We start from the raw sequence: 69,629 nt of genomic DNA on the forward strand, positions 1-69,629 counted from the left end.
GGCAGACCTTTAACCGACTAAGCCACTCAGGCGCCCCAAGCTCTTTTAAAGGCCAGAAAGCCAAGGCATGTCTCCCCACCTCAGCTCAGCCTTCTCCCCCTAACACAGGAACACACACATGCACACACTCACACACCAGGCCCTGGTTAAGCCTCCTGTGAGTCATAGGGTGACTCACAGGCACACACACACACACACACACACACACACACACACACACTCACACACACACCTCCGTGCCCTTCAAGGGGGAGACTGGGAAAGTGGGAGGGGAAAAGAGGTGTCTCGGAGCCAAACCTGAGAAAAGCGACTTTGGACCCAGCTGGACCGAGGAACTCCCAGGACCGGGGTTGGGGGTCTGGGCACCCTGCCTGTGCTAGCCTGGGAAACAAGGCAAGTCACCGAGTCAGCAAGTCCTTCCTGCTTCATGAGCCCCACAGGACAGTGTTGGGGAAGTCACTACAGTGCAAGGCGCGGCGGGGGGTGTTGGGTGGAGGGGGGATGACATCGGGACAGGCACCACCCCCAGCTTCGCGGGGAGTTTTTGGGGTGGGAGCCATTCTGACTGGCAACCAACCACCTCCCAGAAACCCATGGACACCCCCACCCAGCCCTGACCTCAGAGACAGCATTCTCACAGAAGGGCCTATATCCACCCAGGGGGCTGTTTGTAGACAGGGCCGGGAGTCACTGGATCTTCTAAGATGAGCAGATGCAGCCTAGGCCTGGCAGGGGCCAGACCACACTGCTTTGGGGGTCCTGTTATCGGCTGCTCCTCCCATCCCCAGGCCTCCCGGGACATGGGCTTCCTATGGGACAAGAACGGAGGAGGGGTGGGCTGGGGGAATGTGCGGCCTGGGGGTGGGACGGCCACACCATCCACCCCCTTGAGACCTGGGGCCCACCTCAGTTTTCCTATTTGGGTAATTTCCTGCCATCACGGACTCTTCTAGTGGCTCAGGAAAGAAAAAGGGGGCTGCCCTGGGATTGGCCTTGGCAGGGCTGGCGGGAAACAGCGATCAGGAGGAGGGACCTTGGAAAAATGGACGCTTCTTCTTCCTGACCCCAGCTGCGGGGACAGAGGCCGAAGTCCCACTCACCCCACTCAAAACCCCCTCCACACCCAGGGTCATGCTCTGGGCTGAACCCTGGACCCCATTCTCCCACCCAGCCGGGCATATTTGGGGAGCAGGTGAGCCGTGCCTGACCGGAGACTGCCGGGGAGGCAGAGGTGGGCAGTGGGGTCGCCTGGGTCTGGGAGCTTCTCCCTAGCATTGCCCAACGGCTTCCCAGGCCCCCGACAGGTGGCCGCGGAGCAGGGCTGGGGGAGGCCTCAGACGGCCCCCACGCCCCTGCTTTCCGCTTTGATTAGCAGAAACATTCCTGCATCTGTCTCGGGAAGACAGCCTGCTCCCATCGTCAATCACCCAGGAAACGCAAACACATTCCGGCTGTGCCCTGACCTTCTTCCCACAAAGTCATGGGCACCCTCAGGGCTCTCCACCCCCACCCCAGAGCCAAGGGGACAGGTGTGAGGGAGAAGCCCCCCCCAACTCCCGCCCCACCAGACCTCAGCTTCTGCCACAGCAGAGGAAGGTCTGAATCACAGCCCTCACTACCTAGCCTCCCTCCTTACACACCACACACACACACACACGCGCGCGCGCGCGCGCTCAGGAAAACACAGAGCTGCCAGCAAAACACGGATCCACTCAGCCACGCCCACAGACAGCTGTGCACACACAGACCACTGAGCATGAACCACAGAGAAGGGGGCAAATGCGCACACAGCTTTGACCCACCCTGGGCTGAGCAGCCAGAGGGCAGAGATCCCAGCTCTCCTGTATCTGGCACATAGTAAGTCTGCAGTGACTGGCACATGGTACTGGTCACCTTTGGACCCTCCCTAGGTCATACCTATTTTTTTCCATTGTCCTCTCTGCCTCCTATGATATGAGCTCTGCATGGACAGATCTTTCTCCCGTTCACAGATGCACCCCAGTACCCAGCACGGGGCTTGGCACTTAGTAGGTACTCGGTGAACATTTGTGAATGACCAGGCAGCCCCACCGGGACACAGCACCGCCCACTGACCTGCAGTCACCACCCTCATCCCCAGAGCCAGGCTCCCCAATAGCTGCCTGCTTCCCAAGAGAACAGCTGTGACCTCACCACCTTCCTGGGGCCCAGGGCACCCCAGGCCCTACTTCCTCCCCTGGCTCAGACCCTATGACACTCTAGGCTCATCTCCGCTGCCAGCTCCTGACCCCTGTCCTAGGACATGGTCCTGCCCACCCCACCTCTGGCCCCTGGCCAATACCACTACTTCTCCTCCAGCCATGCAGAACTCCTGTTCCCCGAGCTCCTGAGCACGCCCTCCTCCAGTCCACGCGCAGACCCACAAGGGAGAAATACGCGCTCCTTGGTCTGTGCGCTGAGTTTGGAGTTGGCACCATAGGGTTAGGGTGGCCATCGCGGACTGAACAGCCCTCCCGTTTGCTAAGCTTGTATGTGTGCTTGTTTATTTGATACCCTATTATCATTACCTCCCTTTTCCAAAAGAGGAAACTGAGGCATAGAGAGGCTACCACATGCCTGAGGGAGGGGCAGAGGCAGCTGGATTCCAGAGCTTGAGCACTTGACCAACCTGTCAACCTGTGATGCTGCTCCTCAGTAATCATACCTCCTTCCCCAGAATCAGGGGCTGGGGCTGGGGCTCTGCTCCCAGGTATGTCTTCTTGCTTTCTTCTCTCTGGCCAAAGTTAACTCGTTCCTCACCCGGGGAACCCTGGTCTCCAGGAGAGAGGCCCACAACAACCTTCCTTCCCAGCCGAAGCCCTCATGGTCCACGGAGCAATTTCCCAGGCCGCGTCTCATTTAATCCTCCCAAGAGCCTGGGGGGACAGCTGTGTCTCCCTCCATCTTATATATGATGGCACATTCAGAGAGTCGCACGTCTTGCCCGGGGGTGGAAAGGAATATGAGGTCAGATAAAAGTGACTATTTATTGGGCTATGAGACAGTGTATTCTATAGGAATGCATTCAGTTGCAAGTACAAGAAACAAAAATCCAACTGATAATTGGTTGAGGGAAGAAAGATAGGGGTTTTGTTTTCTTCCATCCCAAGAAATTAGGGTGGTAACGCTGGCATTGTCAGGTGGCTTGACAATGTCAGTGCTGGGGTTTCTTTAGCATCCTTACCACCTCATTACTGCAAAATGGCAGCTGATCCTCCAAGCATTGTGTCTGCATTCAAAGCAGGAAGAAGGGAGAATAGGGAAGGGCTGTGTCCCTGTAAGTATCTGTCTTTTCACTGAGGAGGGGCCTCACTGTCACCCTCCTTCCATACCCGACAGATCTCCTTTTGCACCCCATTAGTCAGAGTTAGGGTCACATGGCTGCACTTAGACCAACCTCGGGTCCAAGGACTCCGATATTCATGAATGGGTTAGGCCACCCACAGTCCATCCTCTGATGCTGAGATCACAGCATTTCTGCTGGCCCCATGAGCAGATCAGGGTTCTGTTTATCAGGAAAAGGGTGGATGGGCACCAGTCAGGTGAGGCAATAGGCAAGGTGTGCTCCCCCAGATACCATGCTAAGCTACTTATATACATCATCTCACTTGGGCCTCATGCAACCTTATAAAGCTAGGACTGCTTTATGCCAATTTTGCAAATGAAGAGAAAAAGCTAGGGAGTGCAGAGCTGGTCTGTGTTCTTAACCATTCTACCAGACTGCCAGGTCATGAAGGACTCAGACCCCCGAAAGCAGGAAGTTGTCCAAAGGGACCCTGTCAGGCCCCGCTCACCACCCACCTCACCACGCACCTGCCGTCCCCTGGCTATGAGTGTGCAGGGTCGGGGTGCCTGAGTGGGCACGTCCAGACAGCCAACTGCACCACTGTCTGGGAGGGCGGGCATGTGCTCCCATGGTGCTCACTGCGGCCGCTGTGCTCATGGGGGCTCTGGCCAGAGGTGAGGGCTGCGCCCCTACTTCTTTTTCCTTCATCCATCCAATGTCTGCCAGTGCCAGGCACCCAGTCAGGCCTCAGTGGGAGGGATGTGGGGTACAGATTGGCGGCTCAGGCACAGATCCTGCCCTCAAAGACAGATCTGGCCACCCGGGGTCTCTTAATTCAGGGAAATCTGGGGTGGAATGTTTGAAGGGTTTCAGTGGAGAGAAAGCTCATTTCTGGCCAGGGGAGCTCCAAGGGCAGATGGAAATCTTGCAAAACTGAAACTCTGTGCCCATTAAACACAAACTCCCCATTTTTCCCTCCCCCCCGCCTCCCGAGGACCCCCATTCTGCTCTCTGTCTCTACGAATGTGACTGTTCCAGGGACCCCAGGTAAATGGCATCAGACAGTATGTGTCGTTTTGTGTCTGGCTTATTTCACTGAGCATAGTGTTCCCAAGGTTCAGTCATGTTGGAGCCGGTGTCAGAGTTGCCTTCCTTTGTAAGGCTGAATAATAGTGCCTTGTAAGAATATACTACATTTCGCTTATTCATTCATCTATCAGTGGGCCCTTGGATTGCTTCAACATTTCGGCTACTGTGAATAATACTGCCTGCGAACATGGGTGTACCAATAAATCTCGGAGACGATGATTTCAGTTATTTTGTGTATATGCCCAGAAGTGGAAGGGCTGGGTCATATGGTAACACTGCTTAATTTTTTGAGGAGCTGCTGACTTTGAAGAGGGGCAGAGACTTGGGCAGGTGGACACACCCCGTGCTAGCCTAGAAGAGATGAAAGAAGCGTGCTACAGAACGAGACAGGCACTTGGCTTTTGTTTTGATTCATCGTTTTGCCCGCCCACTCTCTGAACCCCAGTCTTGGACCCATGGATCACCCTCCTGTCTAGAAATGAGAAGTATCAGCCACCCGTGTTCTCCGACTCCCTTGCAGATAGGGCCTTCAGAGCTCACCAACCCAAGAACTGAAAACAAAACTCATGCTGGGAGAAAGCAGAGCACCTCCCTGCAGAGCCCCTAGGACAGCGGTGCCCAGTGCTGGGCGTTGGGTGTGAGCTGTGCTGCTCACAAGGGGGCTGTTCAGAGGGCTGACCTCACGGGCTGAGAGGATTGGTCAGTCCTGTTTGCAGACCACAGGCCCAGGTCTTCAGCTCACTTATGATTTATGAGTCACCCAACATCCTTTGAATATCTTTTTGAATATCTGTTCTTTGAGCATCCTTTTCGCTTAAGTTAACCAGAGTTGTTTTCTGTTGCCCACAACGAAGAACGGCGCCTTATACAGAAATTGGTGCCCAGAGCGGTTGCAGGCGATGGATGTTGAAGGAAATTCAGAGAAGCTGGGATTTGGGTATCTGGACTGCTTGGGACTGAAGACACTAAAAATTCAGCACAGAAGAAGGGATCAACTCTAGAATCCTCCAGCATGCAGAGGGAAAACAGGAATTCAGAGTCACCAGCAAGAATCACCTGGAATAAAGAGCCTACCGAAAGCAAGACTCAGACTGAGGCCCCATCGCCTTGGAAGAGGTGAGGATGAGACTGTGGGTAGAGGCTGCTGGTTCTCACGGGGCTGGACCGTTGAAGAAACAGATGACAAGCTCCCAAATCCTAGACCCTTGGCTCAAGACCCGATCATAAACTGAGGACTTCTGTGCTAAGAGTACCGCTGAATTCTTGCAGCCACCAGGCTGAGATAGCAAAAAATGAAACCTAACGTTTGAGCCTGCAGAATGGTGAGCTACCTCAGTGGCTACGGCCACAGCCTCACCAGTTCTGCTCCGTGGAAGTCAGACCCTTGACTGGGAAAGAGTGAACTTGGTGTCTGCATGGAGCCGTGTGGGAGGGTTTGGAGTGATGCTGAACCCCTGGAACCCCTGATTCCCGCCGAGCCCCCTTGCAGGCTGAAGCAGCCTGTCCTCACTGTCTGATAATGCTGATCCTGCCTTAATGGGGCCCCGTTAATGACCCTCGTCCAAGACCCCCATTCTCCCCCATGTTTTCAAACCACAGTCGGGTCCCCAGACTGGGCAGAACTGAATATCAACTCCAAACCAAAATCTGGGCAAAACTTTGCTGTTTCATACGATCAAAAATCTGGAGACGGTGTGTGAATGGATCCATTGAGCTGAATTTATACCCACCGGCCATTCTGGATTCAGGGTGTGGGTCTCAGCTGGGGGTGGCCCTAATTCTTTCCAGCGCCGGTTTGGGGGTTGGCAGGTATATGCTGCTGAAGCCTGACTCAGCGGCAGCCCGTGCTCGCTGAGATGGAGGGGGGAAAAAAAGCCCAGGTATAAGGGAGAGACAGAGCTGTGAATTAACCATGGGTGACCCACGGCACCTAACCACAGCCCCTTCACCAGGACGGCACCAACCGCCTTGTGGAGGCAGCCCAACAGCTTTTAGAAGGCCTCAGTGTCCCGACTCCTGATTTCTAGGGTGGAAACCAAGACCCTGGGAGGTACAGGCTCTGTGGCAGCAATGAATGCCAGGGGCGGGGTGGGCACATCACTCTAATAGTAGCAGGACCAAGCAGCCACCCCGATGGTCTGACCAGCGGGGACTCAGGGGGCTAACGGATCACAAGTTCCCCAGGGCAAGAATGGATCAGCAGCCTCCAAGGACATGTGGCTTTTATAACCAGACAGACCTGGATCTGGTCAACAGAAGCCTGACTTGAGCCCTTTCCCCCAACACCCCTCCCACCGTGGCTGGTCAGAGACAAGTCCTCCTCCACCCCCAGACTGAGTCTGTCCACTAATCTCCCTCACACTTCGCCACGGGGACTACAGCCATTTATAGGAGAATCCGGCTCTGGGGAGCAGGGGGAGGGGGTTTGAGCCTCTCGGAGTCCTGTTTCCTCATCTGTAACACGAGGACAATAACATCTGCCTGAAAGGATGGTCGGGTTAATTGAGTGAAATAACGGGACAGTGGCTGAAACACAAACTTGCATTGCCTGCAGCTGAATTTTAATCCCTCTGTGATTTTGTGTTCATTCTTTCATTTGTTCCCATCTTCACTCCACTGCACTATCATCGGCCCTGTGCTGGGCACTGAGAGCTCAAAACTAACAACCCCTACCAGTGACTGAGGGTAAAGTACGTGCCTGGAGCAGGGCTCAGCCTCCATGTCTCTAACCTAGGCAACAGCTCTGCAAGGTCACATGGCAGGAGGTAGCAATGCTGGGATGGGGACCTAGTTGAGTTCTAGTGTTGTGTTTTCTCCACTGTGGCACCAAGCTCCTCAGAAGTTAATAAAATGAGGCGGCAAATACAGAGCTTGGGACATGGTGAAAGTGATAGAGAAAGAAGGAGGGGCATGGCTCAAAGAATGGAGGATGGATGGACAGATGGACAGATGGATGAATGGATGGATGGACAGGTGGGTGAGTGGCGGATGGGTAGATGGATGAATCGATGGATGGGTGAATGGACAGATGTATGGATGGGTGAGTGAGTGGATGGGTGGGGAATACATGGATGGTGGGTAGGTAGATGAATGGATGGGTGGGTGAGTGGATGGACGGACGGATGGATGGATGGATAGAGAAATATAGACACAGAGAGAGATAATGACTAGATAGACTTAAAAGATGGATTTGACATGACCTCTAACCCTGGAGGATCTTCCAATCAAGGAAGATGCAGTGCTAAGCACGGACCTAGCTGGGAAATTGAAATATCTGCAGTTAGTAACACTGTCAGAGTCTGCCATTTTCCAGCCACAAACATGGTGTGTGAAGATCAGCCAGGCAAGCTATGACTTGGGGCAGACACACTTGATCGCCCGAATAACAGACCTTTTTGTTCATTTGTTCAACAGGAGTTCTAGCACCTAGTACCAGGCAGTATCCTAGGCTCCGGGCATAGAGTAGTGCACAAAATACGTCCGTGTGGAGAGTCCAGTATGTGATGCGGGAGGGTGCAAACAAGGATGATATATGTGTAGAATGAGCCAGATGAGAGTGAGCACCATGAAGACAAACAAAGCAGGGCAAGAAAGGAGGGCCCTGGAGGCCCAAAGGAAGGGAGCGAGGCCCAGATCTGGAAGGAGCAGCAACTTTCCCAGGATCACAGTAACTGGCGCGGCTGGATCAGACTAGAACCCAGGCGATGCACAGGTGTTGGGGTTCTGGAGTTCCTGATCGGATGCTACAGGATGGTGGAAACACACCAGATACGGTGTCAGCAGAGTAGGGTGCTGCTGGGATCCAGGCAGCCAGGAGCTGCGTGATCTCAATCCCCTAAACCCCTTTGCTATCACGTTACTGTTCATTTTGCCCTCCACTCCTTAAAACAACCCTGTATTTTCACAGATATTTTACTTTATACACTGTCAATGTTCACTCTTTTGTTTTCTGGAGGCAGTAGATGCTAAGCCTCTAAAGAAGGCCCCGGTTCTGCTCTAGCTGAGGGAGGAGAGCTGCTGGCTGGGACACAGAAGGCTCCTCAGGAGGAAGGAGATCTGAGCAGGCCTCAAATAGAGAAGCATTCATAATGTGATGCCAAATGCCCAGACCAGCCTGGTGGCCATCTCTTTCCTAGAAAGAAGGGGGCTATTTATCAGGATTAGGGTCAATTTCAAAGGGCAGAAAACCCAAGTTAGGAGTAGCTCAAACAGAAAGAAATTTCTTCCTTTCTTATGTAAAAAAACCTGGGGGCGCCTGGCTGGCTCAGTTGGTAGAGCATGGGACTCTTGACTTCAAGGTCATGAGTTCAAGGCCCACATTGGGCACAGAGCTAACATGGGGAAAAAAAAAATAAAATAAAAACTCGTAAGCTAGGTAGTCAGGTGGCAGGGACCCAGCCCCTTCTGTCTGGCTCCACCAATCTCAGTATTCGGCTTTAACCTCATGGCTCAATATGGCTGCTTGAGCACCAGACATCATGTCTGTATCACAGCAACAGGACAGAGGAAGGGATAAAGAAGGGAATGTCTTCTTCCCAGCAGTGGGGTTTCTAGAAGAATGCCATTTTAGGTTAGCAGTTCTAAGACCCAGAAAGGGCCCACCAGGTCCCTGGAAAGCCCACAGGCTTGGCACTACTGCTGCCTGAGATGGCATCTGGGGAGGGGAGAGATGCAGGCAGCTCTGCCTATCTCCCCCAGGAAGTTCCTGCAGCCATCCACGGAACAGCATAGAGGCGGCTGGCCGCTTCCAAGATGCCACATGCACTGGGCCCTCTATTGGCCCCCTAACTTCCACCTCCTACTGGAGTTGTCCCCCATCCTCTCAGCCAGAGTTTTCTCTGGTGCCCTGGGAACCCAGAACACTGGGTGGGAAAGAGAGGGTCCTACAGAGTTGGGCAGGCAGTCTAAGTTTCCAGCTAAAGCCCTCTGCCCCGTGCCTCCCACCACCACAGATGGACTCCAATTCCTCAAGTGTAGGACTTGGAGTCCCAGAAGAATTTAAACCAGATTGCTATAAAAGCCCTTGCTAGAGACTGACACAAGGTAGGGGCTCAAGAAGGTGAGTGAATGAGTGAATGAATGAATGAATGAATGAGTCAATAAATTACCAATCACTCAATCATGGTGTTAGTCAGTCTTAGCTCAGCCAAGTTGTCACCCAGCTTCCACTTACATACTTCCAGTGATGGAGAGATCACTACTTCTAGGGGCAAAATGGTTTTAGTTTTAGACGGTCCTTATGATGAGTCAGATTCCCCACCTCCTAGGTTTCCCCATCAGCCCCAGTCTGCCTACAGGTGGGACCCAAAACACATTTAGAATCTTTTTTATGTGATGGGACCCAAGCCTCTGCAGGCAAGGGAAAGCACAGAATCCCACAGCTGGACCTTAGAGGCCACAAGTCTCTTGGTCATCTTCTTGTGTTTCAGAGGAAGCCCTGACCAGAGAGGGGCTAGGACTCACCCAAGGCCACACAGCTGGGGAAGGGCTGAGCCAAGATCAGACCCCCAGATCCACCTTTCAGCTGTGTTCCTTCTAAATTCCACAGCCCCTCCAGCCTTCCCCACATGGGGTACCCCTCCCCACGGCCAGCCCCACCCTATGATGCCGAGGATCTGGTGCCCTTATGGAGATCCTCATGCTGGAGAAAACCATCTCTTGTCACTGCCAGTGACAGGCACAGGGCTGAGACCTGTGGTCAGGGGGTCAGGAGCTGCTGCCAGACCAAGACCTGTAGGACAGGCTGTATGGCTCTTACCCACCCCCCAGGCAGGGGCCTCCCTCAGAACAGCAGGCCCACGTGTGTACACTCCCACGTGTGAGCGTGTGCACGAGTGTGTGCTTGCACTTTCCAGAGCCAGAGGAACACGTAACAAGCTGTCAGTAAATCCTGCCAATTCGAGAAGGGTAATTGTCACGCACGATGCCAACAGACAGAACTCCAGTGGATTCACTTGTTTTGTTTTGTGGTTATTTTTTTTTTTTACAACTTTAAATACGGAATATAAATAAATTTACATTTAAAAAATAAAAGGAAAGCCCCCAAAAATATAATCACCAACTTTACAAACTGAAGGAAGCAGATTTTGGAGGGGGAGGGGGGACGGGAGGAAAGTGCAGTCGAAGGTGGGGAGGGAGGTGGGAGCTCAGACCCCACCGCAGGGAGCCCTGGGCATATTTTCCCTTTTCTCCCCCACTCCCAGCCCATGAGCTGGTTTCCTAGGAGGAGCCACCAGAAGTGGAACTCAAAAGAATCTAATACGGGGGGAGTGTGCAGGGGGCGAGCAAGGACTGCCCCCTCCCTTTGGAGACTTTCTCTTGGGTTTTTCACACCCGCCTGGAAAGGGGAACTGCTTGAGCTGAGGACTCAGGAAAACGGAGGCCAGATGGACAACAGTGTTGCCTCCCCACCCAACACGGGCTCGCTCCTGTCCAAGCACTCTAAGCCATTGGCCAGGTCGGGACACAGCCAGTCCACGTGGAGCCTTCGTGTCAGTTAGGAAAAGGATCCCTTTCTCCAGACATTTTTATCTCCATCTGCCAGAAAACTGTCCTAATAAATATACAAATTGGCCACGTTCTACGGTGTGAACAATGATCCCTGCAGGAAGTGCCCTTGTGCAGTGCACACCCTGCACAAACCTACTTGGCAGTCTTGGCTGGGCTGGGACATGATGGGCAGGCCCCCTGCTGCCCTGACCCCTGGTCTTCAGCCTAACGGAGCAGAAGCATGGGGTCCAAGAGTCCCTTGGTGGAGCAGACTGAGGGCCAGGACAAGAGGAAGATACAGGGTGGAGGTAGAGAGATAAAACACAGGAAGTGAAGGTGGGGGGAGTGGAAGGAGGCAGTGAATGCCCAGGTCACCAGCCACGTCGACTCCAGAGCAAACTTCATCTCTAACCCATCTGAGGGGGCACTTGGCTGCCTGGTGCTTGGGCCACGCCCACCCAGAGGAGTCCATACCGTCAGAGATCTCGTATGCATAAAACAAAAGGAAGCCGCTGTAAGCAGAGGTGACCGGGGAGAAGTGACCGGGCCTGGGTGCCGTGGGAGGGCTTTTCTCGAGTCTGTGCTTCCCTGCGTGGTCTCAGCCACAGGAGTACGAGGTACCCTGGCCTGCCTGGGGGGGTTCCCTTCAGAGCTGGCCAGGGGTCCTGGAACCAGGCAGGCCACCCAGGCCTAGAGGCCTCAGAGCCTTGTGCAGGGCTTTGGGCCAGTCCACAGCGCTCAGGTGTGACCCTGGCCGGGAGCCGGGGAACAGCAGGCCCACCGGTCTCTCTTGCGCTTCTATCCCAGACTCTCGGGGTCGGCGGAGGAAGACAGCAATGGAGTTCAGGTCCTCCGTTTCCTTCTCGAGCTTCCGGGCAAGGTGCTGGAGGCCAATGAGGGGACCCGCTGGTGGGTGGACGGACGCGCGGAAGGGGTAAGCACCATTGGCCGTCCGAATCAGGCATCGAGACAGACGGACGAGGGGAACAATATTATCACTCCAAGGACCCCATGGGGGCGATACAGCAAATACCATATTAAATAACCCTGTGGGCCAAGCAGAGGGACAGGGGGGCGTCAAAGACGGCCTAGGGGCTCCATCCCACGCTCACACGCCTCCCTTGCCGGGGATGGGAAGCTGATTTCCAGCATCGCTCAGGGCTGGGGCAGTTGAGGGTTAGACTTCCCACCTCCTAGGGCATGCTGGGACACAGCTGGGCTGGGGTCCCCAAAGCCCCCTCACCCACCTACCCTATGGGAAAATTCAGTTGAAACCAGGTGGAGGGGATCCAGGCTGAGAGCCGGGATTTTGTTTGGGGAAATACCTCTCCTCAGCCCCTTCCACAGCCCAAGCCGCAGGCCAGAGAGAAGAAAGACCAGGGGTCTGGGCCTCAGGCTCCCCACCAGGCCTCACCTGCCCACACTCTCCTGCAGATGCCCCTAGGCTCCGAGGGTCTCCTTCAGTGCCTTCTTGTCATGCGTGTGCTTGAACTTCCGGTGCTTCCCCTTGGGGGGCCGGCGGACTCGCACTGTCCGAATGGTCACCCGAGTTTGGGGTGTCCTGGCTGCTTGAGAAAAAGAAAGGTCTTGTCAGCAGGTGGACAGCCACTGGAGAGGGTCTATCGCTCTCAACCAACACCTGCCGCAGACCTCTCCAGATCTTCTGGGCTGAAAGAAGGGGTAGGAGTCTGAGGCCAGCCCTCCTTGGGTTCAAATCCCAACTCCACTGCTTACCAATTATTGAACTACTCCATGCCTCAGTTTGCCCACCTGTGATATGGGGGTAATAAGACCGCCCCCTCACAGGACTGGTAAAACGAATAAATGGCAGTTTATTGGCAAACACAGAGGGGAGTAGTAGATTAGCTATGGCTTCAAGTTCTTTGTCCTCACCCCACTGACCCTCCTAATTTCCATGCCCCTTGAGCCTGGCGTGGACTTAGACCTGTTAACCAGTCGAAGGAGGCAGAGTGGTGCTGTGCCAGTTCCAGGCAAAACCCTTAAGAAGGCCTGGCAGCTCCCAGAGCGCCTGGGTGGCTCAGCCGGTTGAGGCTCAGATTTCAGCTCAGGTCATGATCTTGGGGTCCCGGGATCAAGCCCCGTGTCAGGCTCTGTGCTCAGCGGGGAGTCTGCTGGAGATTCTCTCTCCCTCTCCCTCTGCCCCTCCCCCCTGCTGACATGCTTCCTCTCTCTCTCTCTAAAGTAAATAAATATTTAAAAAAAAAGAAGAAGAAAGCTTGGCAGCTCCCCCCATTTTGCCTTGGGGAGCCCTGTGCTACTGCCTAAGAAGTCTGGCTACTCTCCCGGGGAAGGCACCTGGGGAGCAGACGCCCTTGGAGTACAGCAAGAGGGACATGGGCCCAGCTGCCCCACGCAGCCTCCAGACAACACATTACAACCAACGGAGACGTAAGCAGAATCACCAAGCAGAGCCCAGTCAACCCAGCAATTGCGGAGAGATGATAAAATGGTTATTGTCTTAAGCCACGAAGATCAGACTAAGAAGTGATCGGCAAACGGGAGCTGCTCTTACTCACTTTTTTCTTATTCCCTCGCTTGACCACCTGTTGAGGTTTCCTCCCACCAGCCTCTCAAGCCCCTTCCAGTTCTGGGATGCGGGAGCCACTAGGCATCGGGCCAGAACCACACACTCCCACTGTGGAGCTGGGCCTCCCCATCCCTGTGCCTGTCAACACCCGGCCCTCGCCACTCCAAGAAGCGGCTCAGTGGGGCAGGCCAGAGCTCGGGCTGTGGGCCAGACCACCCGGGTTCGAATCTGGGCTTTCCCAGGTATTAGTGGCGTACGTTGGGGCAAGTCACATAAACTCTCTGCGCCTCAATTTCTGTATCTTTAAAAGTGAGCTGGCAGCAGCCCTGGCCCTCGGGTTAGGTGATAATACATGGACATAGCCAGAAACCCTTGGCTAGCACTTCCTGTGCACCTGGCAATGTTCTAAGCTCATTTCTCCTCACAGCAGGTAGAAGCGTCTACATTTAACAGATAGGAAAACCAAGGCAGAGACACTGGGATTTGGACCTAGGAGTCGGCCTCTGGAGTCCACACTTTTCAACCACTGGCCTGTAAATCACAGTACTTGTGAGCCTCGGGCAAGGTTAGCACTGATGTCTCTTTCTCCGGAGCCCCCAGGTCAACACCCTGGCAGTGGAAGCTTCCTCTGCCAAGCTCAAGGCCCATCTCTTCCTGGGAGCCTTCCCCGGCACCCCCAGCTCACTGGGGCCAATGCCGACTTCCCACCTCACAGACATAAGCTCCCATGAGGCAGTTAGCCCATCTCTGCCATCGGGCAGTGTAAGGATGTGGGTGGGTCTCAGATTCCCCTTGGGGGAGGACACCTAGAAGGGCCACTTGAAGGGCCCAGAGTTTGGGCTCCAGAGATGGGGTCATCAGAAGGATCCTGGGCTGGGCAAAGCTCGAGCAGGCTCCAGGTCGTCATGCAGCTCATGAGTGACAGAGCCGAGTCTCGAGCCCAGGAAGCCTGACACCGGTATCACACGGTGTCACAGCACCAAGCCTTCGCCAGGCCGGGGCCAAACTGCTAAAACTGACATGGCAAGACTTTCTGTAATCTACATATTAATCAGTTGAACATGCCTTCCAAGATCCGGCTTGGAAAATCAGAGGAAGCACAGGCACACGAAAGAACCCCGTCCTAAACATAAAGGAGAATATGATTTTTCCTGACTAGAAACCATTCTATGTTAATTCTTATTATTATCCCACATGATTCGATATCCCATGTTGTTCCGTGTTAACTGTATTAATAATTTACAACAGGTCAGTTTGAAGCTGTCAAGTCATCAACCTTTCCAGGGCATCCGTGCCTCAGCTCGGCTCTCGGAACAGGGCAAAGAGGCTATGAGGCCTGCCTTTGCGAGGCTTCTAAGATGTTCCGTCCTCTACCAATAGAAAGTTACTGAGAATCAATACGTGATTTTTTTTATGCTCATCTAAACATATTAACTTAATAAATCTTGATCTTCGGGGTGCCTGGCTGGCTCAGTTGGTAGAACATGAGACTCTTGATCCAGAGTAGTGAGTTCAAACCCCATGTTGGGTGTAGAGATTACTTAAAAATAAAATCTTAAAATGATAATAATAAAAATTATAATTATATAGAGAGGCCATATCATATATACATACACATATATATGGCTGTGCCCCAGCAGCCCCATCAAGAACACTGAACTGACTTATAAGGTCATCTCTCTGGACCGTTCTAGCTCTAACAATGTTAAATTCTTTAAAAAAAAAAAAAAAAGAAAGAAATGACAAGGCAGGTAAGAGCCAGCGACTGCTGTCACGATGAGAGAGGGGCCAAGAACAGAACTTCGGGATACCTAGACTCCAGCTGTACCCCTGCCTGGGACTGGCTGTGTGACCTTGAGCAAGACCCCAGCCTCTCTGAGCCTCAGGCACCTCCTCTGTAAAATGTGGACCAGGCAATTGGATCAGATCATTTTTTGGGTCCCTTTCAACTCAAAGTATGCCCCTGAACTTGTGAATTCATGAACTCTAAAGAGCGGAACAGAGGTCCAGTTCCAATTATCCATCTGATGCTTGAACTGTCACATCACCGCTGCATGGTTGCCCAGTCTCTACCTACACATCTTCAATGACAGGAAACTCACTACCACACAAAGCATACAATTCCATCTTGGCCTGCGGACTGATTGACAGCTTTTGGTATATGGAGTTAAAATCTCTCTCCAGCAGCTTTTCTCCACTGGTCCTAATCCCCCCTGAAGGCCACAGGGAATAAGTTTGATTTCTCATCTCATATCTGAAGACGATGTCCATGAAGTCTTCTCTTGTCCCACTATTTCATGTACTCATTCAACAAAGGAGGGGGCTATGGTAGCAAGACAGGGATGGGAGCTGCTCTGGACAAGGTCGTCAGGGCAGGCCTCTAGGAGAAGGTGACTTCTGAGTTGAGACCCAAATGAAGACAAGTAGGCTTGTGAAGAGTTGAGAGAAGTGAATTTCAGATGGAAAGTGGCACGTGCAAAGGCCCTGTGGCAGAAAGGTACCTGGCCACTCAAGGCGGTCAGGCTGGTTGGGGCAGCATAAGTGAGGAGGAATGGTGGGCAGCAAGGCTGGAAGGCCAGTCAGGGGCTAACATCCTCATGTAAAGCCTCGCAGACAGGGGAGAAATCTGGATTGTTCTCAGGTGAGATGGTAACCTTCAGATGAATTTTAACCAGGGGCGTGCCTGATCCAGTTTCTGCCCCCCGCCCCCCGGCCAGTGACAGGTGCCCTAAGAGAAGGGAGCTGCCCAGCTGAGCAATTCAGGGGTAGACCCTGGACCAGCGGTTACCTCGCTGCTCTTGGCTACTCCCTGGGCTTCGGGTCACGGGTCGAGTAGCCACCACTGTCTCACACTTGCACGCCAGGTGGTCCTCCAGGGTCACTGTGGCCTTCTTAAAGGTTGGCTTCTTCCGTACAATCTCGATTTTTCTCACCTGGAGGACAGAACCATCCAAATGCCTCCGTAAGACCACACAGGCAGGGGCTGAGGGAGCCCGCCTGCCTGCTCTTCAACCCCCCCCCCCCGGCCCCGTGTCCCCGGCAGGGATCTTTCCTCGAAAGCCAGGGGTAGAGAGGCACTGGCCCAAACAATAGCAGGACCTTGCCCTCTGCCCTTCTCGTAGCTTTTCCATCAAAACAAGCCCTCCCGACCTGGCCTCCAGCTTGGCCCCAGCCCCCTTGGAGCTCCCAGAAAGGGAGAAAGGCATTTCCGGGTTGAGTGCAGGGCCTGTGGTGTCCTCATTCCCGGAGCGCCAGCCAAGGTCAGGGACTGTGGCAGAGGCGGGAGATGGTTGTCTGGAAGGAAGTGGGGGGAGGCTTTATCCAGGAGGGAGGCGGGAAGGGGGAGGTCAGCTGTCAGGTGTCCATCCATAGAGCTGGAAGCACTGGGGACAAGAGATACCATGACAGTGGGTGGTGTGGTAGAGAGTGACACTTGCGATCTCGGGCACGGGGCCCAGGCCTGGGATGGATGGTGGGCACGGGGAAAGGCCACAGCTGACCTCGGAGGGGAGTGTGGCAAAGCAGGTGGACCATTTGGCAAGAGCGGGGCTCACCAGCCGGTGCTGAGCCCGAGGTGTGCCCCCTGCCCAGCAGCTCCGCCCCGCCAGAGTTGATGTGTAGGCGAGGCCGACCCAAGGGGCACCAAAACCTTTCCACGTGAATCAGAAGACAGCTGAGGCTTCTCTGGCCCTGCCCTGCCCAGCGTGAGACCCGGAGCTCCCCAGAGCAGCCTCTATTCTAGAATTTGCCTTGAGTCAGACTGCATACCCGACCTCTCCTGAAAGGAGGCAGGATTCAGCATTCTGACCCTTTGCTAGGGGCTGCCCCAGCATTTGCTGTATCTGTTGCCTGGAGGGACTCTGTATCCTCTTTGTTAAAGACACAACAAGGAACCTGAACAGGTTTGGAGGAAAACTGAGCAGCCCAGAACATTCTGAGTGTCCAATAAATGCTTGTAGACAGGCCTCTTCAAGGGACATTTAGGGATTTGATCCCTGTAAAAGAGGAGGCAGCACCCTTCCCTTAACGTCCCACACCCAGCCCTGCCTGGGGGTCTGCCTTTGGCTTTTGGGTACAGCGACCTCGGTGGCCTTGAGGACTCACAGGTGGCCTCAGCGCACCTGCACAGAGAGCCCTAACTGGACAGAGCCCAGGAGCTTCTCCATCCCTACGCAAGCCGGCCGTGTGAGTCTATCCCCCCCCCCACCTTGGCCAGCGCCCTGGCCCTCAGCCCTCCTCCCCCCCTCGCCCCCAGCCGGCCGGGCGGGGCGGCGGCGCGCCTGCGCACCTGGACGGGCCGCAGCTGCACCCGGGTGGGGCGGCACTGCACGTTGCGGTTGTTACAGCAGCCGGAGCAGCGCTGCACCTCCACGCACGGCGGCCACACCAGGAAGTTGGCGTTGGTGTGATCGATGAGGCGCCGCGAGATCTCGAACACCTCAGTGCGCGTCTTGCACTCGGCGATCATGGCCGGCTCGGCGACCGTCGGCGAACCTGAAGGGAGAGAGGGGAGAGCGCCGTCAGGAGGGTGGGCCTGCCCAGGGCGCCCCCCTCCCCGCAGCGGCCCAGCCCAGCGGGACGGCTCTGACCCTGCTCTCCCTCCCAGACTGCCCCGGCTGAGTCCCACTTGCTTCCACCCCGGGCGGCCTTGTGCGCCTCCTGGCTGTTAGCTGTGGGACTTGGACAGGTTGCTGCTGTGCCCGCAGCCTCAGTTTCCCCATGAGATCTACACCCACAAACCGCTGTAAGGATCAAGTGAGATCACGGAGAGTGCTGGCCTGTCAGATGTCAGTTTCCTCCCACCGGGCCTCAAGTTCGTTCCGTGATTTCACACATTTCTGGGCTCGCCTGACCCCTGGCTCCTACTCGCTTATTTATTTTGTAACCACTCTTTTATGTTGCCCTTGTACACTGTAATCTATTCTCACACCCTTGCTTCTTTCAAAGCCGGCTTCCTCAACTACGACAGGGGCTAACAGCGCCTGTACACTGCACTTGCCCATCTGAGTCATGCGAGCAGCCCACAGCAAGCCTTCGGTCCATGCTGGGGCTCTGCGGTTGTTCCCACAGAGAGACACAGAGGCTCGACTAGCTGCCCAAGTTCACTGAGGAGTGGAACTCAGGCCACCAACCCCTATCTGAAGGGCCCCCTGGCCACTATCTACAGTGTTTTGGGGACTACAGGTGGGCAGAGATGAGGAGGGGTTTAGAGCAGGCACTGGCCTCCCCTGGGAAGGCTTCCATGGGACCTAGGCAGGTGCCAAGCTTTGCCTGCTGTCCCAGCCGCAGCCCTAAGCCACAGAAGAGACACACAGCCCACCAGGACGGCACTGGGTTCAAGTGAGAAGAGCTGCTGGGACCCCAGCCCTATCCCTTCCTAGCTGTGTGACTTTTGGCCACGGCTTTACCCTCTCTGGGCCTCAGTTTCCAACTGTACAAAATGGGGTCAGTAATATCTATCTCTAGGGTTGGAGTATGAACAAATGAGTTTAAAAGCACTATATTTAGGAAACTATGTATTGGGGGATGGGGCGTGATGACTCAACTCCTCAATATAGTATATTGAAGGACAGTTTTACTTTCTTATAGTCCAACTCAGTCCTCAGTGTAGGACGAATGGGGTGGCCCAGAGCCGTGGGCTGGCTGCACGCTCCAGTTCTCCTTATCTGGCTCCCACCACGGAGGGGTCACCATTCTCGTCTGCAGCCTCACCTAGGCTCCTTCTCCCTCGGGGTAAGCTCTCCAGCTCGCCTCCAGAATGGGATCGGGTCAAATTCAGGTCCAACTCGGCCCCGTCTTCATCTGCAAGAGAAGGTACAGTCAGATGCACTCTCATTGCCCCTAGCTGGTCCGACCGTGGGGTGGGGGCGCCAATGGGGGATCTGGGGCAGGCAGGAAGGTGGCCTCTCACCCCTCACTGGCACCCCACTCTAAAGAACAGACTCCCTTTCCAGGTCCCTGTAAACCTGAGGGTCCTCGCTCTGACAAGGAGCACTCCAGGCAACCCCAGGGTGGTCATGGGGCTCAGGAGGTGGTGGGGACCGGACAGCATCCCTGGGTGGGGGGGCCTTTCAGCCCCACTCTGGGCTCTTCAGCCACATTTTTGGACAGAACCCATGTCAAAGGAGTTAAAAATAACCCTTCCCTTTTGCTACTGTAAGTGAACCCTCGTCAGCCTCCAGGGCAGGGCAAGGACCCAGAGCTCAGAAGGCCAGTTTCCAGTGCCCCTCCACCCAGTGTTCCCATAGGAAGCGCTGAGTGGAGAAATTCCCAGAATCCCCGGGGGGACCAGCATGCCCTGGACACAGCCCCTCTGGAGCCCCGGACAATGGCCCAGCTGAGCTGGAGACAGAGAGGAGGGATAGGAGTGGGGGTGGGGGCTGAAGGCAGAGAGGGGTGGGGAGCCAGCCTGCTGGGCTGCGGTGGCCGGTACCCTGAGCCCTTAAGGCCTGGGTCTTGCTCCAGCTCCTAGTATCTCACTGTGTTTGCCTCTCCCCTCTAACCTTTGACCTGCTGTCTGCCCTAAACTGTCCATTTCTCCCTCAGGGCATAAACTACAGCTCCTTTCTCCAGCCGGGGAGGAGATCCTTGGTGATACCATCCTTGGTGCTCCTTGGAGCTATCCCTCTCTCTAGAGGCAGCTGACAGCACTGTGGGAGGTGAGGGCCAGACAGGAGGACTTTGAGCTTGACACTGAATCCTGGGCAGACCCTTCCAGCTCTCTGATGGCTGAAGAGTGAGCAAATAGACCGTGGGGTGTTGGGGACAAGCTCCCGCCCCCTCCCACGGGGCCCCCTTGCTGCTCTTGCTGTCTCCCCTTCCCACTGGCCCTGCCAACGACAAAGCTCCTGCTCTTCTGGGTGGGTTCCCCGGGGGGGTCCTGTTTGGAGGAGCCGGTCCTACAACGGCTGTGTTTCCATCCAGCCTACTGCTCCCACGTCAGTGTGTCTGTCTGTCCCTCTTGCTCCCTTCCTTTCTCCCTGCCATCTCTGGAATGTCCCTGGTGGAGAGGAGATGGGGGAAAAGATGTGCTTTGTGGAAAGGTTAAGTTGATTAGGAAAAAATAGCCACATGGTTGCCTCGAAACAGGCCCGCTATTGAAAACCTCTGTCTCCAATCCCGACCCCCGGCCGGGGTGTGTAGGGGCTGTCCGAGGGTGGGGGCCAAGGGCCTTGGAAAGAAACTGCAGAAAGGCTAAATTTGGAAGTTGCCCCATTGTGTTGGCCAGGGCTGGCCAGTCGGGCATGGGGTGGGGGGTGTGGGAGACGTCGGGCGGGGGGCCTAGTGAACAATAGGTGGGCCCAGCTGGGGCCCCCTCCCGCCTGCCTCGCCAGCCCCCGGCACAGGCGGGTTTGAAAGGGCCCGGGAATGCTTTTGAGAGGGAGCCAGGGGCCCAACGGGGAGAGGAAACAAAGACAGGAAATGCTGTCCCCCGTAGATAGGAGTCTGGGCAAGGATTACAAAGTGACAAAGAGACAAAACCCTAGAGGGAAGGGGAGCTGGGGGTGCAGGGGGGGTGCTGACCAGGGCTCCAGGGAACAGGCCAGAGGTTAGAATAGAATGGAATTTGCTCTGAAGACAGCGTTTATAAATACATTCCCGACCCAGCCCGGCAGCCCTGCCACGTGTGTGCCACCAAGCACGTGCCCATTTGCTGAGTGCACTCTCGGGCTAGGGCAGGGCTGCCCGCTGGTCTGGGCCAGGTGTCCCCGGGAGACCTTACAGACTGGGCCCTCAGCCAGAGAGGCAGGGAGATGGCTCCTTCGGCACCACCCTACCTGGTTGGGTCCACACCTGGATACACATTCGGCATATGCCCTGGGCACCTTCTTTCTCCCTGCACCCCTCCTGCCGGCACCCCACCCCGTGCACCAAGCCAGAGCCACAGGTGGGTGCTTCTGCCACACCCCACGTCCCAGGTACCAACCCATCCACCTACTCAGCCCTGCCCGGGGACAGGTGTGGCCGAGCCCTCCTAGGACTGCCACAGGCCTCTAGTTCTCTGGAAGTCAAGGAAGGGAGGCTGCCCCTTGCCCTGCCCCTCCTGGCCCCTGAGGACTCAGTGGAGGCCCAGAGCCCTGAATGAGGGTTCAATTTACCTACGGAGGCTCCGTGCAGCAGGCGCTGGAGGTCATCAAAGGAGCGGATCGAGTGGTCACTCAGCATCTCGTAGAGCTCCTCGGGAATGGGGTCCCCCTGCCAGGCAGACACCGTGGGGTCAAGTGAGCTGGAGTCGAGGGCTTTCTAGCCATGGCCCTCTTCCCTGCCACACACACGCACCGTCCTGTGGAAAAGCCCCACAGGGCCTCTCGGCCATGGGCAAATGGACAGCCAGGCCGGCGGGGGCACGGTTCCAGGCCTGGCAACCAGAAGCACAAAGTTCTGGGGGCCAGAACCTGCTGAAGCCTCTAAGACCCAGATCAGATGCCCATCCCCAACCCCTAAAAGGGAGCCCCAGCTTGCTCTGAGTTAGATCCGATGGTGTACATCTGTCTCCCACATCGCATCACAGGTTACTGGAGACTCCAACCGTCTTTCTGCTTTTCCTCCCCACCTGACCGCCAATGACAGCCAGCATTTGTCACAGGAGATCTAATTGTCCCCATTTTACAGATGAGAAAACAGAATCTTCCAGCCAATTATCAGTAGAACCTGCATTCAAAGCCAAGGCTTTCTGATGGCAGAGCCTGTCCCCCCAGCCTCCTGGGTACATGAGCTGGTTCCTAAATGCTTGCGGAGCTGGACAGGCTCCAGGGGCCCCAGGTACTAACAGATCTATTTAGTCTCTTGCTCAAAAGAGGAGAGAAGGGAATCCTCAGATACAGACACGAAACCTGAAAGCTTACCCATGCCCCATGCCCAACCAAACCCTATTTTTAGAGCCCCTCTGGCCTGTTACCAAAAACACTTGAAACTTAATAAGTGCTTTAACAGGCCCCACTCCGAGCCGGGCTTCCTCCAGGGAAACCACAGGCCTCACAATGACATGACAGCAGCCTGATAGGAAGGTCACAGCCACATCCCTCGTGGTCCAGGGAAACCTGAGGGGCTGATGCCAGAGGTCTTGAGGAGGAGGCCCCAATCTGGACACCCAATGCCTCGGGGCAAAGGAAATGTGGGAGACCCTGCTTCATTTCCGAACTCACAGCCGTACAAACACACACACGAGCACACACAGATGCAGGATGGCACGGTCCTGTGGAAGGAGCCCTGGCAGGGGCGCCGGCAGACCTGACTTACTTAAACAACTCTGTGCCTCAGTTTCTCTGGATGAGGAAGCAGGAGCTCCTGCTCTAGGCAGTTCATGGAACACTCCAAGGACCTTTTTTTTTTAAAGATTTTATTTATTTGACAGAGAGAGACACAGCAAGAGAGGGAACACAAGCAGGGGGAGTGGGAGAGGGAGAAGCAGGCTCTCTGCTGAGCAGGGAGCCCGATGCGGTGCTACATCCCAGGACCCTGGGATCATGACCTGAGCCGAAGGCAGATGCTTAAGGACTGAGCCACCCAGGCACCCCTCCAAGGACCTGAGTTCTGATTGGCTCTGCACAGGCTGAGTCCCCGCCTGACAGGGGTAGGAGGTCCTCTGCCCCGTGGCCGGCCCCAGGGGGCTCTCCCCAAAGCACTGTTAGGAGCTTGGGGATGGATCAGTTTCTGGCTCCCCCAAAGCTCCGTTTCCTCAACGGTTATCATGGCATCTGGGAACACCTCCTCCAGGGGTTCTACCCCACCCATCCAGCCCTGGCCACCCAGGTCGACCTTGGAGTGAGGGTAGAGTGTGGGTTACGTTCGCTTTTAAAACGAATTCCTTGGAACCCCCGAGCTCAGTTTTTTCATTTGAACTCAGAGCTTATAATCCTGCCTGGTGTCTAGGGTTGCCGGGAGGTTCAAGACAGGGAGGCTTGGGGCCCGAGCAGTAAGCTTGGCTGGCAGCTGGGGTCTTTCCTTCAGGGTCCATGGCTACGAAGCGTGAGATGGGGGAGGGGCATCAGTTCAGCTGCCCCTCGCTTTCCTCCCAGACTTCTGCCACGCTCCGCCTCCTCCTACTCCAAGACAGAGACCATGCCTTTGGTGTCTCCAAATGGGGACACAGGGCACTACCCACAGACTGGAAGGCAGGCGGCTGGTCCCCAGTGAAGACCAAGGCAGGCTACTTGAGGGTTTTGCCAAGCCCAGAACTGGTAGTCCAGGGAGCGAAATTTTACCCTTGTTCTGCTACTAACCACCCCATGACCTGGGGCGGGTCACTGCCCCTCTCTGGTCCTGGCCCCCATCTGTGAATCAGGGGGTCGAAGACATTTGATTCCATCCTAATTCTGACTGTGCTGGTAGAGGTAACAGAGGAAAGCCGAGGGTGAGGTGTCCAGCCAGGGCTTCCAGGCTGTCTGTGCAGTAATGATTCAATTAACCCCCCAGGAGAGGGCCCCAAGGCCCAGGACCAAATGGCATACAGCACTCATGCCAAGACCTCCTTGCCCATTGGAGAGCTGGCTGCAGTTGCCAGGCGGGGCAGAGTAGGCAGACCCCAAACAGGACTAGCAGGTGCCCCAGACCCAGCCTGCGATGCAAGAGACAATGTTTTATGGAAACGGACCCAGACCCTCCCAGGCTGAGTAGTGAAGAGCCCACGACAGATGGGGGAGGTGGGAGAAGTACACAGTAGGTGCTCAAGAAGTACTCATAAAATGCATAAAGGACTCTCCCCTTCTCCCTGGGGTTCTCTCCTGTGTGATCCTCCTACCTCCTCCACCAGGAGGACCCCCTGGGTTAATACCCCCTTCCACCCTCTAAGCAAACTGCCTCCTAAAAAGTCCACTTCACTCTAAGCAGAGAGGCCATTCCTGCACATGTTTCTAGTAACTTGGCCACTGGATGCCCAGAACTCACTAAGAGCTGCCTGGATTTGATAATAACACCACAGCTAACTTTTATTAAGTGCTGACTATAAGCTAGGTACTGAGCTAAATGCTGTACCAATCCTAAGTAGCTGGCTCTATATTTTTATCCCCATCTTCCAGATGAGGAAGCTAAAGGCTTAGAGAAATAAGTAAAGGGCTACAGGTCTACACCACAAGAGCAGAGCCACGTCCCTCCCTCTTCCAGCCCACCACGGAGCTTTCTGGCACCAGGTGTCCCAGAGCAGGGGCTAGAGGGTCCTCAGGGGACACTGGCCATGGCTGAGGCGGTCACAACTAGAGCAGTGCTCCAGGCATCTAGTAGGTGGTGGCCAGTGATCCTGCTAAACATCCCACTATGCATGGGGCAGCCTTCCACAATAAAGAATTATCTGGCCCAAGATGTCAATAGGGCAGAGGTCAAGAAACTCGAGTACACAGAAAAGCAGGGGCTTCAGCTGCCAAGGAAACCTGGCCTCTTGGATGAAGCCTTTGAACAACCTTAGCTTCTTTATCTTTCAAATGGGGCGAAGAACACCTGACTGGTGTTATTGGGAGGCATAACTGCACCTAGCAGAGTGGCCGCAAATAACAGATACTTAATGAGCTGTCAGTGGCCCATTCAGTCTTTCAGGTGGCTCCTTCAAGGGCAGCAGTGAGCAGCACACACGCCCAGGGCCAGCCAGGCAGGGCATTTTTGAGGAAGACAATTGGTGGGTGGAGAGCTGCCTGCCCCGGGAGAGCGTGTGGCTTTGCGTTATCGGGGGGCGGCGTGGGCTGGCAGGTCCCTTCCGGGGCTGGGGGCGGGTGAGGGATGGGGAAATTCAGCCTGTGGTCGGCTCCAGGATGCAGCGCCCTGGGGGAGACTCGCAGGGGCACCTGGCTGGGGGTCAGAGGCTCCTCTTGGCGTGGGAGGGTGAGCAGCCTGGAGCCCGGGTTTCCTGGGCACAGGTTCTTGAACCCTCCTTAGGTGGGCAGGGACAAGAGGCATGGCATCCAGATGAAGCTGCCCCAGATCTCAGGCCCGGGGTTCCTGACAGGGCGAGGGCGCGGTGAGAAGACAGCTGGGGCACAGCCAGCCGTGGGAGCCAAGGCAAACAGTCTCCTCCCCTCCCTCCCCACCCCCAACACCAGCTGCAGAAGGTAGGAAGGGCACTAGCAGTGAGGCCAGGCGAATTACCTGCTCCCACCCCGGCTGGCAGATCAAAGGGGCTCGGACCCCACCCTCCCCCAGGGCCCCAGCTGCGCACACACATTCGCACTCCCCGGCCCACCGCTCCTCCTCGGAGGGAGATGACAGGCTCAGCCAGAGCAACCAGGGGCGTTGGCTGCGGCTGGCGGAGAGAGAAGCCGGCGAGGCCTCCAAGCGCCCGCCTGCCTGACAAGTCTCAGGCCTGATTTAGATTCGATGCCAAAGCCAAGCCCTTTGAAGAAGACTTCTCCGGGCAGACCACAGAAGCCATTTAGAACCAGACTTTCCCACCTCGCATTTCCCTTCCCTATTGCTCCTGGGACCCTCCCGCCCCTCCTGAATGTTAGCCCAGCCCCACACTGGGTTGTCCGCCTCTCCCTGGAGCAGAAAATCTGTTACGGCTGGAAGAGGGGCCAGTGCTGCAGTTACAACCCGGGCTGGCCCATCACAGTCACTGCCCCCCCTCCGGGCCCGCTGCCCCGAGGGTCCTCCCCTCCACCCCAGGCCGGCCCAACTCCCAGCCCTGGCGCGGGGTGAGCAGGAATCTGCGTTTGCAAGAGGCCGGGGAATTCTGCTGCTCTTAGGGAACTCTGAGCTGATCCAACCTTCACATTTTGGGGAGGGGTGGGAGAAACTGAGGCCCAGCTCAAGATACACAGAATCTCTGCAGTCTGAGTTTCCTTCTGTTTCCTCCTCTGTCCTGTCCAATCTTGGAGTCCAAGTCCCAAGACGCGGAACAGAAAGGCAAGCTTGTCTCTCAAGATAGGGGGAAGGGCTCAAATGAGAATGTCTGCCTGGAGGGCAGAGTAGCCGGACGCATTGCCCTGGGGGTGAGGACTACGTGAAGCCATGTTTATAAAGCACTTAGCAAGCGCTAGACAGATGTCTGGTCCTTCCTCACTGCCTCCCCCCATCCCCCCCCCCCACATCCACTGTCCTTTCCCCAAATATTTATAGATTATCCACCTTGGACCAGGCACTGTTCCAACAATGGGAGACAGTGGTGACCAAGACAAACTCTCTAGAGGAGTTTAGACTAGTGAGGGAAAACGGACAATAAATAAACCAGAAAATGGAACAGCTATCCTAAAAGAGGCATATGGAGAAGGGGAGACTGAGAGGGACCCAGGAAGCCCATAGCAAACCCCTCTTTACCACTCTCGCTGAATCAACCCCCCCCCCAACACACACATATATAAACATTGTTCTAGGTCTTGCCCCAGAGCCTCAAAATTCTGTTCGGTCCTAAACTTGCAGACACTTCTAGGGCTGGGAGAGAGAAAAGCCAGCAAGTCAGTCCCCCACCACCTAAGACCATTAGCAAACCAGAAAGAAGCTGGGTGGCAAAGGACTGCCAGGCCCCTTCCCTCCTTCCCAGCAGAAGGGTGCTCAGGCGGGAGGCATCACATGACAGTGGGAGTTACCCTCCCTAAAAGCCAGCTCAGCGGATGGAGATAGGACCTCCTAGGCCTCAGCAGACCCTCTGCCAGGCCCAGCCTTCCCAGCTGCTGGGGCCTCTACCTGAGGCTTTGGCCAGGGACCAGGCCAGCCCCAAGGCCACCTCCAGCAGCGAGCTCTCCTGGGCTCCCTTCCCCCGACTAGCCCCCATGCTGATGGGTTTCCCTTTATGTCTCCTCCCCCAAAGCCGCCTGAGGCTGACACCGGCTTAGCGAGACAGCGCTTCTTTGGGAAACTGCAAAGCACCACACAATTGTGGCTTCCCGAGGGCCTTGTGTTCCAGGACGCTGTGATTACAGTAGGGAGAGAAGCACCAGCTTCTGTGCCATAGCGTCCCCCCCAAGCACACATATCCATGGAGTTGTGGGGAAGGAGGAGATGCTGGAGGAAGCTAGGAATGAGGAGGGCAGGCCTGGGAAAAAGCCTCTTCCAGCTGTCACCCAGGCTCTCCAGAGCGCGCTGGGATCAGCAAAGAAGACAGAACAGCCAGGTGGGAGCCCTCTCAGCAGCGAGGGTCCTCTTTAGTCTTGGAGCCTCAAAGAAGGGCTTATTGGAAGGAAGAATGCTCTGGACATCACAGCGCCCCCCAGACACATCAACACTATTTTCCGCCTCCTGGGGTAGTTGTAAAAAAGCAATCACCGAGGGGTAAAGCTGGAGGGGCGGCAAGCTGACCTGCGCCGGCAAAAAGCAGTGGGTGCTGTGGAGCCAGGATCTGATGGGAGGGTCCCTGTTTCCCCTCCCTCCTAGGGCCCAGCAAGGAAATGCGGTCACTAGAGAGACGACGAGGTTCCTGGGCCCACGGTGGGCCCACCTGTTGCGCGGGGGTGGGCACCCGGTGCCGGGTGTAGAGGGGCCGTGCGTGCCTGTGTGCGTGCGTGGGTGTGCGCGCACGTGTGTTCAGGCCGCGTGTTCGGGGGCCAGGCGTACGTGTGTGTGCGGTGCGCGCGCGTGTGCCCCGCGTGTGCACGGGCGTGGCGGCGGCGGGCGCGCGACCCGGCCGCGGTAGTGCGTGCCCGTCGCTCTGCGCGCCCGCCCGCCAGCCGGAGCGCAGCATCGCCTCCGGCCAAGAGTGTGCATGCGTGGGGTGAGTGAGCGAGTCCGGGGGCCGGGCGGGGTGGGCTGCGGAGAGCAGCGGCGGGGGCGCCGCCGTTCCCAGGACGCCCTGGCACCGGCCCCAGCCCCCAGGCCCCGCGGCAAGGCGAGGCGGCAGCTGGGGCCGGCCGGCGCCCCCCTCCCCAACAGCTGGCCGCGGCCCGGGGGGCTGCAGAGAGGAGAGGAGGAGGCGTCGGGAGGGGCCTGCAGGCTTCCAGGCCGAGCCCTGCGGCCTCCCTCCCGGGTGCGGACCGCAGGGGGTTGGCCGCGGAAGGGCGGGGCCCCAGGGCGGGTGGCCGGCGGCCCTCGAGGAGCCCCGAGAACAAAAGGAGACGGCGACGGCTCCTCTGTGGTCAAAACAACCTGCGCTGGCGGCGGCCCAAGGTCTGGCCGCGGCCTCGGAGCCCTTCACCTTAACTCCTTCGCCGCCGCCGCCGCCTCCTTCCTGCGCCTGGTTGGACGCCAGGAGGGGCCCGCCCTCCTCGGGAGCCGGCGAGGTGCGGGCTCCCGGCCAACGCGGAGCGGAGGCGGGACGGGACCCAGGCTCGCCGCGCTCCCCGCTGCCCTCTCCTCCCCTCCACCTCGCGCTTCCTCCCTGCCCCGCCCCCTTTCCCACCTGGATTCCGGGTGGACTTGCCAACTCACCGCTACGTGAGGCTGGGAGGGGTGGGGGGGTACTGATCCGACCTGATAGCTCCCGCAGACGTTTTTACACCCCACCTGCCTTGCAGCTATGCTTTTACTGGCGCGCTCCGCACCCTGCAAGCGGGGGAGAGAGGCGCTTCCTCTCGCTGGGCGCGGGCGCAGGTATGGCGGGGCCTGGGGCACACACCGCCCCGAGGGCTGGATTCCTTTTTTAAAAGCCTCTCCTCCTCCCCAATTCCTGAATGCCCAAAACCTCTCTCTCTCCCCCTCTCTCTCCCCCTCCCTCCCTCTCGGCAACCCCCGCGCGCAAGACACGAGCTGCTGCTGGACTGCGCTCTAGGGCCGGGCATGCCCTGCGCTGGCCCGAGGGCGCCCGTCCCGACCGGGAGCCGGAGCCCGGGAGGGAAGGCAAATCCCCGCGGAAGGCTGGCGTGGCTGCCACCGGTGCGCGAGCTCGCGGGTCCTGGACAGAACCTAAGCTGGAACCAAAGTGGGCTTGGGAGGACGCGCTGCCTTCTGCACCCTCGGCACCACCACCCTCCCACTCTCCCTTCGGGTTCCCGAGGGGTGGGAGCCAGGGCCACACACACACCCTCCCCCGACGCTGAAAGGGCCAGAGATCTGGGATCGCCCCCTGGGAAAGAAAGCTTCCCCTACCCCCTCCCCTTAGAGCCTGGCACCTCCCGGACCTTGCGTCCCAGCCCTCGGAGGTCACCTAGCGCTCCGCGCTAGGCCCCTGGGCTGCAAGAGTCCAAAGTTCACTGCAGGGAGGGGAGGGGGCGGCTAAGGGGTGCGGGTGGGGGTGATGAATGAAGCGAACCAGCCCTGGCAGCCGTCGCAACTCACCTCGGCGCTGACCAGACGCAGGTAGCAGCAGAGAGACAGGAAGAGCGCCCAGCAGCGATTCATGCCGACTCCGGGCCCGGCCCCGCGGGGCCCCGGACGCGTGGACCGAGCGCGCCGCCCCCGCGGCCAGGGTGGGGGGCGGGGGCTGGGGAGGGAGGTGGGCTCGACTCGGGTCTGCGGCGATCAGGCGCTCAGGCCGCTGCAGCCGCCGCCGCGGCTCACCCGCATGGCCCCCGGGCGCCGCCGCCCCCGGCCCCGGCTCCGTCGTTGAGGGGCTGGGGAGGGCCTGGGCGCAGGACCAGGGTCCGAGGCCGCTACCTGGGCGGATCCCGAGCCCGAGTGAGCATCCACGGCCAGGGGTCTGCGTCGCGAACCAGCCGAGGCGTCTAGCCGTGTGGGGGCGCCCAGGGGACTCCAACCTCCAAGAGGAAAAAGAACACGGCAGTCGATGGCTCGTCTTCACTCGCCGACTATAGGCGTTTTCCTCTGCCCGCCGGCTTAGCTTTTTTGCAACATTTTCTGGAAAGGCCCCCGAAGTCGGAAAGTGCAGAGCTGGGCACCTAAAGGCCAAAGTCTCCCCCAAAAAACTTTTTCCAAAGTTGGCTTTGCAGCGGCGGCCCGAGTACCCGGGCAGGGAGAGGTGCAAACTCCCGCCCGGGCCGGGTGGGGGGGGCCGGAGCGTGTGCGGCTTGGCGCGGGGCCCGGGCGGCGGGCACGGCTGCTCCGCGCTCGCGGCGTGCCCGCTGCGCGCAGTGCCGGGCGCGGCAGACAGGTGGACGCGGCGCGAGTCCGTCGGTCCGTCTGTCGTCGCGCTCGCCGCTCTGGGCGTCCTCTGCGGTCTGTGAGCTGCGGCTGCTCCGGCTTCTCTTTGCAACGAGGCTGGAGGGTGGGCCTTTTTTTTTTTCCCCCTTTTTGCGCGTGTGTGTATGTGTGTGTGCGCAAAATATCTCAGTCTCGGGAATGAAAGATGGGCGCTGGCGGCCAGAGGGGAGCCCTCAGGGAGGCAGCGGGGGAGGCTGCGGGCGCGCGGGGAGGCAGGCGGGCTGCTCCCGGCGGCAGGAGGAGAAGTTGCCACCCTTTCAGCTGTTCCGGCCTTTATAAAGGAGAAGGGAGAGCGCTAGAGGTGGGTGGAGACTGCCTTTCCTCTTCTGGCCGAGAGTCAGCACCGGGGGGGGGGGGGGGAACTCCGGGAGGGCCTGAGGCGGGGGCGGGGCGCTCAGGGGTCTCTAAGAGCCCGGCAGCCCCTCTGCCCGGGATCTGGCCCTTGGGAAGGGAGAACTAGGGGCGACTCAGCGCCCCGCCCCTTAGCACAGTGACCATGGCCTGATTTCTAGCCCACGTGGCTGGGGAGTTGTCCCCAGGGCCACCGCCAGGTGTCCAAACCCGCAGCCCCAGGGCGGCACTTGCACCCTGACCCAGGCATAGCAGTCAAGGACTCAGGCTCCGCAGCTTGGTTCATATCCTGCCCTGGCGCTGAGTAGCTGGGTCACCTTGGGCAAGTCACTTCCTTTCTGTGCTCTTCCACCTAGCCTCCGAGTGGGATAGGGCTCTTGGGAGGACCTAGGGCCAGAAAGGGCAAACAGCACCGAGCCCCAAGCCAGCCACAAGGTGATCCCACAGACCCCGCAGCCAGTACCATTCAGCAGAAAGCTGGGTCTGTGTCTCCACCTCCTTGCTGGTTGCCTGGCACACCACAGGCACTGCCAGTGTGTTGAACTGCAAAGTCACACAAACCCCCACAACCCAGCAGCATCCTTGCAGGGCCGCCATCACAATCCCAGTCACCCTGATGTTTACTACCTCCCTCGGCCCCCCGGGGTTTTGAGCCCACCCCTGCCAGCATTCACACAGTTAACGCCTTCCACTCCCAGCACGGACAGCTGTGGTGGCCCTGCCTTCAGCAGTCACACGGTCAGTCACAGAGTCACACGCAACCCCGCCAAGCCCAGCACCCACCACGGGACCCACAGGCTCACTGCATCGCCTGGCTCCTGGCTGTAGGACACCTTTATCTGGTCCCCTTGCACGGTCTCCGTCGGCTGTCCTTGGCACCCAGACATCCCTTTGGGGTGCCAGCCCGCTCCTCACGCCTCCGTCACAGAGACAGGCACACCCGCTGTCTCTTTCATGAGCCATCTTCTTGGACCTGAGCGGGGGGGGGGGGTGCCTGGGGGGTGCAGAAGACAGAGGACTTTGCCAGGCAGGCCTCTTTACAAACAGCCACAAGTACCCACCCTCTACCCAGGACCGCCTAGGCAGCATGGCACCGTGGCCGGGAGGCAGGCCGGGGGCAGGTCACCTTGGTTCAAATCCTGGTGTGGCCACTTGAGCTGGTCAGGTGTCTCTGGGAAGCTTAACCCCCCCCGTACCTCGGTTTCCTCCCCTATAAACTAGAAATAAATCTGGAATTGGAGGGAGAGAAGGATTTCAAGGAGGCCTGAGAAAATTTTAGGGGTGATGGGGATGTTTGTCAGCCTTGCTGGGAATGATGAGTTCACAGGTATATACCTCTATCAAAATGGATCTATGCATTTTATTGTACCTCAGTGCAGTTGTAGAATTCTTAACTACCTCCTAAAGTGGTCTGGAGGCTCAGATGAGATAGTCCATCTGGAAGGACTGAGCATGATGCCTGGCACACGGAGTGCATCATCCCTTCAACACAGAATTTGAGTGTTCCCCGGTGGCCAGGCACTATTCCAGGTTCTGGGGAGACAGCACAAGGCTGATACACGCTCCTGCCCTGGAGGAGCCCCTATCCAGAAGGACAGACAGATACATAAACAGATAAATTAGGAGACAGGGTGACGAGGGAGATTGGGGGTGGGGGGATGGGAAGATAATCCCAAAACACAAGATTTGAAGTCTAAAGACTTAGAGATAAAAACCACAGGACACTAGGTGATGTTGACCTTGACCTTCTGGATCTTATCCATAAAAGAGATGAGAACAGCTACCATTATCATCGAGGGGACCGTGTAATAGGTCGTGTTCTTACTCGACATGTAGCCTCTCCGAGCTCCTCTGTTGCTCCTATCTTACAAATGGGAAAATTGAAGCACAGAGAGGTTAGGCAACTTGTTCAAGGTCACACAGCCAGTAAGTGGTAGAGACTAGACTCCAACCCAAGCATTCCAGCTGTGGAGCCCACACGCTTAAACCACCATGCTATGCTGCCTCTTGGCAGGGGATGATTGATGATGATAACTATGACACATTTTACACTTTTGTGAGCATCAAACACATGAATATATGTACAAGTGCTTTGCCAACCGAAAGTGCTTCACAGACACGAGTTCTGACTTACAAAGTGCTGTAGGAGCACAAAGGAGGGAGCACACGGCTCAGCCTCAGGGGAGGGATGCAAAGAGAGGAGGCTATTGGGAGCAGCATCATTGAGCACCCCCTTGTCTGCAGGCCCTATGAAGAAATGTAATAAAGGAGACCCAGAGCCGGGATTCTGGGACCTGCCAGGCTCTTGAGTGACATAGACACAGATCAATACAGTCCAGATGTCTTTGTGCACTGGTCATAAGGGGCAGGACAGGGACAGCAGAGGCAGCCGGAACCACAGGGCACCCGGCCTGAATGCCATGCTGAGGAGAACCCCTTTCCTGTACCCTCTCCTTGCAGATACATGCCAACGTGGGGGTCTTTCCACAGGAGCGATTCTCTAAAGAACACCTCCTCCTCCTCCTCCTGTGACTTGACTTAGCACCTCCTCCAGCTAAGCCCCCTGGGCTTGGTACTTGCTCTGGGTTCCCACAGCATGTGCCCCATGGTATTGTCATTGCCCATTTATCAGTCTAGCACTAGAATGAGATCCGGCTGAGCAAGGGCCTCATTTCAGCTCCCACGATACAGCAGTTGCTCAATGAATGTCTGCTAAAGAAATGAATAAATGAGTAAATATCTTGCCTATTTCTTCCCCTGAGTCCTGGCCTTTTGGAGCAAAGATGCCACGCCCTGCCTGAGGGGTGAAGGGTCAGGGAGGAGGCTCGTAATGTGAGCCTCTAAACCCTAATGCACAGGGGCACCTCACAGACCTGGAAAGACCCCGGCCCATCTTTGGCATTGGGGCCCTGAGGAATCAGGCTTTCCAATAGGTCTGGGAGCTGGTTATGTGGGCTGGGGGCCACACCCCATAACCCTTACCCCGCCCAACCCCCTTGAGAGCTGTGAGCCCAGCAGAAAACCAAGTGGCCACGGCCCTCAGCTAATTGCCGAGGGGCCCGCCCAAGGCCAGGGCTTTTTAGACTGTGTGTCTAGAGCTGTCTAAGCTCTCCTCCATCAAAAACATCTCATACCCTGGAAGTGGGGGCTCAGGGCCAAGGAAGGAGCTGGCTTCTATCCCCGGGGCACACTTGGAACCTCAAGTCCAGAGTGGGTCTCCCCGCTCTCCTGAGAGCCCTAGCAGTGCCAGGCAAGTGTGCTTTTCCCAGCTTGATGGCCGGGGGATGTCCGGCTCCAAATTGGCGACAGTCTAAGGCCAAGCCACAAATGGCCTGAGGCCCCAGCCCTAGGCGGTATGATGGCAAAGGACATATCTACCCCCTCACCATGTAGCTGCAGTCAGCGGGCCCAGAGCCCCTCGCTGCCCTGCCCCCGCCCCCCGGGGCTGCAAGGCCTGGGCCTGCTTCACCCTCACCCAGGAAGGGAGCTATTGCAGCGTCGGTGCTCCTTTCGTGGGTGAGGAACCGGAGGCTTGCAGGCTACCGGGGACGACGCTTCCCAGCAAAGACTGCCCGGGTTCAAAGCCTGCTCTGCCATTTACTAGCCCGTGACCTTGAACTTCACCTTTCTGAGCCTCAGTTTTCTCATCTATAAAATGTGGATAACAATAGTGATCACCTCACGAGGTTAACACATCCTCAGTGTTGAAAGCGTGGCGGGAGCGCTCCACACGTGTTGGTTGCTGGGCTGATCGTTGTTACCACTCCAGCCATAGGCATATGCGCACGCGCACAGCCCCACCTGTGAGCTCAGGAGACAGGGCTAGGGGAGGAGCCCAAGGCTGGGCAGGCTACGGGCACATCAACTGGAAGGGGGGGGCGGTCCTCACGTAGAGCCCCCCACCACTTCTGTTGGAGACGCCCACACGCGGGTGAGGCTCTGGCCACTGTGGCTGTGAGGACCGGGGAGGCAGGAGAGACCCCAGGAAGGCAGACAGACAGACAGACAGACCCGCCAGGCTGAGGGCAGCCTGGGGGAGCCCACCGCACTGCCTCTGCAGCCTTGGGCCTCGTGTCCTGTAGACAAAGGCAAGGGAAGCTCAGTGTTTGTTTTCCTGGGGCTGAGCAATGCATTTTTAGCTCCTCTAGTCTCCAGACAAGGAAGAGGATGTTTGGACGGGACAGCTCAGATCTACCTGTCCTGGAAGCTGGCTGGAAGTGGGAGCAGAGCCCCCCCCAAACAGTCTGGGAGATGACCCCACCCCAGAGCTGGTGCTGGTCGGCTTTCCCCAGAGAAGGTTCATCCTCACGGCACCCCTGGCTGCCCACGGGCTGGGCCTCTGGTACCCGTGACACCTCCCTTACAGAACATTCGCCCTGGGCCAAGCGCTCTGCCTGAGGAAAGCATAGCAATGGTCACCATTCTACCAGCAAAGGAACGAGGCCACTTCCTGGAGGGCTGGTGCTCTTATCTTGTTCGGACCTGAGGGAGGAGGGGCACTGAGGCTCAGAGGTGGCTACTCGCTTGCCCAGCATCACCCAGCAAGGAAGCGGCAGTGCCAAGATTTGAATCCAGAGCCGTGATGCCAAAGCCCACACTTTTGCCGTCTCCCCGTTGCATGGTGTCCCCGCTGTGTGGCCTGGATCCGAGCCTCCCAGCGTTTCATGTCACTTTCCATGCAGAAAATTAAACAAATTAAGTGAGCTATGGGGAGGAGGCCGGGCAGGGCTGGAGGCTGTGGGCCCCCGGGACCTCCCACCACTGCAGGGCAGAGAACCATTTGTGGCCCCACAGACAGAAGGTTGTGTACGAGATCCGGGTTAGCCGGCCCTTCCCAAATCAGGATGTCCTTGCTGCCCTGTGCTCTGAAGATCCGACTGGGATAGGGCAGGAGGGAGAGACGGGGAGGCAGGTAGCAGGCAGCCTCTCTTGGTGGGGGTACAGCAACACAGACCCTCCCCAGCTCTCCGGAGGAAGATATTTGTAACTGCGGGAAACATGATGGGCCTGTCAAAAGGATGAGAAGCTAATCACAGTGATAAAGTCACAGATTCGTCCTCAATATTCCTGAGAGCAAATGAGCGCAGGCCTTCAGGTATAGTCACCCAGTTAAGCCTCACAACCTGCCCATAAGAGAGGAGCTATATCATGCCCATTTTACAGATGGCGAAACCGAGATCGGGAGCAGCTTTGGCACGGTCAAGGATGAGCAAGGGCAGAGCTGGAACTTGAACCTGGGCAGCCTGGTGCTAGCCTCACCCTCTGGACATCTGCATCTGCCTGCCAGGCCAGGCAAAGAGGAAACACAGCTGTCCAGTCCACCTGGGCCCCGCCCTCCCTCACCCACTGGTTTTGGCTTCGCTCCACCTCTATCTGGGTAGGGCCCTCTGGTGGGCACTAGGCTGGACCCCCCGCTGAAGGAGCCTCCTCTCTCTGCCATGAGCAGTGCCCCACCATGGTGGGCTGGCACTGGACAGGGGAGGCTGCTAGAAAGGAGACAGAGATGTCAGGTAATGGATGGTCCTTGCCTCCCTCACTTCCTTTCCTCAGCTTGCCACCAGAGTCCCCATCTCCTCCCACCGCCATTAGGAAGCGCTCCTTTGGGAGAAAGTCTGACACAGCATTGATGTTCAAGCCCCTGTCCCTGCTGTACAAGCCAAGGCTGTTCGGATGGGATCCTTGAGGTTCAGAGACATCATGTGACTTGCCCAAGATCACACAGTATGTCAGAGACAGGAATGAGCAACAGTTCTGCCAATGGCAGGGACTCCCCACCCTCTCCAGGGTGGTGACTCTAGAAGTGTGGCCAGTGGGAGAGGGAGGGAAGCAGGTGGGTACGAGAGAAGGTTCCAGGCAAACCTGGAGTTCACGAGGAAGAGTGGATGGCTGATTTTTACCCCAGACCACACTTTTACTTGTGAAGATCCCTCTCCCAGTGCAGCCTTCTCTCTCCTCTCCAACCACATCTCGCTCACTTACTCACCCGTCCTGCCTACCCTCTGGGGAGCCTTCCCTGGACTGACTTCCCAGAAGTGGCAAGTTGTCCCTTCTCAGCAGTGCCCAGAGGCCACTTGAGGATGCTCCCATGTCCTGGATGTATCTTAGTTTCCCCACCCCCCACCCCCGAGGCCCGCGAGCTTCTCGAGGGCAGGGACCCTGAGCCTGTGCAGGGGTTTGGATCCATGGACAAGGACCCTGGTGGGTAAGCCCCGCAGGCTTGGCTTTGAGACCCTGCTCTAACCAGTTACTGGCTGTGTGTCCTTGGGCAGGACATTGACCTCTCTGAGCCTCAGTTTCTTCAGCTGAGAACCGGGATCCTACATTTGCCTTGCGTGGTTGCTGTGAGGACCAGATGTGAGAGTGGTTGCCAAGGTGCCCACCGGTACCTGGCGCAGCGCGGTTGCTCAGCACACAACTCAGCCGCTACCTTTCCACCACTGTCGAGCTCCACACCATTGTTCCGCAGAGTGTGGTCCGCAGAGTGTGGTCCGCTGACCAGCCGCTCCTGCACCTGGGGGCTCGTCAGGAGTGCATAGTGCCAGGCCGGCCCCAGACCTGCCAGGTCAGCATCCGCATTTGAAGAAGACTCCCAGTGGCCTGTGGGCACAGCAGTTTGAGAAGCACTGATCTAAAGGGTAAGTCAAAAATGGTCAAGCAGCATGATTTCACATGGACCGATCTCATACATCAACTCCCTTGAGCCCCCCAACAATCCAGGGAGAACAAAGTGTATTATCCCCATTTTGCAGACAAGAAAACTGAATCCTGGGGAGATCACGACCTCCCTGATTCACATGAGCAGGAGGTCGCCAAGCCAGATCTGAGCCAGTGCCACGGGCTTTGGAGCTGCAACTCCAGGAGTGGCCATCCTGGGCCTGCCCAGTGTGGAGCTGGGAGGAGCAAAATCCAGGACCCCAGGGTTCTCATCTGTAGAATGGGGTCCCAACACAATCTGATTGTGGAGAGTATGTGCAGACATGCCCTGCCCGGTACCCCAGACTTGTCCTCACAAAGAACTGGGTGTTACATCGCCAGCTCACCTCTCCGGAGCCCCCTACCCTTGAGGGGCATACAGGCCGAGGCAGGCAGGTGGCAGACAGACAGAAAGACGGAGAACTGTACAAACACCTTCAGGCGGTGCTTACATAAGTCAATAAGCAAACAGGGCAGCCCAGTGGGAGTGACTAATCGTCTTAATGGGAACCACCACCACAGTGGGCATAATGCTCATTGGGCACAGATGCGCCCCCTGGCCACCAGGGCACATCCCTGCTGAAGACGCCCGTGGTCCCAGGTGGGAGCATGAGGCCAAAGAAGCGAGCACTCCCTCTTCCACCTCCTGCTCCTCCCCTCCTCCTCCTCCTTGGTGCTCTGACCGTCATTCTTCCCCAGAGGAGCCCAGAGTTCAAAACCAACCTCCACCACACCCCAGCTGTGTAACCCTGGGTGAGACCCTGCCCTCTGGTCTGTAGATGAGGATAATTCTGGAACTAACACATTGGGTGATGGGACTAATATAGCGACTGATTGTAGATGCTTAGCACATAGAGAGCTCTCAGGAAATGGGAACTCTGGTTCCGATTCTCCTGGCTTGGACGAGGCTGTTCCCACCGTTGGCCCCCGAGGGAAGCAGCATGGGAGTGGCCGGACCCTTATTACAGGTGAGAAACTGAGGCTCCAGAGAGGAAACGTGACTTGCCTGAGGTCATTCTGCTGGTCATTGTTGGAGCAAAGTCAGAGGTGAACTTAAGTTTTAGGATTCCCAGAACAGTGCTCAAGGGGAGGGAAAAACAGATACGTTTAGGAAGGCAGACCTCCCAAGTCCTGCCCACCCAGAGTGAGATCTTTTCTCTTGTGGGATCTGGTGGGGGCACGTGGGGGTGAGTGAGTGTGCCTGTGTGATGTGTGTGTGAGAGGGACAGGGAGGGGGAAGGAGGAGGGACATGGGTCTCTGTGCACGTGGGCATCTGTGTGTGTCCATGAACACACACAGGCCTGGGAGGGAGGGGACGAAAACATCCCTGGGCAGCCAGGGATGCCCACAGCGGGGACGCCCAGGGCCAGCCGTGGGCCAGTGGGCCCTGTGTGCAGGCGCCCCGGGCCTCCCCTCCCTGAAGACCACCATAGGGTGGAGGATGCATCTCAGCCTCCACCCGTCATCTCCCCATCCACCCCCCCCACCTCCCCCAGCTCCTTCCTGTTTTGATGGAAGGAAAAAATTTCAGCTTTTTCCTTCTTTATTTTTCCAGACGGGTGACTCGCTCGGGAAAGGAATTCCCCCCTCCCCAAACCATCATAATACCTATATATCGATGCCATAGATCCAGGCCCATCCTGTTGTGCTGGGATAGTCACAGTTATTTTTGGGTGCTTTACGGGGGTGGTACCCCAGGGGAGGTGATATGGGGGGTGCTCAGCTGCCTTCTCCCAGTCCACATCCCCCCCCTCCCAGATTCCTCCCCACCCCCTCCCAGTCCTCCCTGCCTGAGTTCTGGGAGGAGGGAAGGAAGCCTGCTAAGCCAGGGTATAAATAACTCAGGTGGTTACTCAGCTCCTGAGAACATGATAACATGAGTCATGATGTGAAATCAAGAGGAGCAACGAACAGCCTTGGGCCACTGCCCGGGGCAGGGCAGTGAGGCTCCAGGCAGAGGGGGTCTGGAGCCCGGGCACTGGCAGTGGGCAGAGCCCATGAGGACAGGAGAAGCTGCTGCCCCATGTGTGGTGCGAGACAAGCCTCATCTGGGCTCAGACGCTCAGGTTACTCACCTGCAACTATGGGCCGGGGGAGGGGGCCTGGGCTTCATTCCCGAGGCCCTTCCTGAGCTGGGAAGAAGAAAGAGGGCAGGGCCCACAGGGAGCATCCTTGGTCCTCTCCCTGTGCCTGTCACAGGTCAGTGGGAAGATCGGGTCCATTGGAACTTCTAGTCCCCTCCCCACACTCCCAGGGCAGGTGGCCCAAGGAGTTCCCTGGGCCTCAATAGGACTTGCAGGAAGGACTCGCAGCCTGCAAGGTGGGGGAAGAGGTTCCTTCTCCAGCCAGGGAGAAGGCCTCAAATGGAGGATAATCCCCACCCTCTTTTGGCTGCCTGGCCGCAGTGTGGGTATGAGGTGTGGGTGCAGAAACAGGACACTATCAAGGAGCACTGGCCTAGCACTGGCCGTGTGAGGAGCCCAGGCAGCTAGGCAGGGCCACTGGCCCAGTCTTGGGCTCTGGCCGGCAAAGGTCAGAAGCCAGCTCCAGCCCCTGCCCACTCACCCAGGGAAATCCTCGGCCTCGGGCTCGCCTCCAGAGCAGGGCAGGCTTGGACCCCGGGTTGCCATGGCAACGAGTTCTGGAGCCTGCGCAGGCGGAGCCACCCTCCTCTTGTGTCCCCCCTGCAGCTGCCTGGCCTTGCAGGGAGAGGGCTTTGCCCGGGTGAGGGCCCGTAGCACCTGTCCTGATTGGGAGGGCAGTGGACTCGGGCACAGCTGACTGCTGCCAACCCAGGCTGGGAATCAGGACACCGCATCTGTGTGGCCTGGGCAGCTCGTTTGCTGGGTCTGAGCCTCAGGCTCCTGGCCTGTAACACGGTAGACTTGGGGGGGGGGGGTACTAATGGCTGTTCTGACCCTTGTGAGGGTCACACAGCTGAGCAGTTATCACCCAGAGCCCCATTCCTCATCTCTAAGGCATCCTCCTTCCCACCTTGGGCCTTAATCCCAAGGGCAGCACCCCCAGAGCCTGCACCCACCCCACCTGGCCTGCCTTCTCCCCCAGCAAGGAGCGGGTCACCCCACCCACCCCCACCACCCCCCACCACCCCCCCACCTCTGCTTGCGCAGACAGCTTGGCATGGCTCAGACCCAGCCATTCAATGGACAGCCTGCCCTCTGCCCCCTCACGAACAATGGGGACTCCAGGAATATTGTCCCGCCTGGGCTGAATCAAACGCTCTAAATTTAGCCCATCTGATGCGTCCTCTGCTTCCTGCCCCTGCTGCCCTCCTTTCAAGACGATGAGGTCACCCCGGAACTGCCTGTCCCAGCAGCCAGACCCAGGGGGTTTCCAGGTCCAGGGCCGCTCTCCTGCTCATGGGGAGTGGGTGGCCCGGGGACTCGGGGCCATGGGTCTTCCCGCCCTGCCTGCCCTGCCCCTCAGGCTGCCCGGCCCTGAGCTGAGTCCCCAAGAACTTCAGCACCCGCCTGGGTGAGGAGACGCTGCAGAGGCAGAGGGGCGGGCAAGCTTCCAGGGAAGAGGCACATGGTGAGGAACCAGGGGCCTGGGGCGTGTGGGAAGACGCACGAGGTCTCTAGCAGTTTGCTGAGAAAAGACTGGCTGAGTGCGGGCTGCATGCCGGGCCCAGCGCTGGGGAAAGAGCGGACCTGCCCTCCCAGAGTGTGGACAGTACAGAGGAAGAAGGACAATCAGCAAGTGTACAGTCAATGACCAAGATCGCTTTCATTCTGACACACGTTATGAAGGAAATAAATCAGAGAGATATGATCGCGAAACCGGGGTGGGGTGGCTGGCCCTGCTTTAGAGAGAGGGTCAGGAGAGGCCTCTCGGAGAGGTGACATTTGAGCTGAGACTTGGATGGCCAGAAAGAACTATTCGAAGAGCTGGGTGGGGCTGAGCCCTCCAGGCCAGAGGAGGGGCAAGGGCAGACTCCAAGGAGAGAAGAAACGCATCTGGTTTGGGGCAGTCTGGAGGCCAAGAGTCCACTCCCCGGAGGGAGAGGGGCAGGCCCAGGGGGCAGGAGGCAGCAGGGACCAGATGCGGAAGAAGCCAGGGCAGCTTCGGCATCCCCTGAGCGAAGGGAGGCACCCTCGTCGGGGTGAGGGGCAGGGGAGCCGCAGCCTCCCAGAGATTTAGGAGGACCTGTTGGCTGCTTGCTGCGTGGAGAGGGATCAGCAGGGAGCCCGGGGAGGAGACTAAAGTCACAGCACCTTGGGATAATAAACACTGTTGGCTGGAGGGCACCTTCATGATTTTCCTGCTGCGGCCCTCTCATGAGTCTCTGAGGCCCAGAGAGAGCGTGTGTCTGCCCAAGGTCGCACAGCAAGTGGGAACTCTGCCTGGAAAACCTTTTATGGAAGAGGAACTTGGCCACCTGAAAAGGATGTGTCTTTTCAAGTGAGACGCTGCCGTCCACCCAGGCTCCTGCTGGGGTGTGGGTGAGCAGGCCAGAGATGCACAGTCCCTGGCGGGGGGGGGCTCCTGCTCTGTCTCTAGCCTGGTTCCTCTCACATCCTGTGGACAGGTGTTGTGACTCGGGCCCCTCCCGCAATCCTCTCCAACCGCCCCCCCGCCCCGGCTCTGCCAAGAATCCGAGGTTGGCAGGGAGTTGCGGGGGGCCTCTGGAATGTCGCTTTCCGGAGCCAGCACGAGTGTGCCAACCTCGGCAGAGGCCTCGGGGGCGGACGGGGGATCACCGGATCTCGTCTGGAACAGGGAGGCTGGTAGCCATGAGCCACCAGGGAAGGGCAGGGCCCTGCCGGTCCCATCTCAGGTGGGGGGCATCCTGCCCTGGGGCCCATTGGGGCTCCCTGAACTGCTGGCCTGTGGTAGCTACTTACCATCTCTCCAGGAGTGGGGGAGCTCGTTCCCTGGCAACTGACCCCCCCACCCCCCATCACACTCTTCCCTCCAGCTACCCACACCTTCAGTGCCTCTTGGTTTCTACTTGAACCCTGTTGGGGTTGGGGGAGGTAGTGCTCCGTGTTGGAGATTCCTATTAATCCTTCCGTCACCGAGTGTGGGGAAAAGTGCTTTGGGCTGAGGCTGATCTGGGTTCAAATCCCATCTCGACAGTGGCGCCGCCTCTCTGGGCCTCAGTTTCCTAATCTACAAAATGGAGATGATCCCCCTATGCAAGGGCTTGGTGTAAGAATTGAATAAGGCCACACCAAGCCCACCCCCACCCCGGGCCCTGGCACACTCCGGAGCTCCTCATCTGTCGATTGCCTCCCTCCCTGACCCCCCGGGGAAAGTAGACTGCTTCTTTCTTGCCTCTGCTGGCCAGGAAGAGGGCTTGGAACAGGAGCCTGGGAGGAGGTGGAGCACTGGAGTGGCGAGGAACAGTGGGGCACCTGGTTAAGACCCTGACTCAGGAGTCAGACAGACCTGGGTTTGAGCCCTGGCTCCTCCACTGGCCAGCTGCGTGGCCTTGGGCAAGTTACTAAACCTCTCTGAGCCTCAATTTTCTCACTTGCTTAATGGTAATAGTGCCTTCCCCACCGGGGCTGTTGGGACACAGCTGTTATTGTCGGTATTATCAGCTGGTCGGGGAGAGAGGGTGCTGGGGAGAGACTTGGGTCTCCCCAGTGGCCCCAGGTTGTTGGAAGCTTCTGGTGAGGGTGATGGGTGGCCCTGAGTGGCTGGAGTGGGGACAGGACAGCCAGTACCCAGGTACCCTCTGCCTGCCTCTCGTCGCAGAAGCTGAGGTGCTGGCGAGTCTCTGGAGAACCCCCCACCCCCCACTCCCAACTATGCTGGTGGTGGAGCTGGGTGAGGCCTCCTTTTCCAGCCAGATGCCCTTCAGGCCTGGGGCAGGGCCACCCCCTCCTCCCCTCTGCCAGCCGGGCCCAGGCCAAGATGCCTTTATTTTTAAACCTGCGAACAATGCCTGGCCAGGCACAGCCTCCTACAGGGGATGGAGAGAGCAAGGATGGGCTGGGAGCCACACTTCCTGGGCCGACATTCCTCATCTCCAGACAGGTACCCTGCTTAGGTTTCCCTCATCCCTGGCCTTGACCCTGCTCTCCCTGGGCTCGTGGGGGGAAGGTCCGGATTCTAGGGTCCCTGTTCTCTGGCTGGGACAAGCTGCCCCCCATCAAACAGGCATGGATGAGGCACACCTGCTGTGCTCAGCCCCCTGCAGGGGCCAGTCCCAGAACCCAGGACATCTGGCCCCTCAGTCTCCCCCTCTTTCCCCTTAACCCCCGCAAAACTAGGCTGGATATTCTGCCTCCTCGCGAAGGCTCCTCATCCTGTCCAGTGATACACTATTACCTCTTTACACCTCCCCTTGCTCACGGCTCTCCAGAAAATTCCTGAGTCTATGCAGCAAGAGGGCAGTGACCAGCAGCTCAACACCCCTGGAGGGCAGGGCAAGATCGAGAGGCCCGGAGTCAGGGATATGGGGTCTAGTCCTGGTTTTGCCATCAACCCCTGGCGTGACCTTGAGCAAGACCCATCACTGTCACATCTCGGTATGGGAGAGGGCTTGGTCAGCTCTGAGGTGCTATGCCCACATGGGGCATGGGGCCTCCCGATGAGCAGGAGACACTGAAAACAGGTGCCCCCAACACCTGGTGATCTCCATGGAGAGCCACAAACACCAGACCCCAGAGCCAGACGGCCTGGCCTGGCTTCAGATCCGGGCTCTCCACTGTCATGCAGATTTGGGGCAAGATAACTACCCCCTTAGCATCTCTGTTTCCCCATCTGTAAGATGCGGCCATGATCGCACCGTTGGGAAGACAGAGACAGAACACGTGAAGAGCAAGCACCAGCACTTACCACGTGTGCAGCAGAGCCAGGATGTCCGTGTGTGCGCGAGTGCACACCCACCTGTGTTTGCACCCAGAGAGTGCTCCCAAAGAATGTGGAAGCCATCGAATGTGATCGAAAGAGAACAGGCACCAAAGTCGGGGTGTGGATTTACACGCAGGCCAGAGCCCCGTGTTCGAGTGTGCACACTGATGTCTGAGGAGAATGTGTGTGCCCGAGCCTGGGGCATGTGTGTGCCGAGGGCGTGCTCGCGAGGACTTGAAACGGCTTATGTCCCCTCGTCCTGCCACTGAGGTGGGAGCACAGGGGCATGTGTCCTGCCCCATTGTTTATTCCTGGTGACACAGGAAGCACCGGCCAGCAGGCCCCCTCTCCCAGAGCCTGGCTCCACCGGGGCTGTTGGGGAACAGTCTCAAAGGGAGACCTCTGGGAGGGGGCAGTGGAGAGGGGACTGGTGGCTGAAGTCCTCGAAATGAGCTTGGCCCCCCGCCCCGGCTCCTCGGCTGCTTCGATTCTCCCTTAGCATCACCGCTCGTTGTATATCCTGTAGTTAGAATTCGTCTGCCCCCAACTGCCCCCCAATGAAGACGGGGATCTCACCTGCTTTGCCCACCGCTTTGTGCCCCAGTGCCTAGGACGGTGCGAGACACACCGCAGGTGGTCGACAAGCACTCGAATAGATGAGGAACCTGGGAAAGTTCTGTTGTTGTCAGCTTAGCAAGATGTAAAAGCAGGTGTCAAACCTCAAACATATACAGTTGTGTAACCCCCACCTCGGTCAGGACATAGGACATGTTCTTCACCCGAAAATTTCCTTCGTGCCCCTGGCCCTGGCCCTGGCCCTGGCAATCACTGACCTGACTTCTAGCTCTACAATGTCGCCCTTTCTAGAATTTCACGCCTGTATCGGAAAACAGCTCTGTTACCACATGGGCCGGGAAAGGAGGCCTGAGGAGGATCGAGGGACCCAGCAGGACGGAGGCGACCATGACAGATCTGGCCCAAGAAAGGCCAAGGGGGGGGGCCACCCTGATAACTGGCTTTGAGAGGAATTGGAAGGACCAGATGAGCGTCTGGCTAAGGCGGACAAGGCAAGGTTTCCCGCTGGAGCCACTAGCTAGAGGCTGAGATGCCCCCACAGCATGGCAGGGGGAGGGACGTGCTCACGGGCACGGGGCACGTGGGTGTGCACACACGTACACACGCGTGTTCACAGGCACACACACGGGGAGGGCAGCCTGGGCCTGGACAGATGGCGCAGGGTCGACAGCCACCACAAGGCCCAGCCGCTCAGTGTCTTGCTTCTGTCTTCTCCGTGGACAAGAGCCTCCCAGGACTGCCCCGTGGAGTGAACGCGGCTGGCGAGATGTGGGCAGGGGAAGCTCACGTCCACGGAGCCCACCCCTGGGAGAGGCGTGGCTCGAGTGGAATCCCAACCTTGGGATGTCGCTGGTACCCGCTCCCTCTTACAAACGAGGAAGCGGAGGCGTGAAGAGGCTGTGCAATTTGGTCACGTCACCCAGTGACAGCACCCAGATTCTACTTTTTCAGTCTGTGACAGGTTGCATTTCCCAGAGAGAACCACGGCAGTATCTCCCATCCCACACACTCTTCACGGCACGCTGCCGATGCTCCTCCTGTGTTCCTCTTCTTAAATCCAGATAGACTTGAATTTGCAAAAGCGATGCTCTGTGGCTTCTGAGCTAGGTCAGAAAATGCAATGTAGCTTCCGCTTGGTTCTCTCGGGACTCTCCCCTGGGGCTCTGGGCCGCCATGCTGTGAGGAAGCCCGATGAGCCCACACAGACCAAACGGAGAGGCCGTGGCTGGACCAAAGGAGGGGAAAGACACCCAGCCGGCGCACACCGCCTCCCCCCTGCCGTTCCAGCTCCAGCCACGGACTACAGCTGCACGCGAGACCCCAAGCCAGACCACCAAGCTGGTCCCACCCCAAATCCCTGAGCTGCAGAAACCACGAGAAATAATGAAATGATTCCGATTGTTTTAAGGTGCTAAGTTTTGGGTCTGTTTGTTAGACAGCAGTAGCTCATTGGAACATAACCCATGGCAAATCCTATCGGGTCCATGTTCAGAATAATCCAGGATCCCGTTGCTTCGCATACCTTCACGCACCACTCTAATCCGGGTGGCCATGATCTCTTGCTTGGACGCCTGCAGTGGCCTCCTGACTATCTCCCTCCTTCTGCCCTCAAGCCTGTGGTTCTTCTCTGCACAGCAGCTGGCTCCCGCCTCCAGTGGCTCCTGCCTCCCCCAAGTACTGACAGTGACCCACAGGCCCTACAGGATCTGCCCCAGACCTCTCTGAGCTCGGCTCGCCCCACTCTCCCCTCACCCACTGCCTCTAGCTGGTCCCCAAATTCAGCTGGCACTTACTTCCAGCACTTACCATTGCTGATGCTGTTCCTTCTGCCTCAGGTTTCTTTTCCCTGCACAGCTGCCTACCTCACTCTCGCACCCCTCGGCTTTCGGCTCAAACGTCACTCACTCAATTTGAGTGAGGCCTCCCTGCCGACTCCGTGACCCCCAGACTCCCCATTCTCTCCCTGCTTTATTTTTCTCCACTGGTTCTCCCACCTCCTGATGATGATGACCCATTGTGTCTCAAGTTCTATTGGGGCTGCCTTTTTCCATTGTCAGGCAGGCTTCCTGCCAAAAGGAACAGGGGGAACAGCGACTCTATTTTCACTGCTCTGTCCTCAGGGCCTGGCACAGGGCCTGGCACGTAGTAGAGCTTCAGGTGTCTCTTGAATGAGTGAATGAATGAATGAATGAACAATTCCAGAATCCTTCCTCTCAAATAAAACCCCTGATGGGTGAGGCAAGGGACCTCTCAAAATGGGCTGCCCTCCTGCCCATACATCCTCATGCTCCAAATGGGGGAAACTGAGGCCCAGAGAAGGTAAATCATTTGTTGAAAGCTAATCAGTCATTCACATATTCCACAGATGTAAAAGCTTTATAGCATCCAAACCTTGCAGAGTCTTTTAACTTGAAGCCCCAGCACCCTTCATGTGCATAGCCATTCTAAGGCACATATAAAATCCCTATTTTATATTCTTAATCATGTATGTTTTCCTTAAAGGTCCCAAGATTAATTCAGCTTCAGGCCTCACCAACCCAGGATTGACCCCTGCCCACAGGGTTTTCAGAATTAAATAAGTTACCGCCCACAGGATGGAGCCTAGGACATAGTGCTCAGTGCCATGTTGTTGGGGGCCAACTGGGTGCCAGGCACTGGCCCCAGGAGCTGAGGATTCAGTGATGAACCAGATCGACCAAGCCCCTGTCCTCTTGAGCTTATGTCCTGAGATGGGGAACAGACAGTGAACAAGCGAGCAAGTGGGCATGAAATGGCACACGGTGATGGGAAATAATGAACAATCGAGTGGTGTTGGGGGAAGGAAGATGAATGGGGAAGGGGCAGTGTAGCTTGGAAGCCTTGGGAGAAGTCTCTGAGGAGCTGCCATTTGAAGAGGTAAATGATTAAAAGAAAAGAGCCATATCAGGCAGAGGGAACAGCGGGTGCAAAGGCCCTGTGGCAGGAATGAACTGGATACATTGGAGAAAGGACGAGGCCAGTGAGAAAGTGAGTGAGGAGGGAGATGTGGTCAGAGAACCCCAGAGCCTAGATCCACTTCCCTGTCCCCCTTCCTGCCTCTGAGGGACTAGCACTTTGCAGAGTTGCCCCCCAGGCCACGGCTGGGGTGCTGCTCTGCCGCCCGCCCTCCTGCCTCGTGACCTCAGCCCCACCCAGCCCAGCCCCAACCCCCACTTCCCCTTCCAATTGTGACCCAGGAAGTCAGGAGCCACATCCTTTCCTAAACTGGATCTCCCCTCCCTGCCCTCCCTTCCCAGCGGGTGGGCCTCAGACTCTTAGCATGGACTCTCAGTCAGTGGCTGACCCCCTTTGGACTCCCCATCTGCCTTCCCCCCCTCACCCACCCACTGGCCCAGCAGCATCAGACCCTAGCGGCCTCCTCTCCTTCCCCTTCGCCAACCTCCCAGAAGCCATGGGGTTTCCCCGAATGCATCAGCCCTTCCCTAGGCCCAGAACACCCTGTCTTCCCTCCTCCCTCTAATCCAGTCTCAGCTGTCACCTCCTCCCGGAAGTCCCTGGGTTATGAGCAGCAGATGGGTCTTGCTCATCGCTATCCCCCAGGGCCAAGCATAGGGCTTGGCACCAGGAAGGATCTCAGTGGATGGACGAATGAATGAAGAGTTATTTGGGTCCAGTCAGCCCATTATCCACCGGCCTGTGTGGCAAACACCGTGTTCGGCCCAGAAGCCGGGGATGACGGACCCACCCGCATTCCTGCGCAAAGAGCTCTTACCCCAAGTCCAGGGGTCTGAAGCAGGTCTGGGCTCTGCACTAATTTGCTGTGTGACCTTGGAAAGCCACTGACCCGTGCTGAATTTCTCATTCGGCAAAGCAGCAGCTGCCAGAGGCTACATGATCTCAAAGCATCACGGTCACAAGTGTGGCCTCGGGCCAGACTGCCTGGGCTCAATCCCGGCCCTGCCCGCTGGCTGACTGTGTGACCTTGGGCGAGATTTTTACCTCTCTGAGCCTCCGATCCCCCATCTGTAAGTGCTGGAGAGAGTTGGGGCCCATCTCACAGAATGGTTGCAAATGCTGACTCCGTGGAAAGCCCGGCCTGGCGGGAGCACCAGACACACAGGAACCGTATAGATCATCATGAGGTCTGCGGTCCTCAGTCTGCGTCTTACGGGGACATGACCGGTTTGTGTGAACACAGCCGCTATGTGTCAGAGCAGAAGGCCGGGAATGTCCAGGACTGAGGTTCTGAGGGTCCTTGTGGCACTGGGGCAGGGTGACTGTCACTCCCGGGCTGGGAGTGTGGTGTGGGCTGTGTGTGCCCGGGTGCTCTGCCTGGTTACACTGTCTGCCCGGAAGCAGCCCCACCCTGCCCCACACTGCTGGACCCTCTAAGAAATCAAATACAACAGAGGATGTCGAGGGAAACTGAGGGCAATCTCATCACGGCAGACTGAGCTTCCAGAGACCAGCTGGGAAATGTCCTTCCAACGCCCCCCCCCACAGGTGACAGGTCACCTATGGGAGCTTCTGGGGACCCCGGGCTGTAAGGGGCTGCCTCTCAGACTCCAGGGTCCCTGCTTCGAAGGCCTGGGTTCAACAGAGAGAGGTTAGGAATTGTAGTGCTCTCTGCATCCAGAGCCCATGGCATAGGGGAAGCTGAGGCCAGGAAGGCTGAGTGACTCCCCCAAGGTCACACAGCTGTGGGGGAAGAGCTGGGACCAAATCTTGGGCTAACCCCCAGCTGTGCTTTCTCCTCCCTCTTGGTGATACATTTCTGGAAATCACCCCAGTTCTACTTTTGAAAGTGAGTCAGGAACATCTGTACCTCTGGGGGCTGAAAATATTCCCAGGGGCCCCCTGGCAAGAATGCCGGCATCTTTTGGAGGTGTCTTAAACAAGAACTGGCCTTCCCAGGAACTGATAAGAACGGTACCATTTCTGTTCATTCAGTGAGAATTCCCGAAGGCCTTACAGGGCCTCGTTCTTATTCTGTTCTTGATCCATTTGACAGGAGACACCACTGAGGTGCCAAAAGGCAGAGACGTTTGTCCAGGGTCACAGAGGCGGCCCTGGTTCTGACGCTCGGGGTGCCAACTCCAAGCCCAAAAACTTCCCTGATGCCCAGGAGGCAGAGTTTGACCTTCCCTGTCAGAGACCTGGGCGGATCTTAGTATCGGCTCCCACCCCCGAACTCTAATTCTTCCTCGTTTTTAATGCCCTGACTATAAGAGCAACAATACATGTTCACTTACGAAAATCTGAAAAATGCAGAAAAGTCAAAATAAGGAAGAAAAATCACCACCCACGGCCCCACCACCCAGAGACAATCATTGTTAAGGTTTGATGTATTTCCTTCCATAGTTTTTTTGTTTGGGGACTTTTTTTAAACATGGCTGAGATCATACTGTATATTAAAAGAAAAAAAAACAAAACGGTAGTATCCTGCCTTTTGGACCTGCCATTAAAGCGTGGGCACTCCCCTGGCTAGTTTCTTTCTCACCTCCCTTCTGTTCCCTCTTGTCCGAACCTCAGTTTTATTGGCCGCCTAATATTTTGTCCAGTGGAAGTTCCATAGTTTATTTAGCATTCCCTTTTGGTTGGACATCTCTGTGATTTCCAGTTTTTCAACACCATCCATCATATATTTTGGTAGATCTTTGCACAGGAAGCTTTTCTTTTTTCCGTATTTAGGGATATCTCCTTGGTTGGAATGGAATTACTAGGTCAGTGAGTCATACACGTTTCTGGCACAGTCGGTCGAATTGCTTTCCAAAGGACCTGAGCTGCGCCCACTCTCCAGATGAACAAAGAGAGGCCCCAAGAGGTGCCGTTGAACTGTGCAAGGTCAACTGAGCCAGCCAGCGAGACCCTCAATCCTTCCTCTGTACCTCATCGACCTCCGTCCTCACGGGCCCCTCTAATCATTCCCTCCTTCATTCAACAGAGAAGGTGCACCTAGGTGCAGGCCTAGGCCCTGGAGATCCTCTGATGAACAAAACGGATAAAACCCCCTCCCTCAAGACGCCTCCATCCCAAAGGCATGGAGGGAAGAGGCAAGCAGGAGGAAGGGCACGCCTACTCTCCCCTGCGTCTGCACTGGGCTATATGCATATCAAAGTGCTCATTTGCATATCCGAGTCTTGGGCAGGTGAGAAGTCAGAGAGGGGTGATGTCTGGCAGCCCCTCCAGCCCCGTTTTCCTGGACCCCCAATCTTTTCCTAGAATTTGTCCTTCCTTTCAAATCTGGGAGATTTCACAAAAGTTTGGATTTCTGGCATCTCCTGAACACTCTGCAGACCCGGCCAATTCCCAGATGGTCCCTGGGGGCCGCTACTCAGCCTAGCCCCCCTCTCCCATTACCCGGACCCCACCTGCCACCTCGCCCCAACACCGTGCTCGGCCCCTTTGTTGCGCTTCCCGCACACAGTCAGTCTATGAGCCTTGTGTGATGCGAGCCTGGCTGGAAACATTCAGCGGTAAGACCAATGATAGTAGTAATGCTGAGACACTTGGGCCAGGTGACAGAGCCGCGAGGGAGAGGAGGATCTGAGCGGGGCAGTCAGGCCCCTGAGTCCAGGTCCTTAGCCGCATGTGGCTGACAGTCCAGTGGGGAAGACAGGTACCAGAAGGGCCCCGCAGGTGAACAGACAGCCCTGCCAGAGGAAGTTCGGAGGGGCCCCCAGAACAGCACAGGCCCAAGCAGCCCCGAGAAAATGCACCTGGGAGCTGGAAGTGAAAAGTCAGGCACTAGGGATTTTCCAGTTCTTTGTGGGTTTTTGTTTTGTTTTGTTTTGTTTTAAGTAGGCTCCATGCCCAACGTGGAGCCCCACAGCGGGCTTGAACTCATGACCCTGAGATCAAGACCTGCGCCGAGATCAAGAGTTGGGCGCTTAACCGACTGAGCCACCCAGGCGCCCCTCCGTTTCTTTGGACCTGGGGTTCCTCCTGCCCAGAATGCCCTCTCCCCCTCTCCCTTTACCTGCTTATCACTTACTCCTGCTGCACTGAGATGCCACCTCTTTCCAAGAAGCCTTCCCTAACCCAGGGGAGGGTTTGCAGCTGGTCTGGAGCCCTCGTCCAGACAGGGAGGCGGGGAGAGACTAGAGCTCCGGCAACATCCATGTTCTCAGTTCCCGCAAGAAGACCCTCACTCCTCAGTCCCTGATCCAGCTTCCACCCCTCTGCTGCTGGGGGCAGGGAGGGGGCAGGTAGGAGAGAAAGGGAGCGTGAGCCCTGATACAGGACAGTGGCTGTGGCTGGTGGTCTTGGGCGCCCCCGCAGTCTGATTCCCAGGCATACCTCCCAGCTTCACACCCACTGGCTGGGGAACCTTGGGCATTCCCTAACCTCTCTGTCCCTCAGCTTCCTCACCTCCAAAACACGCTGTAAAGGAGAGTGCCTCGCTCGCCGTCAGGAGCAGACCTGGCGTGGATGCCCCCGTAAGCGTTCACGGCATCGTTGTGGAGGAACAGGGGAGCACGCACCCACGGGGTCAGAGGCTCACAGAACCCTGGGGGCTTAGAGAGCCCCTGCCCCACTCTCTCACTTTAACAGCAAAGAAAACGGAGCCCAGAGAGGGAGGAGGCCAGACCTTAAACAAGAGCCCCTTACCCCCACCGCAGCTGCTGACACCAGCCGCCCTTGGTCCTGGGTCCATCCCCACCCCCCAGAAAGGGTTTCTGATAAGGAAACCCCTGGTGCGCCGCCCCCACCCCTGCCCCTCCCTTAAAGGACCAGCTTGTGCCTTCTGGCCTCGGCCCAGCCAGGGTCTGCTCCCTGGGCATTCACCTCTCAGGGAAGGAACTTTCCCCCCAAAGACCGCCTCCCCTGGCCATCAAGGGAGGGGGTGGCTTCCTGGCCTGAACAATGGGGCCGGGATGTCCCTCGGCCTCTGGCATGCAGGGGTGCGGGGACATCTGACCAGGATGCCATTCCCATTCTGGGAGCCCAGAGAGTGTGGACGGGAGGGCAGGAGAGGGGGCTGGAGGCAGCTCCCCAGCAGGAGGCAGCAGGCTCATGGGGGAGCACTCTCCAGCCTTGTCCTTCTGACCTCGGGCAAGGGCCTCACCTGACTGGGCCTCAGTTTCCCCACCTGTAAGATGGAGAATGACAAGAACGTCTAGCCTGTAGGGTAGTTATGAAGTTAACCTCATCGTCCGTGTAAAGGGCCTAACACTGGCGGTGTGGGGTCAGCATTTGCACCCAAGGTGAAGCCAGGCAGTGGGGACAGCGGCTACCCATGCGTGCAGTCGCCACCTGTGTGGCCTATCCGGGTGTGCGGCCTTGGGCAAGTTACTTAACCTCTCTGTGCCTTAGTTTCTTCATCTAAAATGGGAGCAATAATAGTCCCTCTGCAGAGGGGTGTCTGAAGATTCACTGAGCTAACATATGTAAAGCGCTTAAAGGATGCTGCCATGCCCTTTCTGAGGGCTCATCAGTGGTGGCAACCGTCACTGTGACCTCCTTACCATCTGCATGAGTCTCCCGTGGCCGCTGTAACAAATGACTACAGGCGTGGGCACTTAACACAACACATTTTTTTACCTTCTACTTTTGGAGATCCAGATAGCGGCAGGATTGTGTCCTTTCTGGAGGCTCTCCTTTCTGGAGAGTCCGTCTCCTTGCCTCTTGCAGATTCTAGAAGCCTCTGCATTCCTTGGCTTGCGGCCCCTTCCTCCATCTTCAGAGCAGGCAACGTAGCATCTTCCGACCTCGTTCGAATCTCCATTTCTGTTGTCACATCTCTCTGACTTTGACTCTCTTCCCCCTCCATTTTTTTTACCTTTTTTTTTTTCAGAATTCATTTTAGGCTTCTAGAACTTATAAAGATAATTCTGAGAGCTCCCACGCGCTCTCCACCCAGGTTCCCCCAATGTTAACATTCAACATAACTGGGCTGCATTGATCAGAAGGAAGACATTAATGGGGATACAACCCTGCACACCACAGACATTAGTCAGATGTCCGCAGCTTTGTTACTAGTGTCCTTTCCCTGTTCCAGAACCCATCTAGGATCCCACGGGGCATTTGGCCTTCGGGTCACCTTAGTATCTCCCACATGTGACGGTCTTCAGTCTTCCTGACGTTGACACTTGAGGAGTACTGGGTGGTCTGTAGAATGTCTCTCCGTCTGGTTTTAGCCTCTGCTCCAGGCCTCCGAACACCCCCCCACACCTGCCCGAACCCTCCCTGAGGACTCCCAGACCTCCTCATGACTAGTAACTAGTGCACCCCGTATTCCAGAAGGGGATCCCTCGTCCTGCCCCCCCCATCACCTGATTGGCCAGGGCCTGGGCCGCACTGGGTGTGAACTACTTTAACTCTCCCCCTCCCTCCAGCACATGGCAGGTGCTCAGTGAGTATGCAGTGAATGAGTGAAGAGGGAGGTTTGAAAACCCTCCAGGCCCCCCTTGCTCCCTGCCCAGTGCTCGGTCCACTCAGCCTCACTTCTTTCCCCCTCCCTGCCCATGGCCTCGGGGCTGCATCGGTGCCTCTCCACTTTCCCGGGGGGCCAGTGGGTGTGAGGGGGGCAGAACAAGAGGGCTTTGAGACAGCCTTATCTCCGGAGGGAAGCTAGGAGGAGATAACACAGCTTCTCACTTTCTCAGCCTGTCCCAGACCAGAGATAACCCAAGGGGAGGTGGGGAGCCGGAACCCTGCTAGTAGCGGGGCAACCGGCCTGCCCCCCGGGGCTCCCACGATCTCACTATCACAAACTCCAGGCTGAAATCCGAGGAGCCCCTCGGAAGAGCCGCCTGAGACAGGCAGATGATAAGTGGGCCAAAGCTGGGGGGCGGGGGGGCAGGTCTCCAGTGTCCCCTGAAAAGTGACCCAACGGCTGCAGCCACCCTTCCCCAAGCCCAGTTTTACCCATACCTCGCCAGGGAGCCCACCCTCACCCAGCCCATGCTCTCCAGAGCTGCCCTAAGACAGTGCCCTTCAAGAGCACCCAGCCCAGCCCTCTTGCTGACCAAGGAAGAACCTGGAACCAGAGAAATCAGGGGCCTTGCCCAAGTCACAGTGAGGGCTTGAACCCAGTACCCTGGCTGCTGCAAGTTTCTCCGCAGCACACCGGACGGCCGTCTAAAACACTGCTCAGATACTGTGAGGTAGGGGGCAGGGGGAACAAAGCACCAGGTCTGAGTTCTAGAGGGTGGGGTGGGGAAAAGACGAAGGGGCTGCAGGGTGGGGAGGCACCCAGAGCTGGGAGCAGGACACCAGGTTTCTGCCCCCAGCTCTGCAACTAACTCACTGGGGCCCTTGACCCAGTCCCCTCCTCCTCTCCTAGCCTCAGTTTCCCCATCTATAACCAGAGTTGATAATGGTTTTGCCATAAGAGTGCTGCATGGTGAATTCAATGACTTTACTTGTTTAAGCGCCTTAGGGCAGTGCCTGGCCCCTGGCAAACACCCTAAGGAATGGCTGTGATTCTGCACTGGCTTCTCTTTCTGTCAGTCCTGCTCAACCAGAGCTCCGTGGGGGCAGGGCTGGGGGTGTGCTGCGTGCAGCACGGGTCCCAGGTTTGCAGGGCCCATCCCCTCCGCAAGTCTCCTGAGATAATGACTATACTGTGCTCAGCACTTCCATCCGGAAGGCACCGTGGAAGGCTGGCACCCAGGGCTGGACAAACAACTGGTAAGTGAGTGAACGAGTGAGTGAGTCAGTCTGCTCAGTTTCTTCCTCCCCAGCCTGACCCACCTCTTCGCCCCTTCCAGCTTCGGGCCTCACCCCCGCCCCCAGGTGGAAGCTGCAGGTGGACAGTGGGGAGGAGCATTCAGCCAAGGGACAAATGGGCTGCTTCCCACAGACTAGCAGCCCAGGCACGGACCACCTGCTTTCCGCTCACCACCAGCCCGAGTAAGGTCTTCCCTGCAGACCCAGACCTCCCAGCATGTGATGCCCAAGAGCGCGGGCTGGCCCGAGACCCAGAACAGAGGCCCCCGCGCACAGCCGGCCCCGACAGGCCAGGGACTGGAGGTGACCCACCTGGGGGTTGGAACCACCAAGCCCCTCATCTTACTTTCAGTGCATTCACCTGTAGCACCGAACCTGGTTCTCACAGCAGAATAAATGATAGATAGGGAAATGTTAGGCCCAGAGCAGGAGGTGTCTTGTCCAAAGTCACAGAATGAAACAGAAGCAGACACAAATAGAACTCAGGGCTCAGTTCTTTTTTGCTGCAGCCGTGGGGTGGGGGGAAGTCCAAATACTGCCTTATCCCCACCATCAGCTATGGCCTCCACTCCAGTGATTTTGTAATGCATGAGGCCCCTCTTCCCCAGATTTGGTGCCCAGCATGGTGGCCCGGAGCTTACCAGCCCTGTCCCCACCAGCTCTCATGAGCTCCTCTGAACCACAAATCTCATGATGTCATTGTGAGGGTTAAATGAGATCCTGCCATTTGGATAGGCATTTCTCCAAAAAAATATGTATGAAAGATGATCACCATGATTCGTGGTTAGGGAAATCAAAATCAAAACCAGGGGGCGCCTGGGTGCCTCAGTCCGTTGAGCATCCAACTCTTGACCTTGGCTCAAGTCTTGGTCTCAGCGTTGTGGGTTCGGGCCCCGTGTTGGGCTCTGCTCTGGGCACGGAGCCTATTTAGAAAAAAAAAAAAATCAAAACCACAATGAGGTACCACTTCACACCTACCAGGATGACTATAATCAGGAGGACAGACTAGAAAAAAGGGGTGGTGAGGATGCAGAGAAATGGGAGTCCTCGTGCATGGCTGGTGGAAATGTAAAATGATTCAGCGGCTTTGGAACATGATTTGACAGTTCCTCAAAATGTTAAACACAGTTACCATCTGAGCCAGCAGCTCTCTGCCTAGGCATACACCCAAGAGAAATGAAAACATATGTCCACACAAAGACTCGTGCGGGAATGTTCATAGACGCATTCGCCGTAATAGCCAAAAAGAGGGAACAGCCCAAGTGTCCACCACGGATGAATGGATAAATCAGATGTGGTAAATCCATGCAATGAAATATTATTTAGCCATAAAAAAAAAGAATGAAACGTTGATCCATGCCACAACAGGATGCTCAGTGAAAGAAGCCAGTCGCGAAAGACCAAAAGACCGTATACTGTGTGGTTTCATTGATGTGAAAAGTCCAGAAGAGCCCCATCCATAGAGAGTATGTGGGTGGCTCCCAGGGCTGGGGGAAGGGAAACGGGGCATGGCTGCTGGTGGGGATTGGGTTTCTTTCAGGGACAATCTAAAATTAGATTATGGTGATGGTTGTATGACTCTGTAAACACCCTAAAAACCATGGAATCACACACTTTAAATGAGTGAGTTTTATGGGATGCAAGTTAGGTCTTAATAAAGCTATTTTAACAAATGAGCTGCAGCATCTGTTTGGAGCTCAGGGAGGGGTAATGCTGGGCTTAGTATTCCTGTTATTTGCATTAGCATCCCTTTCGCTGCTCACAACAACCCTAGGAGGTGGGTATTTGGCAGATGGTGCACAGTGAGGCTTGGAGAAAAAGGGTGTCGGACATAGGAAGCGGTGGAGTCCCAACATGTCCCTGGCCGTCTGGACCAACGAGAGCAAGGGGGGGGGGGGCCGTCAGGGCAGGCTCTCCAGGGGAGGAGGGCTGGGGCAGTGCACGCTGCATTTTCCCGTGCCAGGCTCCAGTGTAGACTGGGGGTTAGGAGGGACTGCAAGGGTCCTCGGGGTCTGACCCTCCTACCGTTCCTCCCTCCAGGTCCCTGTTTTCCATTTGTCAAAAGGGCTCCATCAGTGGTTTTCCAACTGTGTTTCAAGGCACCCTGGCTCCAAGAAGAGACTTCAACTGCCCTGGAGAAAGGATGCCACTGAGGTCCCCCCCGGGAGCCCACCCACGTCCTGCCTCCCCTTTAGGCCTGGCTCAACCTACAGGATGTGGCGACCAAATGGAGGTGAGGAAGAGGAAGGCGTGGGGGGGCGGCGTACAGGAATCCACATCCTGGGGACCAGGAGATGGGAACTCCAGGTGCCTGTAGCCTAGCTTCCGGCTCCAGCCTAGGGAAGAAGACTTAGCCGCTGCCTCTTGGGACACAGCTGCTTGGCTGGGAGCCCGGAGCCCTTCCCAGACATGGTGCCAGCCATTTCCTCTTTCCTTCTGGCAGGGGAGACACTCTGGAGCCTCCTGCTCAGGGCCTGGGTCCCCCCGCCTACAGGAGCCCTGGCTCCAGATACCAAATCCCAGACACTTTGGAGGATGAAGCTGGGCCTGTGCGGGGTGTGGGCGACCCTGACCTTGGGGAGTTCACAAAGACCCCATTATGCTTGCACAACCCTAATCCCAGATACTCCCCCCGCCACCCCGCCCCATGGAGGAGGCTGACAAAATCAGGCAAGAGGGAACGGAAGTAGCAATGGGGCATGGTGGGGCCTGTGGCCAAGCAGAGCGCCCCTGCCCCATCCAAAGTGCTCCAGCCCCCTATTGCCAGGCTTGAATTTTCAAAAGGCAGGACTTTAATGTGAAATCTCCAGATTTTGGAAAACTTGGGGGGAGCAAAACACCTCCACGAACAGGGTACAGCCAGTGGGCCACCAGTTAGCAAATTATCTCAGTGCCGGATACAACCCCCATCTCACAGGCGAGAAAACTGAGACCAAGAGAGGAGAAGCAAGTCGCCAGCACCCCCCAGCCCCCCGCCGAACCACGCGGTGTGTGGCGGAGTCCACACTCAAACCCGGGGTCCCCATTGCAGATGCAAGGGAGGACGCTTTCCTTAAGCCCTTCCCTTGCTTTCCTAATTAAATAAATAAATAAGACTTGCGTCCAGAGTCTCGTGAAAGAAACGAGAGGCCACCTTACAGCTCAGCCATGGAGAAGGAAGAGGAAGCCCTGTTGTATTGGTGTGGGTCCCTCTCCAAGGTGCAAGGAAGAATCTGCCATTTAGGGACATGGGCTTAAGGAGAAGAACAAAAGGATAATATATATCCAAGTGTATCTGCACAGGCCCTCTCTGGGAGAAGCCTCCAGAAGCCAACTGGAGGGGTGGGAGGGAGAGGTTTCATTCCACACCCTTTGATGTAGTTGGATTGTTGGACATGCGTGAGCCTCTTAGCAAGTATATAGGGTGTTTGTTTGTTTTAATTGTCCCCTCTTCCCCCCTTTGTGTCATTCTCTGAGCCTGGGACCGAGGAGGCATTTGCAGGTGTCCTGGGGTCTGGGAGGCAGAGAGGATGGGGGAGGGGAGGTGCCCCAGACGAGGCCCACTGTGCACCAGGCCCCCGTGCACATGCGCCTGACCCACTCAGCCCCCACAACAACTCTCTGAGGTGAGGCAGTTATAACCGCATTTTACAGATGGGGAAACCGAGTCACGCGACAAGAAGTTGGGGAGGTTGGCTCAGAGCTCAGGGGCCAGGCCAGGGAGTCCTTGGTCCCCCTCTAAGTCCTCCCCTTTCTCAGCTGAGGCTCCACAGTCTGGGTCGTGCCACGGCCCCTCCCACGCCCCAGGCCAGGGGCCCCTTCTCCAGGTTCCTTCCTGAACTAGTGGGGCAGTTCCGGGTGCCCCAGCTACCCCAGCTGGGCTCAGAGTAGCTGGATTCCTTCCGGGAATGGCTCAACCCCAGGTCCAGAGACCAGCTGGGTTCCAGCCAGAAGCATTTCCATCCCTGAACCTCTGGTCCAGCTGGGGGGCTGCCCAGCCCCCAGTAGAGCCTGTGTTTGGGGATCCCCCAGTACATCCTGCCCAAGGTGCGATTTGCAGGATACCTCAAGAATTCGTGGTGTCCCCTTACACAACACACAGCCTCACCAGGAGGATGTTGAGCCCTCTGATAAGGAAACCAAAAAGGTTAAGCCATTAGCCTAAAGTCACACAGTAAATGAGGACTTTGGGCCAGTCACATCGCTTGGCTTGGTCCCCTGTAGAGGAGGACAGAATGACACCTTCTCCCAGGCTGTGATGGAGAAGGGTTGAGGGACCCCAGTGGGAACACGGACATGAAAAAGATGTGCTTCCCTGCTGAGAGTGAGGGGCTCCAAGGGAGGGAGCTCGAAGTCAGAAGATGCCCCAGGGCAGCCTGGGCGTCAGCAAGGACTTCCTGGTTGGGGGTGGTGTGTGGGAGCCCCCCGGGGCACTGCAGCTAAGCCAGGAAGCATCCTTGTGCAGGGTGGGTGTCCGGCCTGTGGATGCTAAAGGGGTATGACCAGACCAGGGCAGGAAGCCCACGGGGGGCCTCCAAGAGGGGCTTTCTGGGTGCAGGGGGAGGCGGTGTTCCTCAAGATGGGGAATGAGGTCAGGGCTTGGCCGACACCAGGAGGTGATTCCTCCTGGACAGTTCCTGCCCTGCCCAGGGAGGAGAGCCCACTCCCGGGCCTCTGCTGCCGCCAGCCCGTGGTCAGGTCTGGGCTGCCCGATGCCCCCTGTGCTGACTCATGTCCGTCCGGCTGGCCCTGGCTGGAGCGAGGGGGCGGACCCCAGGCCATGCTTGACCTTATCGGGCCTTGCTTGAGTCCAGCCGCCCGGCCAGGGGCAGGGCCTCGGCACCTCCCCACCCCCTCTCCGCCCCGGCTAAGCGGGGCCTGCATGAGCTCATGGGAGCCCAAGGCGGAGACAGGCAAGGAGGACGGTGGCCCAAGAAGGGAGGAGAGCAGCTGCCTGGCTAGGGTGCCCGGTGGGGCTGCCCGTCGGCCCCCTGCCCGCTGGGGCAGAGCTGGACATGGGCTATTTTTAGTTCTCAAATGAGGAATGGTGGGACCTGGATGTAGCAGCTGCTACAGAGGCTTTTCACGGTAGCAGCCTGGGCCCTGGAAGCTTGGTCTCGGGCGCGCGTGCATGCACACACACACACACACACACACACACACACACCCATGCACACGGCCCTCATGCAAATCCATGAATGCGTGCGAACGAACACGTTCCCCCACGGAGGCAGGTACGCGGGGCGCACCACGCACAGAGGTGGACCCTCATCCACCTCCAGACACGCATGCAGGTATTCGTGTGCACACAGACACACACGCACAGCACACAGGCCTGCCGAAACACACAGCGGCCTGCGCCCCAGACCCACCCAGGTGCACACTGTGACTGCATTCAACTACAGAAGCACCCCAGAGCCCCCCCACCCGGGTGCATACAGACCTTGCCCTTACTTTGGACCAGCTGGCCCTTCTAATGATGCCCTTGAGGAGCTCCCACCCTGGTAGCTATAAACGGGCCATGGCCACATGGGGGGACCCACACCGTGGTGGGGGTGGAACAGGGGACTGTAGCTGCGCAGAAGAGGCGGTGGCTCAGCCTGGGGTGATCAGGGAAGGCTTCCTGGAGGGGGAGGCCCCTGAAGGAAGAAGCAGTGGAGGATCTACCTGTTTTAATAAAACCCAGAGTAATTTTCTAAGTGCCTATGAAAATAACAGTAGCAGCCAACAGTCCTAACAGCTACCGCTCACCTTGGGCTCACGTCATGCCGGGCCCCTCCCTGCATCATCCCATTTCACCCTCTCAGGGCCCTGTGGGGCAAGTACCAGTACAATCACTATCTGCAGAGAGAGGTCTTAGCACATGGCTGGTGGGTCTGTATCGTTCCAATTTTAGTATATGTGCTGCCGAAGTGAGCACTGGCTGGTGGGTCTGAACCCAGAGCCTATTCCTAGGCACTGGTGGTGACTCTCTTGGCCCTGGGGGTGTTCCAGTTCTCTATCACTAAGTAACATATGACTCCAAAATTCAGTGGCTTAAACCAGAGCAAGCATTTGTTTCTCCCATGTAGCTGCAAATAAGCAGAGCTCGGTGGGGAAGGCACACCCCCTGCTCTCTGTGGCATCGGCTGGAGCAGCTCTGCTGGGACCTGGGTGACTCATTAGCTCCATTGGGCTGGGGGCTGGGGCCTCTTCTCCTCTCCACGTGGCCTTCCCGTGGGGCAGTTGGGCTTCCTTACAGCATGGTGGCTGAGTTCCAAGAGCAAGCGTCCCAAGAGATGCGCCGTGGAAGCTGCCATTTCTCACGGGCTGGGTTGAGGCTCTGACATAGCATCACTTCCACCATATTGGGCTAGCAGATCAGCCTTAGAAACAGGTGGCCCCCACCTCCTCTACCCCCATCCTGCCCTTTCCATGCACATCTTTTGAGCCACGCACAGAGGGACCATTGTGTGTGGCTCCAGGGGCCCAACTAGGCCTGATACCTCTGAGGAGCTGGGTCCTCAGGCTGGGGAGGTACTTTACTCCATGCCAAGCTCCCCCAGCTCCCCTGCCAGGGTCCCAGGGCCCCTGTCCTATCCCCTCTGTTTTCCCCTGCCCACCCCAGAGGGACAGAGACCCACAGAGGGTTGGGGAGAGGTTACTCAAGGCTCCCCCTGAGTGAGACCCCAGCACAGATGTCCTTTCCAGGGCTCCTCTCCCAATGCCTTCGAGTGTCCTGATTCCGGGGTTGAGAGTATCCAACACTAATAAATCCAAAAGTCTACTTCCATGCTTCTCTCCTTCTCAAGGGTCTACGTTTCTAATACATGTTGACTCCATCTGATGAAACCAATCAAATTGTAAAAGAGCTTACCCCTTTGACCTAGTAACTCCCCTTCTAAGGAAACTTCTATGCTCCAGGAACCACCAAGCAGCTGCCAAAGGGACGGGGCAAAGACATTCATCGTGGCATTGTGTCTGATGGAAAAGAGCTGGAAAGGACCCGCGTGCCCATCAGCCAGGCTTGTTGAAGGAGGGACGACAGAGTCACACGTGGACTAGTAGAAAGGATGGAGTCAGCTGGAGAGGAAGAACCTGGACCCTCTCCCAGATGCACGTGGGCGGGTGGGCGGGTGGGCGAGAGCCATTTATGGAACATCCCGTGGGGCGTGTGCCTATTTGAGTTTTAAGGGCATAATCTCTGTCTACACGACATAGTCATGTGTGGAGAGCAGAGAGAAGCCCCGAAAGGACAGACCGCAGACTGTGAGAGACCCAGGGACCCGGGTGTGTACCCTGTGGCTGCCGTAACAAATCACCACAAACTGAGTGGCCTAAGACAACACATAAAGACTGACTCTCTTTGTCCCGGAGGCCGGAAGTCTGAAACGAAGGTGTCATCAGGGCCGCGCTCCCTCCAAAGGCTCCAGGGGAGGATCCTTTCTGCCTTTTCCGGCTTCTGGTGGCCCCAGCCTGTGTGGCCTGTTACCTGGTCCCCCGGTCTCTGCCTCTGTCTCAAATGGCTCCTTCGCTCCCGTGTCTTCATCTTCAAATATTCCTCTCCTTTCTCGTGTAAAGACACTCTTGGCGGCTTTAGGACCCACCCAATCCCATTATGATCTTATTTTGAAATCCTTATTCTAAGTACATCTGCAAAAAAACTTTATTCCAAATAAGGTCACATTCGGAGGTTCTGGGTGGACATGAATTTTGGGGGGACTCGATTGAACTCCGACAGGGTAGGAAGGCCAGTATGCTTTCCTACGATGAGAGTGTGCTTATGGATTTATGGATTACTTGTGTTATTTCCTTTTAATTTTCAAAAATTCTAAAACCCCCGAAGACCACGTGTCTTCAAAGACCCCTTGCCTCCCAGGGTCCGTGTCTCAGGCTCTCGGGGAGGCTGGGCCCCTCAGAAATGAGGTAAAAATGGTCACCATGGGCAAGACTGACATCTCTCCCATGCGCCTTGGCGGACCTGGCCGGAAGTCACCTGGGGTCCCTTAGACCTCTAGATAATGGGCCATCCCCTGCCCTGTCCCCTGCCCTGTCTCTGCCATCTGCAGGCCGTGCTGAGGCCGGGGCCTGGGACAGAGCAGGGTTTGCCCCCAGCAGTGACAGAGCTGCTCTCTCTGCATCTGGGAGTCCAGCGGGCCTCACCTGTGCCTCTCTCTGCCCACACTGTGGCTGGGGGACGGGCCTGGGGAGAGGGCGCCCTGGTCACAAGCAGCAGGTGCACTCAACCGGGCCCCCATGGGTTTTGGTAAGTAATTAATCATCAGGCTGTTTAAAGATTAACAACAGCAGCATGTTGGGGAGAAGACTTAACCCATGATGGGGGCACAGGGGAGGATCTCACCCCTTCCTTGGCAACCCCTGGACCCTGTGACACAGGTGGGGGGGTGAAGGTGCGGGGGTGTGCAGCACCACCACCACCCCCCAACCCCGCTCCTCCCTGCCTCTGCACCTCCCAGCCTCCCCTGATCTCTAAGGAAGTTGGGGCTGAACTCACAGCGGGGGGCTGGGGGTGTAAGATGGGGTAAGAAAGTTCCTCCAAAAACAAAACTCCCAGGCTTGGGTCAGATCTCCATCCACAGGCACTTACCGGGAAGTGCGACCTAAAGTGAGTGACTCCCCGCACTGAGCCCCAGTCTCCTTATCTGCAAACCGACGTCGTCGTCGGTATTTACTGACAGGTCGGCTTGAGGATTCTCGAAGATAATGTCTGCCAAGTGGATGCCATGAGTCTGGCACTTAGTAGGTGTTTGGTGTCTTCCTCCAGGGACCTGACACCCTAAGCCCTTGCATTGTGTCTGCCCCCCCCACCCCGAGTCAGAGTCACTCTCTTCTCTGCAAGTAAAAGTCAAGGGCCAACTTCCCCGTGGCGGGGAAGGGAAAGTGGCCCTTTCTCCAGGGCCAGGTGGGAAGGTGAGTCAGCTTCCTCACCTGGGCTGACTCACACCTGTGTTGGGGGCAGAGCAGGGAAGAAACAGACAAGAACACTTTCCTTCCTTCGCTCTGCTGCTGCTGCATCCGCAGTCCCAAGCCGGCCAACTCTCCCAGGCCCAAGCTGGAATGGGGGGTGGGGGGGTTAGATGCACCCCCTGAGGGGGTGATGTTGTCCCCGAGGCCCAGAGAGGGGCCGAGATGCCCCCTCATACGGCACACCAGAGGCAACCCCACAGCCTGCCTCCCCCCACCTCCCCCTGCACCGTTAGGTAACAGGGACCCGCCCTGCCCACCAGCCCCACCGCCCCGCCTCCTCCCTCCAAAGGTGCCCAAGGGGTCAGCGAGCGAGTCGTGGTGACTCAGGAGCGGGGAAAGGCCCATGAAGTCATCCAGCGGCCACCCCGGGAGTTTGGGAGGCTGTCTGGACCCTGGGCTCACCGGCCGGTCAGGGAGTTCCCCAGGGAGGGGCCGTCTGCTCCCCGGGGCTGCAGGACGGAGATGGCAGCCCGCTGACAGAGGGAGACCGTCCGGAGGCTCCCAGCCCTCGATTCCACCTGCCCTGACTGCAGGCCTTAGCAGAGCCGTCCCCTGGCCCAACCAGCCGCCGCAGTCCCCCACAGCGCTGTCACAGGGAGGAGCCAAGGGGGAGGGCCTGCAGTAAGCCCCGGGCCTGGCCGGAGTGAGCCAGACATAGGGACTGAAGCTTTTAACACTGTGACCGTCAGGAAAGCTGAAAATCAAGTGTTGTCCGGGACCCAAGGCCCCAGACGGCAGAGTAACAGACCGGGGTTCCAATTCTGTCATTCCCCGGCCGCAAGGCTTGGAGCCATGCGCAGCACCTCTCTGGGCCTCAGTTTTCACCTCTGTAAAATGGGGATCATGAAAGCTGCTGACCCAGCAGCTGGGAGGATATAATGGACACACGTGGCAGTGTCCTGGCAGGAAGCACACAGAAGGGGCTTTAGGAGAAGCGAGCTTGGACAAGCGGCCACTCTGAGCTGGGCAGATGAGTTATGCAGAGGTGTATCGGAGGATCTAGGAACGTCCCCAGAGCTGAGGGGCAAGGAGGGGCTGAGGGGAGAGCCAGTGAAAGGGGCAGCCGGGAGGAAGGCCCCACACACACAGGAGCTGGGGGTGGGGGTGGGGGCGCCTGGCTGGACCGAGGAGGAGAGCAGGGGAGAGACACCCTCCCATCGGCTAAGCCCACTGGAAGCTGCTGGGTGGGAAGCCCGCTGTCCCGAAAACCCCCAGAACAGAGCAACGAACAGACAGACTGAGAAGCAGCAGAGAAAGGACCAGGGGGCAGCAAGCAGAAAATGATCTGAATGATAATGAAAATGACTTCATTCAGCAAATGTTTACTGAGCGGAGCCATGGCCACGCTTTGTTCTGGGCCAAGGGACAGCGTGGTTGACCCAGACAGACCAAGTCCTCACTCCATGGAGGGAGAGCGAGGCAGAGAGAGGGAGGTGATTTGGCCACGAGAGATGTTTTAACCCAAGGAAGTCCCTGTAGGGCCATCAGAGACCATTTATACACACGGGGAAACTGAGGCCTTGAAGGAGGCAGGGACTTGCCCAAGGCCACCCAGAGAGCCAACAGCACGGGGAAGCTCCGTGCGCCCGCCCCCATCATTCCTCCAAGGCCCAGGAGGTTGCTCAGGCTTGCAGGGAGCGGAGACCCAGGAATTCCTGGTCAGCCCGTGCCTACCTCGGCCATTCCGGGCTCCGCCGAGCCACGAGCGGCAGGGTGGGCGCGAGGCCACTGTGGGGGAGCAGGTCACGAGGGAAGTGATGTGCTCACATTCCTAGACAGGCCAGCACATTCCTGCTGGGGTGCCACCGTGCCACCCACTCAGCCCCACCCTGCTCCCCCGTACACAGTGCTCATTGTCTGCCCCAGACACTTTGAGCTGCCGCTCTCCCGGCCTCCAACACCACCCCACACCCTCCTGTTGCCAGGTGGGGCTCCACAAGCCAAAGCACCCGGGTCCCAGGCCCCAGTCCCCCAGAGGGCAGCCACACCAGCTATCTTGCAGTGATCAGAGAGGGAAGGCAACTTGCCCAAGTCACCCAGGCCAAAATCCAAATCCCTGGACACCAACCCCCATGAATTTCTCTTCCCTAAGAACTTCCCCTTCCAAGCCCCTCTACCCAGGGAGCCCCTGGACGCCCCAGCTCACAGCTCCTCCCACGGGCCGGGCCCATGCTGGCCCTCGGCGACCCCCGCCTTCACGTCACCCTGCCTGGGTGTGAATATCCCCATTTTACAGTCCAGGAAGCCAACTCAGGAAGGAAGGCGCTTGCCAAGGCCACCCAGCGAGGAGCAACTGAGATGAGATCTAGCCCAGGTCGTGAGTCCCAGCCCACGCCCTCCACCTCCTGCAGGGAACAGCTCAGAACAGAGCAGGCCTGGTGGGCGGCACCGAGAGAACATCCAGGGGGAAAGTGGTGTCCAAACAAATCTCCGCAGCAAGGGTGTGTTCGTGGTGCACCAAGGCAGGGCCGTCTGTCAAAGATTGTTCACTTGTCCGTCACGCGGGTACCCATCCCACGATCCAGGCAAGGCGGCCGGGAGCCAGGATGCAAGGCAAGGGATGCCCTCGGGGAGAGGGGGGCATGTTTCAGGGAGAACAGGAGACGCAGGCTGGGGAGAGAGTAAGGGCTCTGCCGGCAATCAAACCAGGGACCACCCTATCTAAAATATCAGCCCCTAAGTATTTCAACTTTCCTTATCGATCCCTAAAATGACAACTTCCAATCCCCGTTTTCTGCTTTCTATTTCTCCCTAGCCCTCACAGTGACCTCTTCTAACCCACAATAGTACAAATCTGTCTGCATGTCCTCCGTTCCCTCCTGAGGGCATTGGCACGCGCTCTGTACAGCCCCCCACCCCGGGGACACCTCGCAACAGGCTCGCAGCTCCTTCCCTCGCTTGCTTGAGGGCTTGCCTCCCTAGCCATGTCCTTTCTACCTCTTCCTGCTCTCCAGTTTACAACATATTTACCTGTTTTCCTTGTTCAGCGGCTGCCCAATCCCCCCACCCCTGCCCTGTGCAGATGGGAAGGTGTGCAACAGCTAGGATTTTCACCTCCCACTGTACGAAGTAGACAAGAGGAAAGAGATGAATCAAGACTGATGATGAGGTGTTTTAACTCAACATACCTGTAAAACGGGCGCCAAGATCGAGAGCCAGATCACTTCTGGCCCCCAGAAGCTCCCTTCTTCTCCTTCTGGTCAGCACCCACCCACCCACCCGACCGCCAACGAGGACCGTCCTCCTGCCTCGCCCCTCCTTGACCTGCGTGTACCCACAGCTGCGGCCCGGGCTCCTTAGCTTGTGTGACTTTTTGCTCCTGATGGGAGATTTGTCCCCATTGTTGTGGGCAGCAAGGAGGACCCGTGGGTTTCTAGCTTAAGAAACTAGGTGAGCAGTGGTGCCATTTACTGAGCCGGGGATGAGCAGGGGGGAGCAGTTTGGGGGTGGGGGATCCGGTGTTCTGTTTGGGGCCACGGAAGAGACAGCTGAGCACAGGCTGGTGATGAAAGGCAACATCCGCTTGTTAGCGTCGTTCAAGCTGGAGAGTAGGGATGTGTTTGAATGATCCATACAACTGAAGGAGACGTCTCCCTGCCACAGACCCAGGGCCACCTGCTCTGGGTCAGGCCCCCCACCTGCTCTCCAGGGGATGCCAAACTGACCTGTGTTTCAGGAGAGGAACTGAGGCCCAGCAAGAGAGAGTGACTTGCCCAAGGGCACACAGCAGGTTAGGGTTGAGCCACAACTCCCTGCCCTACCCTCCAGCTGTACCAGATGGGCTCAGAGAGACCTGACTTTTGTCCAGATGAGGGTCCAGGCCATGCTGAGGGTCCAGGTTAGCTGGGAGGTGTTCAGAGGGGCAAAGTAAGCCATGAAGGCTCCCTATGGGAAGCAGGCCTGGCAATAGGCCCGAGGAGCCTGGGGCAGGGTAACCCCCACCTGAGGTCACCGTCTCCCCAGCCGTGACATCACTGCTCTGGGCCGCACAGCTGGAGGACAAGGCACAGGCAAGCCGAGGCGGGGCCAGGTAGGTAGCTGGAAGGATGTCACCAACCCTGGGGCCACCCCCCATCAGCAGCCAAAGCCCCCTGGAGGATGACTGGCCCTCGTGAGGCCATTGGGCTGGGGAAGGTGCCCATCGCCTCCGGTCCGGGGGACTCGTCTTGCAGATTAGGAAACTGAGCAGCCACCTCTCCCAAGGTTACCTAGCAAGGGAAGGGCACATCCTGGGAGCTACCCAGCACAGTGCTCTGCCCTCTATGTTCCCTGGGACACAGTGCCCGGCCAAGGGCCATGGTCTCCAGCACCCTGATGGGTGAGGGCCCGAGGAGAAGCCTGAGCAGTGGGAGAGGGCTGTGCTCAGGAGAAACCCCTGCCCCCAGGAACTCACAGGAACACAACTCAGATGGCGTCTGTGTTTATCGGCCGTCGTTGCAAGGAATGTAAGCCCCATGTGGACGGTACATGTCTCTGCCCCACGTGGCTGTGTCCCCAGCACCTAGCGTAATGCCTGGCACATAGTAGATGTTCAGTAAACATTTGAATCCGCAAGTGAATCTATATAAGGGCAGGGAAGGCCGCTAAAGCTGTCATCCCTGGCACACATGATGGGGCCACAGACAAGGTTGGAGGATGTGGTCAGAACTCACCCGCACCCTGCCTCTCTCCACCAGCCTATCCTACCTTGGGTGTCCACAGGTCAGGGCTCTCTCCCAAACGCCCCACTCAGTCCCGACTTCCAGTATGTTCCCTGCCCCTTCCCACAGCTCCTCCTTCCCCAGGGGCTTGTTGGGAGCCAGCGGGAGGAATTCCTGGCCCCTCGTCAGGGGAGGTGCCCCGGCAGGCGGGAGGCCGTGCACACACGCCAGGGACTGCTCCGAATTCCAGCTCCCACGAGCCTGCTGGGCGCATGCCAAAGCGGGGCTGGGAGGGGCGGGGAGCCCCTTTACAGGAGCCAGGGGGGCACAGGGGGCCTGGGGAAGGGCTGGTGTGGGGGGTGGGGTGCCGAAGAAGCAGATCCGTCAGAGTGGACGTGGGCTGGGCCCAAGGGCAGAGCTCAACATCTCCAGTGCCCAGATGGGAAGACTGAGGCCCCCTGGTGTCAAACTCTGAGCTCCTGGCTCTTGGCAGGCCCCAGATCTGAGATGGCTGGGACTCTAGGGGCGTGAGGTGGGGGGCTCAGTCTGTGAGCAGAGACC

The 69,629-nt window shown here is 57.4% G+C and overlaps 1 protein-coding gene and 1 pseudogene across 3 annotated transcripts; one reads left to right on the forward strand and one right to left on the reverse strand.

The window, feature by feature from the left end:
• Nucleotides 1-10,436: 10,436 nt before the first annotated feature.
• Nucleotides 10,437-29,685, reverse strand: PDGFB (platelet derived growth factor subunit B). Of its 3 annotated transcripts, none has more exons than XM_028115508.2 (7): nucleotides 29,562-29,685; nucleotides 21,530-21,626; nucleotides 19,143-19,232; nucleotides 17,719-17,924; nucleotides 16,219-16,363; nucleotides 12,297-12,447; nucleotides 10,437-11,929 (listed from the first exon to the last, which is right to left on the reverse strand). In XM_028115508.2, exons 1-6 carry the CDS (start codon nucleotides 29,622-29,624, stop codon nucleotides 12,323-12,325), a joined length of 726 nt encoding a protein of 241 aa, XP_027971309.1. In that variant the 5' UTR covers nucleotides 29,625-29,685; the 3' UTR covers nucleotides 10,437-11,929; nucleotides 12,297-12,322. The 3 variants fall into 3 exon arrangements, with proteins under 3 accessions (XP_027971309.1, XP_027971308.1, XP_027971307.1); XM_028115507.2 differs by having other exon boundaries at nucleotides 10,437-11,788; nucleotides 12,297-12,450; XM_028115506.2 differs by having other exon boundaries at nucleotides 12,297-12,450.
• LOC148163819 (uncharacterized) lies at nucleotides 27,331-29,434 on the forward strand (annotated as a pseudogene).
• Nucleotides 29,686-69,629: the final 39,944 nt, after the last annotated feature.

Source organism: Eumetopias jubatus, unplaced genomic scaffold, assembly GCF_037043125.1.
Source record: "Eumetopias jubatus isolate StellerSeaLion01/CBP00866 unplaced genomic scaffold, mEumJub1_p1.0 scaffold_8, whole genome shotgun sequence".
NCBI classification, from domain to species: Eukaryota; Metazoa; Chordata; class Mammalia; order Carnivora; family Otariidae; genus Eumetopias; species Eumetopias jubatus.

What these genes read in the sequence shown, in the direction of transcription:
- PDGFB (XM_028115507.2), bottom strand. Translation starts at nt 29,624, where the DNA reads ATGAATCGCTGCTGGGCGCTCTTCCTGTCTCTCTGCTGCTACCTGCGT. An exon ending in TGCGTCTGGTCAGCGCCGAG is followed by an intron (nt 21,627 to 29,561) that starts GTGAGTTGCGAC and finishes TCTGCCTGGCAG; the next exon opens with GGGGACCCCATTCCCGAGGA. An exon ending in CCGAGGGAGAAGGAGCCTAG is followed by an intron (nt 17,925 to 19,142) that starts GTGAGGCTGCAG and finishes CTCTCCCTTCAG; the next exon opens with GTTCGCCGACGGTCGCCGAG.